We start from the raw sequence: 66,198 nt of genomic DNA, 5'->3' as shown, positions 1-66,198 counted from the left end.
TCCCTGTGTTTTATTGGTTTTTCTCCCTTTCCCCATGTCTTAGTAACCTGGCTTGCTGAGAGTTGTTTTAATAAGTGTTTTTGTACAGTACATAATGCTATAGGGAGTAGAGAGTCAGTCCCGTAAGCACAGTAAGAAAACAAACACTATTACCACACTCCCAGAAAAAAAGAATGACGTGAATATCAGTATTTTCTTCCTTAAGTTATCTGGTAATCCCACTAAGGAAAGGCTCAAAATCCTGAAGAGGGTAAATTTCACAATGAGTTGAATATATACTAATTTGGTGTTCATTTCAGTGTTGACCTCTATTTATGCAAAATGTAGATGAAAACAATTTTGCAGTTAACCCTTCCAAATCTGGTGCAGGTGCAGAGATGGGCAACACAAGTAATTTGGTGTTTAAAAAAGAAAGCTTTAGTATTTAGATAATGCAGTCTGATCCTGCGCCAGTCAACCTAAGTTTTGCCAGAGACTTCAAGAATTGGAGTCCTAGGTCCCAAATACTCAAACCTTCAGGGGTAAGAGGAATTCAGTCTGCTATCTTCATTATTTCAGAAGCTATCTTGCACTGATCTGATCAAATACATGATTATGACTCATGGAAAACATGGAGCAAATAATGAAAATTGTACCTCCTACTAAAACTGTTTCTGTAAATATTCTTGATCTTGAACTAAAAATCCACTTTTCTTCAGAATTTGAATAACCTTAGGCTTACAGGAAAAATGCCATTAATGTTCAAACTGTATTTGTTAGATAATTTTCTGATATATCAAGCCAGTTTCATAAAGGTCAAATATGTTTCTTCATTAGGGTCCCTATAATTTTATATTTTATTCCCTATGTTATCCATAATGTTTTCAAACATTACTAAACATTTTTTTCCCTCTGCTCTCACTTTTTTTTCTGTATCATTCTTCTGCACACTGAAGTGTCAATGCTTGCTTCTTTATAATTTCTGCCTCTATAATGACATCGGAGCTTGATGTCTTTTGTGTGCATTCACTGTGCTTCTTTAGCTTTCCATCTTGTCTCTTTTTTACACAGAAGACAACTATACATTCTTGTTAACCTCCCCTTATTACTCAAGTGGCGTAGCAACCATAATCTGCAGAGCCAGGAGACCGCAGCTCATGAGCGTGGAGGACTCCCTGCTCCTCAGAGGAATTGCACCGCTTCTTCCACTCCTGCCTGCCAGTTAAGGAAGGCACTGAGTTTAAATGGCTGTGGAAATAACAGCTGATAAACAAGCCTGGTGCACCAGCAGAAACCATCAACTAAAGACGCAGAATCACACCAAGACAAAATTAGATCAAGAATATAAAAGAAATATACCCTAAATTTGCAAGATGTCTTTGAGATGTTGAGATTTTATTTTGTTTTATTCCTTAGTGATAATACGGGTTTTTCGTTGATGGCTTATCCCATTTTCATCCTAGTTCTTAATAGTAACAGGCACATTATCATTTCAGTCCCAGGACTTTTAAGTGGATGAAAAGAGTCTAAGAAAAGTTCCACCTTCTTTCTAATCTGCTACAAGTGCCATGCCTGCAGAAGATTGTTCTTAGATGTCATATGCTTCCATTTCTTCTCTTGTGTAGCATTTACAATTTTGCAGCCATTGGGTAATCTGTGGCTTTCAGTTTATCCACAGGGAGACTAAACTACCAAAATAATTTTCCATCAGATCAGAAAAAGAATTTGTCATATTATGTGGACACACAGTTGTAATTACTGCAGGGGAAGGAGGAGGACATGGGGCTAGGGAAAGGAGTGGAATTGTGTGTTTCAATAATATGCAGAATCACAGGATGGGTCAGGTTGGAAGGGACAACAATGGGTCATCTGGCCCAACATCTCTGCTCAGGCAGGGTCACAAAATCACAGAATGTGCTAAGTTGGAAGGGACCCACAGATATCATCACGTCCAACTGTCAGCTCTGCACAGGACCATCCCCAAGAGTCCCATCATGTGCCTGAGATTATCATCCAAATGCTTCTTGAAGACTGTCAGACTTGGTGCTATGACCACTTCCATGGGGAGCCTGTTCCAGTACCCAACCACCCTCTGGGTGAAGAACATTTTTCTAATATCTGACCTAAACATCCCCTGACACAGGGAACTTCAGGCCACTTCCTTCGGTCCTGTCACTGGTCACCACAGAGAAGAGATCAGTGCCTGCCCCTCCTCTTCCCCTCACAAGGAAGCTGTAGACTGCAATGAGGTCCTCCCTCAGTCTCCTCCAGGCTGAAGAGACCAAGTGCCCTCAGCTGCTCCTCATACAGCTTCTCCTCGAGGCCCTTCACCATCTTCATTGCCCTCCTTTGGACACTCTCCAATAGCTTAATATCTTTCTTATACTGCAGTGCCCAAAACTGCACACAATATTCCAGGGGAGGCTGCCCCAGTGCAGAGCAGAGCGGGACAATCCCCTCCCTCGACTGGCTGGTGATGCTTTGGTGCACCCCAGAACACGGTTGGCCCTCCTGGCTGCCAGGGCACTGCTGACTCATCCCAGAGCATATTGCACATGATGGCATCCAGACAGTTCTTGAATATCTCCACTGAGGGAGACTCCACCACCTCTCTGGGCAATCTGCTCCAGTGCACAGTCACTCACACCGTAAAGAAGTTCTTTCTCATGCTCAGGTGGAACTTCCTGTGCATCACTTTCTGCCCGTTGCCTCTGGTCCTATTGCTTGGCACTGTATGCCATAATTAACAATTGTCAAGCCATGTTTTTTGGCATCAGTAGTCCTCTAACTCTTTTAAATGCTGTCAAGATAAATACATATAAAGACAAAAGCTATAAAAAATTAATGAGGATTGTGTAGGACCTATACTCAATTAAGTAGATGAATGCATTAAGAAGTGCAAGGTTATGTAATTATTAACAGTTCTTCCACATCAAAAGCATCCACAGCCCATGTGCACAGGCAGATTACGGTGTCTGTCAAATAAGTGTTAAGAAGCTGCTTGGTAATAATACCTGTGAGAATCAAATATAATAAGCATTTAGTAATTTTATTTTACCTTTAAAGACTGTGAACTGAAGGCTTCTCAGGTGACCCCAAGAGTTACACAAATACATAGTTCATGTTATTAGGAATGCAAACAAGCGACTCTGAATTCATAAGCAGTGAAGATACTGATAGAGAATTTTTGAAATTAAGTAGCTGTTTGGTCTTGCTAGTCTAGAAGCAAAACTGCAGGAGAAGAGGCATCTCTGGTAACGTGTATCAGATGTGTGATAAACTATCACAGTTCCCAAGGGCTGAATTTCTCTAGCTGTGCACATCAGGCTGCACATTGCCCTCACTGGACCCTGCACTACTTACTGAGCTTGCAGAATTTCATTTTGCAGGCCTGTACACCAGGATGACACTGGTCCAGTCTGTTGGTTTGTGTTTGTTTATTTAATGTCCCTCGGGAAAGACAAGACGTCATATGGGATATGATTATGATAAAACAGAGCTATGATATGAAAACAGAATGGATGAGCAGTTACTTGACTATTTCAACTACGCATTTTCAGATGGTTCTCTTCTTAAGTCATAGTTGTTTATTATAAGTCAAATATTTTTCATTAAGTACTCTATAACAACTATGAAAGCAGTTTAAATGTTAAATATTGATATATCACTCTCATATTTCATTTGTAGCAAACTACAAATAATTATAACTCAAATGGAGTGCCACTTCTGGAAAAGATTATATGTCAACTCAGTACGGTAATGCAGGAAGTTTTTCCATCTATAAAAAAAGGAAATAAATCCTTTGTGCCAAATGCATTTAAATTCTAGAATTTTTCAGACTTGGTGATACCAACCAAAGCTGAGAACTTTTTACGTAAGAGTGAATTAATTTGCACAGCAGGAATCTCATGCTTTTACTAGACAGAGTAACAAGAATGTACAGCAACATAAGACATGAATTATATATTACTTACAATTTTGTTTAGTGGTGATTTCAGAGATAAAGGTTTTCTACTAGTGTAAATAGGATACCAATAGTATTTTTCTAATGGGAACAAAAACCCTAGTTATTAATTCTCACCTGGAAAGTTTTAAAATTAAATTAGCATTAATGGAATTAACAGTATTTAACTTCAATGTAACTTCTGTTTGAACAAAAATTAAAAACAAATAAATAAGGAGTAGCATTAACCCATGCCTGTATTCCAAAAAAAAAACAATCTCACAAAACTATCCTGGAAACTAGTAACTTGTAGATTTTAATTTATCTAAAAGCTCTCAAGTTGTTCCTTTCACTGAACTAAAATTCAATATATATTTCAGGGGTAATTTTAACTCAGTTTTCCAATTCTCTCTTCAATAAGTGAAGCTATAAAACATTACATGATGAACATCCTGAAAACTGTCCAAGTACGTAAGTTCAATAGGATGAGATGTTGAAGTACTCCATTTATCAAAGAAAAATCATGACCTTGTATCTGTGATCTCCTCCCATGTACTGTGGGAGGAAAATCCTGTGTTCTGTAAACACAAAACAGTAACACGGTAATGACAGGAAGATATATATTTTTTCTTTTTTTTTTCTTTTTTTTTTAATCTCAATGACCTTTATCCCATAGAAGATTGCACAAGCTGCATTTTGGATGTTACATACACAAAGATTGATTTCTCGACACTTCTTAAAGTTTCAAACTGGTAAACTCACCCTTCCTTTCTCTGTGCTCCCTTAGTGATGACACTCAAGCTTTACAGGTGACTGGTAATAATCACAAAATCTACTATGTGCTCTTTTCTAGCTCTTCCAATCACTGTGCCACACATTGAGTTCACAGGATTGATATCTTTGCATAAAATTGCCATCTAACAAGATACATTCAAAAAAATAATCCAACTCCAATCCAGTTTATTATTTGTCAAAATCCTTCGAAGTTGAACTTTTCCCATGGGAAAAAACTACCTCGTGCCTTTTTTGCTAATTGCAAAGGTTTAATCTGTCTTTAAAAACCAGCATCCTAGTTTGTCTTCCAAATCCATCTGATCTTTTAATGAGTTCCTGCCGTTTTATTCTTACTCAGTTGTGGTAATTAAGTTTATACCACAGCCTCCACCCTTAGTTTTTAGCTAGGAAAACTGCTACTTCTCATTAGTTCCTACACAGTAACATTGTCTTTTTGTTGACTCTGCAGTAACTGTCACTCCCTTAAATTATACTGCAAAATTTGACTGCAAAATTTGAGACCTGCCCAAATAAAAGGAGGGACGCAAAACATGGACTGAAAAGTTAACTCTCCCGCCCCACTAATTTCCTTGTCCACTTTATCTATCACATAAACCAACAGATTTAGGGAAGTGTTGGGAACAGCCTTTCAATGGGCAGAGTAAAAACAAGAAAGGGTGAAAAAAACAAACAGCCATTGCTGCAAATTTAGGCCTGTGAAATACAATATACAGTGATAAAACGCAGACAGAAACAACCAATTTTCCAAACTTATTACTGTTAATTGAGAAATGCCTTTCAGATATCATGCTCTGCACAGCTGTTGAATATAATGGCACAGTGAATCCAGATGGTGAATCCTCCTTTTTTCAACTTCAAAACCAAAAAGGAATTTCATGTCTTGTGCAGTTCTGATCATTCCGGATGCACAGACTATGAGACCATCAGAGACTTCTTCAGCAGCTTGTAAACATTCAAATTATGACAAACCATAACCCAGCAGGACTCTTCTCATTGCTCACAGTTAGTAAAGAATGTGGAAGTTCTTATGACTCAGCGGTAAAGTTTAAATTTTGAACCATCAGATACAGGACTAGCTTACTAAGTAAAAGGAGTATTATGGGACACTTGAAGTCTTCAAAATATCCTCAGCAAGATAACCTTGAAGTATCCTTGAATGCATCTCCTTCAAGCCTGTTCAGGAATACCATGCCTTTTTAGTACTTAGTTATTTCTGAGAATTGTGGATACTTGTAATTCAGAGCAGCACAAAGATATCTAAACACTTCAAATCTATGAAACTCTTTAGAACTGTGGAAAAAAACCCATCACCTTTAATGTTATACATGCAGTTTCACAGCCTATTACCTAAATACTAATTACATTAGCAATTTGCTCACCATATATTATAGCCATGAAAATTATGATTCTGCACGTTAACACTTCCTCTGAGAAGTCATAAATCAAAAGAAACACAGGTTTAAAAATTTTCAAATTTGAAATTTATTTAGAACTCAGGGGTTAAGCGTGGTAAGTTTCCAATTGTCTGATAATAGCATACCCATGTAACTATCACGGAAATTGCACTAATTCCCTCTGCCCCCTCCCCCTTAGAAATCTGGTTAGTTTTAACAGCCGGTGGTTTTGCAAATAGTGCGCTCTGGGACACTACTGCATTTCCTGAGTGTTCAAAGCTACTGTATGATACATTAAGCTGAAAGAAAACCAACAAAATTATTATTCAGAGCTAAACCAGCTATTTTACCTTACTGCTGAAGTACAGAATCATAAAATACAATGTATTTTAACAGGCAACTGTTCTGGAATGCTTAAAAAGGGGAAGAAAGAAAAGAAAAGGAAAAAGGAAAAAACACCATTTAAAAAAAAATTACATCCTTTTTTCTTTAATGTCAAACTATATAATTTTCAGCCTCAAGTCATTAACCTCAAAAGTATTAAAAATGGCCAGTGAACTTAAGACTCGCTCAGACTGATATGTAGTTGTGACTAAAATATCCATGTCAGTATTCCTTGACCTTTTAGGGTATTCCTAGCAGCTCTAACAAACCCTGCTATGCTGCTATCTCTGGTTTATCTTCCTAGTGCTCTTGAAAATGAGTTATTAACAGCACCGACCAGTGCATTCACATAGGATTTCGGACAATTGCCCTGCAATGCACTTCAGCTTTATGGTGCAAAACCAATCTACTCACAGATGTCCCCCCATTAAACACATTAAATTGTGCCAAAGTATGTGATGTGAATAAATGTCAGCTAATCTATCAACACATAGATAAATGTCAGCTTGTCTATCAAGCATTATTTAAGCCCAGAATAAAATTTCATTTGTCAGAACTGAACTCCTCCATTGGCAGACTGCATAGTCTATGTAAATTACTAGTTTTCATCCAGAAAAATCTCTTCAAAGTTGTATTTATGTTGACAAACAGGTTTAGAGGAGATTTTCAGCCCTCTAAATTAGCCATGAGTTAATACATCAAGAAAGAGGTCCCACCATCAGTCAGTGAGATTTTTCCATGATAGACCACAATCACTTCTTGATCAAAACAAAGCTGAAGCAGAGGTGGCTGATGGAAATGCTAACTACATTGTTCTTGCATCATTTCTCATGATGCATTAGATTTAGTCTCATTTACACATGGTTTTGGCAGAAGCATTCTTCAGGCTGCAGCTGAACAAAAAGCAACTTCTTGTCTCAAGTTGTTTGGTTTTTTTCTTTATGGAAACTTGCTTTGAACAAAGAACTGATAAATAACACAGGCAACTGCCAGCAGGAACTACCAAGAGATGATGTGTTCCACTCTCATATTACATCAGTGGCTTGCCAATCCTTTTCCCCTAAAACATTTGTAAAAACATTGGAAAGACCTAAGAAATTTATAAAACAGCTCCTTAAACATCTGCTTAATGCCCTTTCCTTCAAATATAAAAGACCTCCAACATTTTAGGGTCTTTTTCTGTGGGTACAAGGGAGAGGTCAAGGAAGAGGTAAAAGGTAGGATAACTGATATCTTTTCAGTTGCTATGTTACAAAATTTAAATGACTACTACTCTAAAGATTAAATACAGGCTTTACATAAACAATCAGAACAATGGAAATAAACCATAACTGAGGTCATATAAAATCCTTATCAGGTCAAGTGACAGTATATTAAGAATAACCTTATATGTTATACAGAAGATAATATACACAGATTGTAAGTTATTTTTCCCCTTAAAAGTCACTGTCAGTAGGATCACAATCTTACTGTACAGACAAGTGACCGGAATATTTGAAATTACTAACAGAGTAAATTTAGGTTATAAAAGAAAAATGTATCAAGTACACCTTTACACATGTCTATACTATGACTTAAATTAAAAGCCTTCTTAAATATTCTCCTACGTACTCCACTTTCACTCTAACTAGAATATCACTGCCAGTATACAAACCCTAGGGAGGGCACTTCTAATCTAGTTAGTGTAACTATTCTAAAGGACAGCCATCTTAAAAAGGAGATTAAGTTCAGATGTTTAGAAACTTTAAAAATAAGAGAAAGTTAGAAACCCTAAACAGCTATTCGTGTGTAACTATCATTACCTTTTAGAGAATATGAGACTAAACTCCAGTATTCGCTATGCTCATTGTATTAACAAGAAAGTTCTACCACACCTAAAGGATAAGGCATAGCCATCTACTAATTGGCATATTTGTTTATTTGTGGAAAGGTCCTTATTTGTGTAAGCAGCAAAACAAACTCCAACTGAATGATTGCTATATGCAAAAGAACTGAAGGCAATTGCCTCTGCAATGAACTTTACAGTTCTCAACAGCACACACGCAACATGCTATCTGAAAAAAGTTACTAACTGAACTACATGTATTAAATACTGAAAAAAGTTTTACATTTTTTATTATAATTTATTTTATTTAACAATCTAAGAAGTTTGCAGCCATCAGAAGTTCCAGTGCAATTTCGGGTGCAATTGGGAATTCAGGAATCTCCGTAGAGCTGTTAGTATAGCGGACCTTGTAGGTGAAATACATGCATACTTTGGATAGGACATGGGATGGGATCTCTCTAAAATTGACCTCATTTGTTTCATTTTCTGCAAACTGTCCTGTAGAAAGAAAAAAAACAACACAAAAGAACACCAAAGCAAAAGTCAGAATCTCAATTCACTGCAAAATGAAACACACTCGTACACTAATACAACACATTCTAAATAGACCTGCATAAGTCCCATATTTCATGGTATTAGATTCTTCATTGTAAAGCACAAAGTGCTACATTCAGAGCCCTCAAGAATATTAAAATACCCAGCATTACAAAGTGTTTATTTTGGCTGCAGCCTATTAACAATATTCTAAACAACTATACCAGAAATTTAGGTTTACTTCTGATATAGCTGATAGTGCTTTAAAACTGTATTGTGCTCAGTCCCAAAGGTTCTGAAGTTCACAGTAACAACGGCAACAATAAAAAGACATCACATTTCTAAGTGTCTTACCCAAGGAAAAAAAAAGCTTTATAGATGCACTGTGTCTGCACATGCACACCTAGCAGTAGTCCATTCTTTGACTCACTAGCTTTGAATTCCTCAGTTTTGGGTAGATTTGAGAAAACGGTTGAAATCTCAAAGATGCATTAACTTGCTAAGTTGTGCAAACAGGCAGGCAGCAGGGACAAGGAAATTCTAGTTGTACTCGAGGAAAGGTTACATACAGTAAGAGTTTATCCCTATTAGATACTAAAGAATTTATCCAAAGCTCAAATCTCAAAACACAAGTACATTTGAAAATTAGCTTCCTATAGTGCCTACAACTATGAAACCTGGATGATACAAAGTCATCCTGTGGTGATGCCTTTCTACTGTTATCCTTGTATCTCTTTTCCTCACATCTCTGGACTTTCATTAAGCTGAAAGACAGTACCAGCAATACTAACATGAACTCCATATTTATGGGAGACTAGGAGTGTTTGGTTCCCATTGTTTCTGTAGGCATACCCTTCTAACTACAAAGCAGAACTATTTACTAATGTCTACACAGATTTGTGTAGAAGTATCTGCATGTACTGAAGCCAATCTGGCTTGAATTCTAGTACAGGAACAGTCGGAATCAACAGAAGAAATGTTAGCATATTGGCAATGTCACAGCACTGGAACAGAACACTTAAACATCAGTGAAATTATGACCTACTGAACTAGACAGCAACGGTACTTTCCCTTGTGAATGCAATTATCTTGCTAGTTTTTACACAAAATATCCTTGAATGCTGAGTCCTTTACAGAGTCAGTTTCTAGCCCTCTAAGCAGGTTACTTTGCCTTTTATTCCTTCACGCTGAACAAATTCTGAGCAGGTCTTGTAACTACTCTTCCTCTTGCATGTCTGGGAGGACAACATGGAGTGGATCAGACACAAAAGACATTTTACATATATTCAAATGTAACCATTAAAATAACAGCAGAACATTAAGCTGAGAATTTTAATTGCTCAGTTTGTCTAAGTATTACTAAGTAATTTAAAAACGTATTACACAAATAGATCTCTCCAATAATCCTCCTGACCAGAACCTAAAAGAGAACAGAAGAATGACCATATTCAGATCCAAGCTCCATGTAGCCCACTGCCCACCACTCCAGTGGCTAAAGGTAAACACACAGGATGAAGGTGAAGAAGAGGGGAAGCCTTTGTTAACTTCTCCCTGTTCTCTCCTCCAAACCTTTTGGTCTTCAAAAATAGTTTAGACACTTCTTGACCCAGACCTAGTCTCATATATTCAATAACACACAAGGTCCTTCCCTTCTGTAATTTTATCTACCCTTGTCTCAAACGAATGCTAACTTTCGGCATTAGGCTACAGGAACTCCTTGCCATAGGGTGCTGTGAACGTGTGGCCTAAACCCAACGAGGCAGATGAGCACCACACAGCCACTTGCTCACTTGCCCTTGCTGTGGACAAAGGAAGAGGAAAGGAAGAGTAAAAGCAAGAAAACTTGTGAGTTGAGAGAAGAGAAAGAAAACAAAACAAGTTATGCAAAGGTAATCACCACGTCCCACGGGCAGACTGATGCCCAGCCAGTTCCCAAGCAAAAGGTGGCTAACCTCCCTAACTCTCTTCTCTCTCTTTTTAATTTCGGAGCAGGATATGATATGGCATGCAATATCTCTTTCACTAATCTGTTTGGTTGTGTTCCCTCCCAACCTCCTGCACACCCTCCTGTCTGGAAAGTCACTGGGTGGGGGTAGACTGAGAAACAGAGAAGGCCTGGAGAGCATGCAAACACCTTTCAGCAACAGCTAAAACAGAGGTGTGTTATCAGCCCTATTTTGGTCACAAATTAAAGCACAGAACCATGTGACCTGTTGTGCAGAAAATTAACTCCATACAGAATACAAGTTCCATCATGGAGGCGGCAATAAAAAACTACCAGCTTGTTTGTTTTGAATTTGACAGCTACACATTTCATGTAATACCCTCAAGTTCTCATACCATGAGAAACTAGCAGCAATGACACTGTATGACCACTAACTTCCCAAAGAAAAGTCCAATTTTAAGTCTGGTAGCACAATACCCCACAGAGGTGGACTGTTCTGCTGGAAACAGGAACTAGGTAGGGCCTGGAAAAGTTCTCATTTATTCCAACTTTCACTCACTGCATGATGAAATATCAACCTGTTCAAGAGTGAAAGTAAAGAATGTGAGGTACTAAATCTTTTGCACCTACCCGGTCCACTCAACATAGCTTTTATTGTTCCTGATGTTAATGCATGCTCTCTTTTTACGATGAACTCATGGCCATCGGAGGATATTAACTTCACGTACATAGCATCTGGGCCCTCACACCCACCATATGTTTTCTCTTCTCCATCTATAACAGAAAAAAAGACAATGGTTTCAAAACACAATATACTGATTCACAACACTAATAATGCAAGTTGCACTCTTTTCTATGGCTATGTTTGCAAAACGAAGAATCCAAATGCAACCAGAAATAAGACAGAAGCATTTTCTGTATTTGGGAACTTAGTACAGAATCACAAACATTCAGAGTTGGAAGGGACCCACAGAGATCACTAAGTCCAGCTCTAAAGTGAATGAAGGGATTGAACCCACAACCTTGGCTTTATTAGCACCATGCTCTAACCAACTGAGCTAATCTCCTCTGAAACAATCACCAATCTGTTTTAAGGTAAGAATTTTTGCACAAGTTGGAATTTTAGCATCTCTTCTCTTTCATTCCTCCATCACCAAATTCTGTCATGATTTTTAAAATCTAGGCAGGGATGAAATTTTCCTTTAGACATCCTCAAGTGAATCGAACATGCTACTGATTCCCGCCATAAGGCTATTGCCATGTTTACCATACTAAAACTTGCTAAAAGTTACCTAAAGACATAGCTGATGTTTAAAAACACAGACTGCAAGGAAAAAAGTCCTTTCCAAAGTACAGGTAAGAATAAAAGCAGTCATTCCTGCACTGAAGAAATAGAAGATTCATCCTCACTGCCCAACCAGACCCAGAACCACACAGCATTAGTGCACACCCATGTCGTGGTGGAAAAGAGGGAAACTGCCAAAGCACTAAATCCAAGGAAATTTGGAAATTCTCCCCACAGCAGTTTTGACTGTGCTTTTTCTGTTCCACTAAATACCCACTCTCTACTTTTCTTCTCCAGAAGGCCTTACCCCCTTCCCTTTTTGTTCCTTCATTTATTCTATCCCAACAGCACTATCTTTAAAAGCTGAATTACTGTTGCCAGTATAGAAAGTAAAACATTCCCCCAAACAAGTTGCTTTGTGAATTTGAAATTAAAATTGAATTACCATGTAGTAATTGCAAATTTTAGTAAAGTACTGTCAGTGTCAAACATGCTAAAATATATTCAGAAGAAGTATAGATAAAACCAGAATCTGTCCAATCATGTTTCATTAGCCAGCCATTTGTAGAGGCAGATACAACAGTTTCAGCCGTAGTCATATCACACACAATGTAATTTACCAGAAATCAGTTCATATTATAATCTCTGAGTCAAAATACAACAGGCTGACCTTAGCAACAAACAAGCAAAGAATTACTTAAAACAGTCCACTATCCAAAAGTTTAGTGCTATAAAAGCCTACAGGCATTCCTATTTTAGCATGTATATTTTCAGGACTATGCATGTTAAATGGATGCACTCTGAACGAGTCTTTCCATAAATGAACAGTCACTTGAGAAAATTCTCCTACAAAACATTTGTAGGAAGTTCTACTAACTTTTGGGGCTGCAAGAAAAACAGTGACATGATCAACATTCAAAGTCTTACAATCCAACTCCTCTACCAGTGTGAGAGAGAAAATGCTTCAAATCACAGGAAAGCAGAAAACATTCTGAGACTATGAACTTACCCATTCTCTTCTTATAAAAAAAAAAATATTCCTTTTCAACTGCAGATTTTGCAATAGGAGCGTCTGAAAAAACACAAGAGACAATATTTTGAGTCAGCAGTACCATTTTTAAAGTCACCTTTACTTATTAGTTTTTATGTTATCATGAACACTCTTCAGAAAAGAATACGATAATACACAGCACGCAATGTTGATGAGCAGTGTGTTTTGAAAACGGAAACCTATGAAGTTCACCAATGGGAAATACAAACCCCTTCACCCCAGGCAGCAGGGCTGTCCAGAGGCCAACCTGCTGGAAAACAGCTATGCAGAAATAGATCTGGGGGTGCTGGTGAACAAGCTGAATATGAGCCAGCAGTGTGTCCTTGCAGCAAAGGTGGCCAACAGCAGCCTGAGCTCTGCTAAGAGCACTGCCAGAAGGTTGAGGCAGATAATCCTGCCCCTCCACCCAGCACTAGTGGGACACATCCGGAGTGCTGGGTCCAGCACGCGCCAGACTGAACTGAGTCCTGCAAAGGGCCATAAAGATGACCAAGGGATTGAAGCACCTGTCATACAAGGAGAGGCTGAGAGAACTGGGGTTGTTCAGGCTCGAGAAGACAAGGCTCAGGGATCAGTCTAATCAGGATGCAATAAATACCAGGCCTCCAACCTGTCCTTCCCAGGAGATTGACAGTTCCTGATACCACCACCAGTGTCACCTAGATAATCTACTTCAGACATTTAATGTAGGTATTCACACGGTAGATTAACCAGGAGCTTCCATAGCTTATACACTGATATCCAGCTTGCTGCATAAGTATTCCTCCATGAAAATGAATCTAAAGAGTTAGAGAAATGAAAGCTCTTATTTGCAAAACTCATCTAATATGTTCAGATACAATTTATATTTCTTTACCCTGAACTGCATCTCTGCTGTGGAAAAAAAAAAAATTGGAAAAGAAATACCACCCACCCACCTACTGTCCTAATATTTCTTTCATGTCAACAGCCACCCTCTAAACATTAACCCAGTACAAATCAATGAACTACTATTGTGTGCCCACAGATTCAGGAAAACAGCACCAGGGAATCCAGGTGGTTTCCCAGCTGATATCCAGGGTTGAGGGCAGTAAAAGAGACCAGAATAGAGACCGCTCCCCACATTCCCTCCCTCCTGTGTTTCTGGTAAAAGTTTAGCAAGACAATGTAAGCAAGCTGAGGAAGCTGCAAGCTTTGGAAGAAGCACTACAGACATCACTTTGCTACTGCTGATAGCTTCGCTTCTCCATAGCACTTTGATGCTGATTTGTTCCATCTCCCTTTTTTTATAGCTACAAATATGAAATAGTCTGAGTGTTTCCTCCATCTTTCACAACAAGGCACTTTGATATGTACATCTAACCAAACTACACGTGCATAACCAACAGATTTTAATTGTCTGTGGAGAAATGAGCAAAATTCATCCTTCACTTACATTGCTGCTGTCTTTGGAATGTTAAATGCCTTCACCATTTTCAGTAATTCCAGGAACTCATCTAAGGAAATTACATTTGGGTGCTGGAACAGTTAGGGCCCAAAACTGATGGGATCTTTCACCCTATTCCAACAGCTTTTGTAAATGGGAAATCAAGCATCTTTTGGAGAATATCTGTTGGTCAAGAACTGAAGGGATATCTTACATTATTACTTCTACTTCACAGAAGAGGATCACTTCTGCTATCACTTTTTCTAGCCACAAAACCCTTTGCTATATTCCAAAAGAGCAGTGAAACCACTTATGACTTAAAAATAATAATAATTTAAAAAAACAAACATGGATTGATACCATATTTTGGAAGTGCTGTTGAGGATAAAATGTTCCTTGGTTTACAATACAAATACTGTTACTAAATACAGAAATAAAGACAGGCTAGTTAGTGGGAATGCAGATATATTAAGACCTTGCAAGGTAAAAGCATAACTTGAGGAGGCTAATACATTTAAAGTGGAGAACTGAAAACAAATGTCTACACAACAAAACCCTTAGAGATGTCCCAAAAATATGCAATGAGCATTTTAATAAATAAAATGAAAAGTGCCATGATTATAGAGGGGAAAAAAAATACGGTAGTAAACAAAGAAGGAAAAAAACCTATCAGGCTTGGTGGTTTGAATTCAATTGTTCTAAAAAAGGAAAACAGGATAAAAATACAGTAAGCATTAATAAGATTTAGGACACACTGAACTATTCCAATACCTAAAAATTAATCAATCATTTTCCTTGAAAAAAAGATGCAATCTGGACTCCTACATCATCTGGGGTTAAATAAATATGATGAGAGGTAATCTTAAAATGAGAAAGAAATTTGCTACAAGACTACAAGGATAAAATATGGTATGGCAAACATGGAACAACTGGGCTAGAAAAGAATAACTAATTCCTCCAAAAAATATATGAACTTTTATTTTAAACAGCGCTGCCAGCAAATAATAGGTAGATTTGGATGAGACAGAAGTGAAAAGCATTGCAACAAAAGGGGAATAAAGCATAACAACACACAAGTGACCAGTCTCAAAAAATGGCATACTAGAAACCCATGAAATTAAATGTTATGAAATGCAAGATTCCTGTGTGTAGGGACCAATACAATTTGCTTTCAGGTAGTCAGGGCCTGTTATTTGGGGTTATAGACATTCTTTGGTCAACTATAGATTGATGCAGCTCTATGGGACCAAAGGGAAAAAAAAAGGGTGAGGACCAAAGAGGCAAATGCACATTGAGGATCTCTTTGCAACAGAGAGAGATATGAGCACTGTTGCACATGAGCAACAACTTGTCTGGAATACCACACGCAATTCTGAATTCCTGTTTTCAAGAAAAAGAAGTTCGAATTACAAAAACTACAGGAAGGAGCTACTGATCTGAGCAAAGAACTTGTTTTATAAAAGAAAAATTAGTCTTCGTTAGCTTAGCAAAATAAAACTGGAATGAAGATAAATATAAAAACTCATTAAAAAGATAAGCATCAAATAGGGAGAACTATGCCAACATTGTACCTCAGTTTAAGTCCAACAAATGAACATGAACAAGAAAAATAAAGCATGTAGAAATCATTGTCACTCACAGATTCTCAATTGTGCACATAGTAAAGAGTATGGAGGGACATTTTCTGCACCATCTTTTTTACTTGACAACAGCATGGCCTTAAGTTTTAAATAATAGGTTAGAAACAGGAGAGTCAAGAAACCTTGTATGTTGTCTTCCAAGAAATTATTTTCTTACAGCCTATTTTCCAATGTAATGTTTATTGCAAAACATATCACTACATTTTCCTTGCAGACCAAATGACAACAAACAACAACAAGCCAATATGAAGAAGAGACTCTGAGATTTCTGAAGATGCCTGGTAACTACCTATCTTTTAATTACTTTTCCAAATTTTATAGCTGCCCCTGTCTGACTTTACCAAGACTACACCAATGAAGCAGTTGGGAAGACAACAACCCAAGTTTTGAGAACTTGTATTCATTATATATTTCTGACTAGACTATTCCAGACTCCTGCAAAGAACCACTAATTCTGGCTGAAGTACAGTCACAATTCCATTTACCCTCCAAGAAGCTTATGCAGCAATACCAATTAGGTAGATCAGCTCCGTGACTTTAACCTCAAAAAATATTAGGTATTGCTGTTCTGCTTTGCCTCCTTAAAAAAACCAAGCAAACAAACAAAAAAAAATAGCAAAAACTGCATTTGTTAAGAGAAAGTTTATATAAAAGGAATATGTCACTTTTTTATTTACAAGGGAGACTACAATACAACTAAAATCAGCTTATTTGGCACACAAACCTTCCAGCCAGTCGAAAAAGGAAGTTCTTGCTGCAGAAAACATTCTCATCACACACTAGAGAGCTGAAAATTGTCACAAGTTGCCAGAATATTTACATGTATGAGGTAGACTATAACAAAGTATCACAAAACACAGCAACTAAGCCACACAAGGCAAGTGTTCTTGTTTGCATACTTCAATGTCTTCTTCTTACAACTCTAAGAAATACCATGGTGTAGTGAGTTTAGTTCGACCTCTTCCCTACTTCCCTTGATTATCAAATGCAAGAACAAAATTGAAGCATGTCCATGACCGTCCCACCTCACTTCCAAAGTTGCGAGCTCATCTCCCAGGCTTTCCCAGAAATTCCAGAATATCATTTCCTCATACATCCTGTATGCTGATAAGAGTGGAATAGACTGGAAGGACATATGTAGCTGAACACACGCAACCACTGCACGGCTTCCAGAACCCCACAGCTCTGTTCTGGTCAGCACAAGAAAATTAAATCTATGCAAACATTTCAAGCACTCAGATTCTTTGATCCCACAGGAAAACTCTTAAAAAAATCTTATTCTGGTTCAAGGAAACTCAAATGGCTTCCAACTCATCAGCTACGGCACACACACACGGCTCTTGTATTGCTTCAGCTGGTGACATTTCTGTACCCCACACTGTCAGTTTCTGAAAAATGTGTGACAATAACACACACAAATGCCTTCACATTCCTATGATAGTTCAGAAGCCAAATGTTGACAATTTTTTAGGTGTCATTTGTGCACCAGTAAGAGTTGATCAGTTACCAAAGGCTGCTACATGTTGCAACAGAAGCCTCCTCCTGTTCAATGCTAAATTCTATCCTATCCTGTACAATAATTTGTTTAAAAACACCACTCTTCAGTTTAGCATTCACTGCTCAGTCCACATTGAAAAATAATTAATGTAAGTAGGGATCAAAGCGTATTTTGAAAAAACATGATGGGAAACTGGTACAGCATGACTTCCAAATCAGCTGATTCACTATTTCGTACTCCCAGGCACTAAAATTCAGATGTTTGGGGTCACACTGGAATGCAACAGGAAGGTAAACTACAGGTGAATGTTAGTTGAGATTGGTGATGCGATAGATGGAGTATCAAAGATCCCATGAAAGATTTCTTTTCCTGTCTAAGGAAACTTTCCTTCTTAGTAATTCCCACGAAAGTTTCAAGAAAAAAAAAAAATGGGCAGGGGAGCATTAACTGTTTTCTTCCAAACATACAATAAAAGCCCTGAACTGTAAGCTCTTGCCAAAGGTTGCTGGCATATTGCAAAATTTCAAAGGGCATGGATTACTGCCCTCTTGTTACAGGCATTAATCAAAAACTACTGTCATGCAAACTACCCCACAGCAAAGATAATTAAATCCCAAACCTTTCTATGTGCAAAGAGAACTTGCCAAAGTACATCAAAATTCCTTTGCTGTAATCTGACAAAACCCATACTGTCGTGACAAAATTTAAGGGTTTCTTATAACATACTCCAAAAATTACAGAACACGGTAAAACACCTGAAGCTGAGTATCCTTTCCAAAGATACTCATTTACCTCACTGCACCACTGTTAAGAGTCTTCACGTTAAGACTACATGAAACTATCTACATCTGTTCATTACCGATCATGGTGTAAAAAAAATTAAATCTCAAGTGGCTTTTCTCTGATGCAACAAGAAAAAAAACTAAGTGCTGAAGTGGCAGAAGTTTCTAAAGATCATCTTAAAGCTTTCCATGGACATGGTAGCAAAAATTTTATAACTTAAGCACATTAAAAGGCTGATCCCAAGGCATAAGGTGTGTATGCTACATATGCAAAGACTGCAGCCAATATATACAGAAAAACTAATAAAACCTTATTCTCCTTCTAAGTAACTCTTCAGTTAATAAACATTTATCACCCCAATTTTTTTTTGGTCCTTAATAGAGCTAAACGAGTAACTTGGAAGCATGTAAGGAATTATTCAGCAACAAGTGCCCAAAGGGGTTCTTATCCTAAAGGTCCCTCGCCTGCCTGTTTATCTGTGTTTTTCTGGTTTGCTTCCAAATTTCATCAAAGCCAAGTAAACAAGTGGCCTATGACTATCTAGGTCTCCCCACAGCGCAAAGTTTAACTTAAATCTACAGTTCCAAACATTCTTAATATTTAATAAATGTTACCTGGTGTGAGGTTAAATTGGCTGTCAAAGCAAACTGCGAGCATCACCATCACCTTTTCACACATATATATGAAGCCAGCAATAACTTAAAACGCTCAGGTTCCCTTTTTTTAAAAGTAGAACCTCCCTTTGAGGCACACACTGCACGCAAAAGCCTATTTTTATTGCTACGTGTAGGCGTATAACCCTTTTCCTTGCTTTGCTTACCGAAGAGCCAAAGGACTTTAACCAGCACTTCTCACCTCGGCACAACAAACCCTGGGGGCGCAGCCTAAATTCTTTCGGCCTTAGCTTTTCTCCTCTCTCGGGCCTGGCGCAGGGAAAGGGCGAACGTCACTTACGGCAGGAGTTTGGGAGCGATGCTCAAACACAGCACGGGCTCCGGAGAGCCCCTCGCCCGGCGGCGCCGGGATTCCAAGGAGAACGCTTTGGGGGCGGGGAACGCGCTTTACGCCACCCCCCCGGCGGGGGAACCCCGGCCCGGCACCGCGCCCCGCGCCCCGCCACGGCTCCGGGGGCCGCTCCGCCCCCTCCGCCCGCCCCCTCCCGCCTGCAGCGGGGCGAGGCCCGCTACCCCGAGCGGCGGCTGTCCGGGGGGCAGTCCCGGCCCGCGGTGTCCCGGTATCCCGGCTGTCCCGGTGTCCCGGCCCTCACCGCTGGCGCCGCTCCCTCCGCGCTCGCAGGGCCGCGCTGTGGGCCCGGCTGCCTCCCAGCGCTTCCGCCCGGGCGCGCGCCGCTTCCGGCCCCGCCCCCGCCGCGCTCCCGGCATGCCGCGCGGGCGGAGCGGTGCATGCTGGGGCGCGTAGTTTCCCGGGGGGGCAGGGCTCGGCCTGCCGTGTCGGGGCCTGGCGGTGCTGTTGGACAGCGGCTGATCGTGAGCCGGCCTGTGCCCAGGCGGCCGGGAATGCCAGGCACATCCCGGCCTGTACCGGGAATAGCGTGTCCAGCGGGACCAGGGCAGTGATAGTCCCCCTGTACTCGGCGAGGGTGAGGCCACACTTCGAGCGCTGTGTCCTGTTCTGGACCACTCATTTCACACTGTGGTGCTGGAGCGAGTCCAGAGAAGGGCAACGAAGCTGGTGAAGGGTCTGGAGCACAAGTCTTTTGAGGAGCGGCTGAGGTAGCTTAGCCTGGAGAAAAGGAGGCTCAGGGTTGACCTCATCGCTCTCTACAACTCCCTGAAAGGATGCTGTAGCCAAGTGGGGTTTGGTTACAAGCAATAGCACAATAAGAGACAGCCTCAAATTGCACCAGGGGAGGATTAGATGGGATATTAGGAAAAATTTCTCCACAGAAAGGGCGATTAGGTGTTGGAATGGGCTGCCCAGGGAGGTCCCCGGAGGTGTTTAAGAAGAGGCTGGATGTGGCACTTAGTGCCATGGTCTAGCGGACAAGGTGGTGTTGGTCAGAGGCTGGACTCGATGTTGGGGGGTCCTTTCCAGCCTGACTGACCCTGGGATTCCGGCGATGCCGCCGCGGGGCCGGGCGGGCCCTTCGTGCGGCCGGAACCAAAGCGCGGCGGGTGGGCGGCGCGGCGGGGCTGTGGGGCTGTGGGTGCGGCGCGCTCCGCCCCGCTCCGCGCTGTGCCGGGCGGCCGCGGCCCCGCCATGTCCGCGCTGCTGCTGCTGCTCCGGGCCGGCCCCGCCGCCCCCGCCGCCGCTCGCCGGGGCTCCGCATGGCTCCGGGGCGCTGCGCACCGCGGGCTCCCGGCCGCCCGCCGCTGCCGGGCCGCCCTGCCCGCCGCCGGGCCCCAGCAGGTTGGGTGTGATGTGGGGACCAGGGGGAGGAGCGGGGCCCTGGGGCTCGCGGCTTTGTGCTTACGGAAAGTGTGGGTCTGAGAAGGGAAGCGAGGGGGCACTCGGGACGTACCCGAGATCAACCCCTCTGTTGTGCTCTGGTGAGACCCAGCTGAAGTGCTGCGTCCCCAGCACAGGAGGGACATGGACCTGATGGAGCCAGTCCACAGGAGGGCCGCCAAGATGATTAGAGGGATGGAGCACCTCTCCTACGAGGAAAGACTGGGAGAATTGGGTTTGTACAGCGTGAAAAAGAGCAGACTTAGGGGTGCCCTAATTGCAGCCTTCCAGTACTTGAAGGGAGCCTACAGGAAAGATGGAGAGGGACTTTTTACAGGTGCATGTAGTGACAGGACGAGGGACAATGAGTTCAAACTGAAAGAGGATAGATTTAGATTAGATATTAGGAAGAAATTCTTTTCTGTGAGGATGGTGAGGCACTGAAACGGGTTGCCCAGAGAAGTTGTGGATGCCCCATCCTTGAAAGTGTTCAAGGACAAGTTGAATGGAGCTCTGAGCAACCTGGCCTAGTGGAATGTGTCCCTGCCCGTGGCAGGGGGCTTGGAACTACATCATCTTTGAGGTGCCTTCCAACCCAAACCATTCCATGATTCTGTGCTCAGAGACCTGGCGAGTGTGTGTGCCATGAATATCTCCCTGCAAAGCCATGTGTCAGTTGATTGCAGGCTGAGTTTTTGGCACTGGGGTTGCATACATTTAGTGCTAACTTGGGATATTTACATGTAAGATGATTAAAATAGTTGAGAGTTGCGGGAAGCTTTGTAGAGTAACCTAACTTTAATCCCCAGTCTAAGATGCTGGGAATGGGTTCAGGGCAAGGAGAAATTTGCATGTGTATATAGAGGTATACAGACATATATATGTGTGTATATATATATATATATATATATATACAGATAAAGTGTAGTACTGATGTTGCTTGGCCATGTACTACTTTTATCTTCCAGGTTACGTCTTTTCAAGGAGTCGCTGTTCGCAGCCTCAGCACATCCTCCCCTCACGAACACCCAGAACACGGAAGATTAGTTTATAAAGGAAATTTGGCAAAGACAGTGTTAGGTATGTGACTTGAAGTGCTGTGTATTGCCTTCATTTTGTTTGTTTTAACAGGGTTTAGTAACTGCCTGTGAAGTAAGAATTTCATAGTCATGCATGACAGGTGGTAGTGACTGCATCAGAAATAGAGCCAGCGACCAGCTTTGATAAACCCATCATGAATGCTCTGTGAAACATCAACATATAAACAAATCAGAATGGTGGCAATGAGACAGGGCTGAGTTTTCAAGAGTTTCTCTGTGACCTTAAAAAAAAAAGGGAAGGGGGTTTTCAGTAACTTCATCTGTTCAAGTAATGCCATTGTTATATGGTAGCAGACCATATGTAATTGTAGAGAAAATTGTCCTCGTAAGTGTTAACCTTTGTTTTCTTTTTGTTCTGTTTTTATGTAGGTGTGAGGTTTTTCTCTTACTCCACCAGCGTATTCAACCTGCTCATGATGCCCTACATCATGCTCAAAAGCGGTATTGGAGTGGAAAGTCTGCTTATCCAGGCTGCCTTTTATGGGGTGATCGGGTTTTTTACGTTTGTAACTCCGATAACTCTGCATGTCCTTACAAAAGGTTACGTGATCCGGCTCTATTACAAAGATGAAAAGGACACCTATACAGCCATTACCTACAATGCCATCTTGGCAGAAAAAGCGACTGTTTTCCATCAGAAAGATGTAAAGATTCCAGACATCACCAAGATGTTTACAACATTTTACGCTAAAACAAAATCAATGCTTGTTAATCCGACACTTTTTCCGAATCCTCAGGACTATAACCATCTCATGGGCTATGACAAATCACCCCCTTTTAAGTTCGAGGAGTTAAAGGAAGCTGATGAAAGGAAATAATTTGAAGATAATGAACATCAGTATCATTGTTCTTAATGCAGTGCTATGTATGTAAAAGAACGTAAAATTCTATTACAGTTTCTTAAGTCAGGTAGCTGGAGTTTTCCAAATGCATTTTGGAATGTATTAAAAGGACACTTTTTTAAAATATTATAAACAATGTGACGGTTTCTTCAGAGTTAATGACATAAAATGTAGTAAAAAAAGGGTGCTTAGGTCTGTCTTGCACTTGTTTATTCTTGGCTTGATTTTTATTGTTGGCTCTCCAGAGAACTGTAAAATGCATGGGCTGTGGGGCAGTGTCAGCATCTCCGTGTCAAAGGAAACCATCCTTGAGAGAAAAATGGTCAGTAGTCATTAGCTATGAAGTATGTAGTTAATCTCTTAAGCCTTAGTCATTGTACTTAATCTAAAAGTATCAGGCTTTTTGTCAATGCTGTTGGTGGTGTAAAGGGAGTGGAGATGGCTTTTCCTTTCCTTTGCGAGACCTTTGAGGAGTCTTTGGAAAGCAGACAGGTATTCTTGCTAATTCCTGCTACAGCCTCCTCCTGGAGGAGAGAAGATAGGGAGAATGGCTGCATCACAGTAATCTCTGGCTGCTCACAGCTACTAAATGGTTTCTTAAGGTGGAGTCCCACTCCAAGCAACCCTGTCCCCAGAGGTGGAGAGCAAGAAGCCTCTCTTTGGTTGGGCTTGGGAAAACACCTTGGCATAAGGTTTGCTCTGGGAATGTGCCATTGAGAACAGCTGCTGCATTTGAACTGGCTCAAATAAAATTCTAGCAGCTAGTGGTGAAATGGTATTCTGTCAGCATTTATGTAAGGTGGGGAAGCAAAACAGAGTATCCTGTAGAATACTGTTTAGATCTTGTGCCTTTAAAAAACTTACGTCTTGATTTTCAGTACTGCAAAGAAGGCCGCCTCTAGTTCAGCTGAACAGAGGATCAGATCTTTTAGAAGTTGGATTTAAATTTTTTAGCCCAAGGCACATAAACTGACAGACACTTGTTTTCAAATAATGAAAGGCCTAAATATTTTTAGACTTAAAAATTACTGAATTAAAAAAAAATACCAAGAATTCAAATTAATCCTTTTGTGTTAGCAGTGCCTTTTGTAGTAAGAAAATCTGATGTTTGGTACTAATTAAGGTATCCTGATACTACAAACAAAGAGAAAGTTATTATAGTTACTATTCAAGATGCTCCCTAAGTTCTAGCTGAAAATATATGTTTAAAAGTCTAAATGTCTTCCAGTGCGATTTTTTCAATTTTGTGTCGTAGGATGACACTACAGATGATATTAAATCACTGTTTCTGAATGTTGTTTTTCTGACTGTTGAAATTGCCCTCAGTGTAGTTGCTGAGTGATTAAAAAGCAAATCATCCCATCACAATATTTTTGAGGCAGTTCTTTGTGTTGACACAGCCATAATTGTAAAAGCCTGATTGAGCCCCATTAAACCAGTATCATTTCGTAGGTAGCAATAATATAAAAATAAAATTTTCATAGATTATGTGGAACCTTTGAGGTCAGTAACAGGCAATTCTGATCACCTGATTGTACTACTTATGGAAATGATGCTTTGCATCTAATTAAAAATACTCTTTCCAAGTCTGATGCATTCACCCGTTTCTTTTGGTGCAGGGAGAACAGGAAATAGCATTTGCAGGAGAAGGTAAAAGAAAGGCCCCAAAATTGTATTTATGTACCCCTTAGGCAGTATCTTCTTACTGAAGAAAGTTTGAATTGTTAAATTTGAGATTTGTCCAATTCAGATTTAAGCAGCAATAGTAAGATATCTCCATTCCACTGGCTAAGTTTCTCAAAAAAAATATGGAAGATAAATATTATTTCTTCTGCTTGTGTTCTGGCAGTGAAGTGCAAGTTAAGCTAGTAGGTGGCTTTCCCACACACAGAGGATTAAAAATAATATTAAAAAGTCCAGAATTCTGCCAGAAGATAACTTATACAACCTCAGAAAAATACTTCATACTTCCAAAGTGCAACTTGAAAATAATATATTAGTATGTTTTTTCTTTTTATGTTAAGAAAAGAGAAGACCAATCTTACTGAAGATAGACAATATTCTGTTTCTGCGTTGTTTGCTGCTACACTTACGGTGTGTACTCAGAATCATAGAATCATTTATGCTGGAAAAGACCTTTAAGGTCATCAGCTCCAAATATTAACCCAGCGCAGCCCAAATCCACCACGAAGCCATGTCCCTAAGTCCCACATCTGCATGGCTTAATACCTCCAGGGATGGTGACTCAGCCTTTTCCAGTGCTTGACAACCCTTTCAGTGCAGAAAGTTTTCATATTGCCCAATCTAAACGTACCCTGGTTCACCTTCAGGTTGTTTCCCCTTGTCCTGACACTTCTGACTTGGGAGAAGAGACCGACCTTCACCTGCCTACAACCTCATCTCAGGCAGTTGCAGAGGGCTATGAGGTCCCTCCTCTGCCCCAGACTAAACAATCCCAGCTCCCTCAGTCTCCCCCCGTGCTCCGGACTGTTCACCAGCTCTTTGCCCTTTGTTGTGGAAATATTACTACCTACTAGCATTTTCTTCCCTGGAAGTCGCTGGTATTTCTTTGGTTGTAGGTAACTTGTGAACAATATGGAAGAAACAGTTTGTAAGATCTGGAGAATGTGCTCATACCTGGAGATTCTGAAGGAAATACTGATGGAAGTGCAGTTTTCTGAAATACCTGATTTACAAACTGCCTTATTTGCAAGGCAACACCTACGAGGAAGGCTGCTGGCTCCTGCAGCCTTTCCAGGGCTAACCAATCACTTGCCTATAGGAGTTGGGGTGTCGTGTCTTGCCCTGGTACCAGTTTCACTTAATCTGGCATAAAGAGCAGGAATGTATGAAATACCTCAAGCCTCTTTCCTAAACACGTTTCCTATCGCTTTCCAGCCTTAAAAGCTTCCACGAAAGTTCATAGATGACTGATTTTTTTTTCCCCTGGGAAAATAGTCACGATATATGCAAATTTTTCTTTTCAGTCTTTGACTACGTGCTATTTTCTTGCTGGTGACCCTCTCCATTTTTCTCAAGTTTTTGGCTTTGTCCACATTATTATTCATTAGTCCCTATCTGTTCTTAATTATGAAGTACAAAGCTTCTTGTCACTCTTTAAAGTTATTTTTTAAACTGAATTATCCCACAACCCTCATCCTTTTCTTGCAAATATAAAAAATTTTGATGAGAAAATTATCCCTTCTTGATCCTTCAAAGAGAAATCTTTATAGCTGAGGTATTTCACACTCTTAATCACACTCTGAAGAAATAAAAGGTAACTAATTTGACTGGAGCTTGCTTTATTACAAACCACAGTCATCACACTGGCAAAGACGAGGAAAATCTGTAGATTTTTGCGTGGCACCGTGAGGGCCTAATTTAGGTGATGGAAACTTCATGAAAATCTCTTTGTGCTGTTAAAAGAGAGCACAAAGTATTAAGAGCAGACGTGAACTATTACAATTGCTCAGTATAACTTAATAGATGGAAACTTGGTAAGCTGCTGTAATTTGGTTGCTCTGAAGTTCCGTGGTCATACCACAAATTTCTTCATGCTTCATACCATGGATTTCTTCATGCCCCCACGTACAGCACAGCCTGCTGCAGCCTGCCTGAGAACTGGGACAAGTGTGCTAGCTAGGAGCTGGATCCACTATAATAAGATTATCCCAGAGCTACACAGACCTCAGCAAGCAGCTATTTTAAGCAGGGAATAACAGAGAACAAGAGCAAACAGCCGCAAAATATGTCCAGCTGTCTCCATTTCTGGAATTCCAGGGTGGACAGTGTTGCTATGGTGTGCTTGCTGTCAGCCTCAGGTAGGACACATCCCTTTCTTCTCCCTTCACCCTCTACTTTCTCTTCTTTTTGACAACTTTAATAGTTTAATGAATACTTCAGAGTATAACTATGAGCTTTAATCCTAAACTTGGCTTGGAAAAAACAAACCAAAAGCCTAATGGCAAGAGGCAGTGAGTTATTTCCAACATAATTGTTTCCACAGGATACCACCTGGTATGTATTTGCTCCACTTTAATAGTCTCCAGTGGTTTAATGTGATATATTCAAATCAAACCACTAAGCCAAAGTGCATACAAGACTTAAAAAAAAATATATTCAGAATAATGCACAGCACTTTTTCTATCTTTCAACAACTACTTGGATTTCTTATTCAAGTGCTACCAACTCACCACTGGATACGTGCTAGTGCACTGCTCTTGGAGCGGACTCTCCTGGCTCTCTCAAGCACTTCATCAGCTGCATGTAGAGGAGATGAAACCTCTACCCATTTCTTCTATCCTTGGGCATGACTCTAAACATTGTCAAAGATAGGTTGAGAGGATTTGAGAAGAGAGTCTACAGTTTTCTATTCTTCATGTTGATAGTTGAGGGTGGTTTTGTTCTGTGAATGAGTGCCTTATGCCTTATGTATAGCCCCTTTATGTTGGAGTGCCTTCTGCATCAACCCTAAAGCCAGAATCAGAAGGTATAAACATGTCTACTTCCAGATGCAAAAAGATCTACTTCAAAAACTTTCACAAATGGTCCTGCAAGGAAAATTAAGTTATTACTGCCTCTTTCTTTATAGAATAAATGTGGTTAACATCTTAAAAGAGTTTTCCATTAAAGTGATGTTTTATTACAAGCCAAGAACTAGGACATAATCTTTAATTCTGTCTAACCAACACTTTCAGATGGAGTACTTTCCTCTGCTATACTGGTGTACTGTTATTTATTTTTCTGTGATGGGATTTTATGATCATACATATTATAAATCTTTCCCGAGGAAGATTTCAGTGACTTACAGGTGTTTATCTGGTCAAACTACTCATCAGCAGTCAACGATACAGAGTGATAATTTTGAAAAGCAATAACAAGTAAGTTAAGCACTTTTTAAATGTATCGAGAAAGAAGATAAAAATATCATTAATTATTTTAAGGATTTTAACTAAAAATCAGTGAGAAGGCCTGGAATAAACTTCTACTTTCAATATCTCAGATGTAGAGAAATTAAAAGTCATTGTTATAAAATCCTAAATTCTCTAGACTTGGATTTATTTTATGTACTGTTAATTGGATGTCAGAGTTGGCCCCTACTGAATATTCTTGCAAAGGATTTCAAAATAACTGAAGTAAGTTGTCACAAAACCTTAGGGAAGTAACATTATTGTGTAGCTCTTTCCACTTCCCTTACTCTCCTTTTCACCTTCCTTCTGGATCAGTGTATGTAAGAGAAAGATACAGTAAAGAAAGAGCTTTTAGTAAAATCAAAATATGTAGAACTTTATATCCTTCTCCTATAACCTTCATATTGACTCGAAAGGGACGGAACAGACTCTTCACATCACAGTGCACTGGTTTGGAGTTTTAGTGAGCATCACAAGAGGTCACTTCTATGAATAGCATCAATAGGGGACATCAAAAGCCACAAGAAGATAAAAATGAATTTGATGAAAAGATTTTAAAATTACGGAGGTTATTTTGATTTAATGACAATTTGACCAGACACATTGATCACGGTTGTTTGCTTTATAATCATGATCATCAGGGATACTTTAGCACTGACACCAGTAGCAATTATTGTTCCTGTCTTCCCATTTGGACAGCCAGATCCTTTTAAAACGTATCTTCCTTAGTTGATTTTTTTAAGCATTGTAATAGTCTTGACTTGTATAATAAAAGTGCAATAAGGAAGGAGCAGAAGAGGGTACAGAGGTTTCCCCATGTGTCTGTCTGTCTGAACCACCAGGGGGGACTAATTCCTCATCTATATCTTTACTGCAGCAAGTATCTGAAAAAAACAGCTTGATCCAGGTCTAGAAAGTCACTGAGTTCAGCAGAGAGGTTGTCTTCGTTTACATTAAGAGAGCTTTTATCTATAATCTTGTAAATTTGCATTGCTCTTTCTGGTCTGTGCAGCAACTCCAGCACAAGGCTGGCCACAGAGGGACACACGTTCAGCTGCATGATCGAGTCTATCGGTAGGGTACAGTCAGTGCCATCTCATGCCTTCTTCAGACTGGCCTGTGACTTGTGCTGTCTCATGGACTGACAGAAGTCTCAGCAGAGAGCCTGGCTTGGCTTCTTACTGCTTAAACTCACTCCATACCAGTGACCACGGCTTGGTGATTGAAAGGAATATTTTTTTGACTGTATGTACACAAGGCATCTCTTCTTTAGTGGCTGCCTAATCACTCCTTTGTGGCTGTCTCACTACTCCATTTCTTCTTTCCAGCTTTTACAGCCTTCCTGATTTATTTCAATTTCACTGCATATCTTACTATTTTTAAGCAAGATTTGGCCATCTTGAAACAAAATTGTGTTATTGCTATGATCATAGAGGGTTTATATGCCTTATAGTATCCTGTTAAGCAACAGCAAAAATCCACGTGTGACGTATGTACTCTGGAGATCTGTTAGGAAAGTTGTATAATTCTGAATTTCTACTTAAAAGCCAAATGCTAGAAGTTTGGAAATACTGAGGAGAATTCTCCAGCAACATTAAATTTTCAATTTTTTAGTTTGTGAATTATTACATGTATTAACTCATTAGTTGGTACTTTCAGGCACTTGTAATTGAATTCTCACCTTCTTTAACTAGTATGGGAACTCCCCCCATCTTCTGGGCACAATCAGTCGTGGTTTTGAACATGTCATTATTCCAAAATTATCTTTTGTGTTCCATGCTCAGACTTCTGAAAACCAATTTCTTAATAATTTGCTAGTTTATACTATGTAAAATATTACTCTTGTATACACAGAATTTGTAAGAATAAAAGCTTTTAATCACTGTGAAGGGAAGTGGGAAGAGTCAGAACAATTGATTAAGTTATATTTGTTGTAATTTTTATTGAGTTTCCTGCTTAACACAAACGTAAATACCTGTCTATTTTATATACTGCTTCTTTAAAAAAAAAAAAAACAAAAAACAAACCACAACCAACAATTCCTGATCTAAGAGGAGCCTGTAGATGTACATAAAAATCAAGAAGGTAACTTGTGAAAAATAATTTGATTAATTTCTGTAAGTAATTCTCCCATAAATTCAGTAGGCTTCCATATTTTATTCTAGTGAGAAATTAAATTTAATTGTGTTTCCTGTCAATTACATGGTGATTGTGCTCTCTTGATGAGTTATTAGCTAATGAGTTAATAGCTTTTATTTGATCTGTTTCTGTAGCTGGTTGTGTCAGGTTTGTGCAGTAAGTGCTGACCATTTTGGTCCATGTAATTGATATAACAGATACAGGCAAATATGTCATTCTTTGTGTAATGCACTAACAGACATAAATAAGGGAATGTATCTAAAGTGCTTTAAGAGTTTTGTTTTGGTGTCTCAAACTTGGGTATCAAAATCTGCAACCTGGAATGTTTTCAGCATCCCAGGATAAAATCGGGTGTAATCTATCTTCAGTTGTGACAGGTAGATTCTGTGTTCTTACTGTAACATCCCAATCAAAATTTGACTGCTTTTGTTAATAACTGACTAATGGTTGGGGTCCACCTCAACCCAGCCTTTGCATGGCTCTGTGTTCTTGGGCAAACCATGCAGTGCTGCTTCTCCAACAGAGACTGTGGGGAAGTGTGGGAGAAGGTCACAGAGAGTCTCTGGTAGGCAGATGTGGGAATTATTGGTTGTAATTTCATGAATTTTTAAGTTTTCCCTCCCTGAGAAGCATAACTGTGATAGATACAGCTTTGAGGGTGGTAGCTGTCATCATGCAGGACACCAGTGGCTCTACTCAGTACCATGTCAGATGGTTGCATTCAGCTCCATTAGGAAATACATCATCTAATTACACTCCTCCAGATTTCTGGTGTGGTCTTAAAGCACTGTGAGCTTTGTGAGAAATTTATTATGAAAGGTAATGAGAGTTACTGACTACGTATTGGTAAAAGAGTGGACTTGGTTTTCATCATTTGTGGATTTTTCTCTTCTTTAATAGGTACAGAAAACTCTGTGTTTGAAATTACGCCTTTAAAAATGTTACGCCTGATGAGTCAACTATACTTGCCGTTTACGTACTTCTGGTAATCACATTTTTACTTCACTTCCCCATTTCACACAGTTTTCTCTTTCACTGTTCACTCGTGGCTTGAGCTGCGTTGTACGGGGAAAATATAGCAACAAAAGCAGAAATTCTTTTTCTTCACAAAATTATTGTGATGATAACTGATGGTGCTGCAGTAGGATTAATTAAGATCGCAGAGAATCTGAAAAATAACTGAACTTTTCCTGAAGACGTGTGACTGAGGATGACTGTGCTGAATTTTGTTCCTCTTTCCTCGAAACAAAGTTTTAATCTGTCAGATACTGAACAAAAAAAAGTAATTATGTTTGGACTTATTTTTTTCACTTTATTCACCTCTGGAGTCAGTGAATTTCTTTGTGCATCGTCAGATCTTGAAATATCATATACTTTTTGTGGTAAGTAAAATATAGCTATTTCTTTGTCTAAGTTTACATGATAATTACTGTAGACTGAGGAAATGCAAATTTTCTTTCAAATTTCTTTCTTTGATGAATACAGAAAAACACAAAGAAGTTCAGCTCAAGTCTATTTCTGTTGTTAATTACCATATTACAAGAATTATATTTCATAGACGTAAATATTACCACAGTGCTGGTTCTAGCAGCTCAGACAGAGAATTTTATCCTCAAGTAAAGCAGGCGTGTTCAGGAAATACTAGAAGATAATGAATTTAAACTTATTTTTCTCTCTTGTATAAATTATGCAAATTGATTTAACAAATATAATACAATGAAAAGGTTGAAGTATATGTAAAAGAAGAGGGAATGTGATATTCTGGCTGGCTAGAGTATCAGATTTTGGGACAGCATAGTGTGTCCCTTCTTGCCATGTCTGTGTCATGGGCTGATATTTTGCATATTCTAAAAATGCTAGGTGGGTCACTCATAGAGCAAATCTACTCAAAGGTTCATCTACCTTATCTTAGAAAATATGCTGGTACATTAAAGACATTTTTAGCTGTTGTCAGCAAGTTTATATAGGTTCCATGGTTAGCATAAGTAGGGATATTTTCAACAGAGGACCATGCTGGCTTAATGCTGCTAAAATTTTTACGTATCTTCAAAAGACAAATGAAGGCACTTTTGCCTGGATTTTGTGTGCAAAATATCATCAACCAAAAAACTGAGTTTTCTTGTTACTTAAAGAAATACTATTTTGGTTTTGCCCCCTAAGCAAATAAATAATTAATAATAAAATTTAAAATGCATCTTTAGTATTTACTACAAATATTAGACAATTTTATATATTGTCTAATATTTTTAATATTGTCTAAGGCATATATATTGTACATTAAATACATTTTAAAATGTGTGTTTATTGTGAGTGTGTATATATGTATATTTTTATCATTTTCATGGAGAAACCTATTCACACTATCAATATGAAATATTGTTTTCCTATAGATTCTACAGCTCATGCTTTCATGTTTAATTTGACACCTTGCAGCATCATGAAAACAGATGTCTGGAAGGCTACTATTAACTGGATTCCAAGTGAGTCTCTCTTAACTAGACAATTATAATCTGGAAATGCAGAAAATCAAGTACAAGTGAAAAGCTGCCGCTTCATCCAAAATGCCAGATGATTTAGGAAATCAGTTTCTGTGACTGAAAATGGAATGGATAAACTTGGATAATTATGGCCAGAAATGATGATCTGTGAAAATAAGTGTGTTTGAGTTTTACTTGTTGGAGCAGTTACCAGAGCCCTGCATGGGGTCTGGCACTCTGTGTGCAAATCTGAGGTGGTTTCGGTGCATGTGCATTTGTCTGGGAGAAGCAGACAAGGTTTGCTGCACACAAGCTCTTCTGGCCTGAAGAAGTCCCAAGTCTTTCTAAGGAGAGAGAATATCATTAGGCCATCCAAATATGGCAGAACTTCTGTGAAGAAAACGTGTTTTCCAGAGGCTGGATACAGTACTATATTGTGTGTTTGAACCCAACTGTAATCTTTAAACCTAGCTTTAGGCTGGCAAGCTGAGTTAATTAAATGTTTATGAAATGGCTGTATCATAAACTTCACCTTCTGAATAAAAACTCTGGAGATGGACTAGGTTTGCTTCACTAGAAAGATACCTCTATGATGGCTACCAGCATTCAGGACATGCAACATGTACCTAAAACTAAAGCCTTCATCTGAGCATCTGTTTAAGTTAGCTGTGCTGCTCTCTTTGCTGAAGAAATTATTTGCTCAAATATTTTTAAGATTTTTTTTTGTTTTTTTTTGAAAACTAGCTGGTTTTGACTTTTTTTTTCTGGAGTGGCAGTTTTCAAGATACATATTTTTTGCCAGTTTTGGGAGGAGTCTTTAAAAAATGTTGTATTTCAGAGAAAAATATTTTTTTCTATGTAGCATGTCTGCATATATGTTTTTTGTCCCTGCCAGATACCATGTCCTTACTTGCAATGTTTTAACTAGGAAGTGACATCACCTTTTTGAAGATTGTCTTCCATGTCTGGTACGACGGTGCCAGAGTGCTTCACTGGAAACAGCTCCTGTGCAGCGGAACTGACGATGAATACTCAGTGTGTAAAATGCTGAAAGGAGGTCGGTGTGCCATCCACCCATGCAAACAGATTTTTCTCTCCACAATCTAGGCCTTGCTTGGCAGGCAGCAGACTTCAGAGCAGCCAGTTCTCCAGTGCCAAAACCCCATTAAAAGAGAGAATGTCCAAAGTCCGTGTTTTAACATCCTTGTACTGCAGTTTCCATGTTCATAAATGATAATTACTAATATCCTTCATCTCAGTATGGCACTTATGTAACATTTCTAAAATTACATGGAAAAGACTACATTTGACTGGCCTGTACAGAAAACTTGAGAGGCACAATAGGCACTACTAGTATCCAGAACACAGTTTATTTAGGGTTTTTTAAGAAATTCTCTACACCGAGATATAATGCTTAAGCCAAACCTCTAGTAGGGGCTATCCAGCATTAACATGACACAGGCTCAGATCCAGAGAATTCAGGCAGGATGTCAGACTTAAGGCCAAAAAGACCTGTGAGGAGGTCAAAATACACAGTCTGTGTTTTTCTTTCTTTAAAAATCAGTATCAGTTCTCTGTGGAGTTAACACAGTAAGATATGTTTGGAGGAGATGTTGGAGGAGCACTGTGGTTAATTTTTATTTTCTAACGTGAAATTTGACAAACAGTCAGAGCTCTGAGAGAAGAACCAGGTGAGTGCTTTATCAGTGGAAGAGTAAATAACATTGGCAACTGCTGCTGAGAGATATACCATATTGCTTTGAAGTTATTTAGGCAGTCTGATTGATGGCTTTATGGTTAAGTAACCATTTGTATTATAATTATCTCTGTTTTACAGAAACACTTGTAGAAGAATTTGACATTAAAGGTTCAAGAACATCATTTCCAAAGGTACTTTCTGACATTTTATATGAAGAAATAATAATAGTAAAATCACATATTTACAGGTGTATATTTTCTGAAAAGAGACGTTCACCCAAACTGTAGAAAACAGAAGAGGAAATGTCAGAAAACTTTCTCATGATTGAAGTGATGAGTCTAAAATGGTAGCATCCCTGAAATGCTAGATGCCCTCAGGTTATTATTTCTCTATTATCCCTCCTTTATTTAATAGAAGAAAAGACCAAAGAAATCAGTTAATGTCACCTTAATAATTCCATTTTATTTGGTAAATTGGTTTTCCTTTTACCTGTTTGAGTAAATCCATTCATATTCTTTCTGCCCATTTTGTTCTTTATTTTACATTCTCTTCACATGCCGGTCTGTTACTCCCTGAAACCGTTTTCAAAGATTTGAAGAGGAATAACAATATCCAAAAGTAAATGCAGCGCTCCACTGTTAAACCAAGAGCAGCACCAGTCATCAGGTTGACCCACTTTCTTCCAACACCTGCCCCATCAGCTGCCTGAGCCTTTCCAAACCCTTATCATCCCTATAAATCCCTACAAATGTAACTAAGGAGCTCCTACTGATAGAAAATTTCCAGCCTCCCCTTGTCCCAAAGCCCATGGGCCTCTAACTCCATCCATCCCAACATCTCTTGTAAGCCCAGAGCTGGTAGAGGCCAGGAACATCCCCTGCTGTGAGCAGTCCTCCAATTGATGAAGTGCTTATGGCACACCTGACACTTTCCCATAGGACTTCTGCTAGACCAGAGGCTGCTGTTCCTGAGTACTTTGGTCATGAGAAGAAAGCTGAGTACTTGTTTTTTTTATATATACTGATATATCTGACTATACCCATGAGAACAGTCCATGATGGGAATGTCTTTTTCAGTCCTAACTGAAAAAGAAATCACCAGAACCATTCCAAGAAGCTACTTAGACAAGAGTAGGCAGCATTATGCACTAATTTTCTTGTTTTTTCTTGCTTGCTTTAGGGCAATTATAGTATTATTATACAAGGATTCTCTGATGATTCTGAGAATAATATGGCCATATGCTTGAATTTCACCATGATAGTAAAAGAAGATGTTTTCTGATTGAGTGCAACAAACTTTTCAAATAATTCGAGAACACTGAGGTCACTTCTGCAAGCAACTGGAATCCAAGCTGCAAAGTAATAAGCAAACTAAATATCCTGAAGTGGAATACATCTTATGTTGTCTGGAAAGCTATATGATATACAATCTTACTCATTTATAGCACTGCTGTAATCAAATGCTCAGCCAATGTGCACAAATTCTCCAGGTATCAGGCATTCTGATTAATCCACAGCATAACCCTGACCAGATGTCAGGCTGAGGACTGCATTTTTCTGCTATGCTTTGAGTTATGATACAGTCAAATTCTTCAGACTGAGCTAAACTAATCAAGAAGTTTTGAAGTTTTGAAGTGCAAGAATCAGAAGTTCACCAGTACTCAATTGAAAACACAGCAATTGAATTTTGGAACCGTGCCATAAGTTGTTGCGTTTTTTTTTCTTTTAACAGTAAAACTTGTTTGTACAATCAATTTGAGAAGTGTTTTTTTTTATTCTCCTATTTTCTGATTAACTTTGGATGTTTCCTAATGTTCTGCTCTTTTTATGCCAAGCTAAAACAGAGGAGTAACAATTTGTTATGTGGTTCTAGCTGATGTGAATAACACCCAAAGTGGAACATTTCCAGTTACACCAATACAGTACAGCTGAGTTTAACCATCCAGAGCCCTATACTGCAACCTCATAGAATGTTTTAAGCTCTTGCTCAGAGTCCAAGGGCCAGAGGCTCTATGAGCTGTTTCCTTCAGAAGCAGGAGGATGGTGTCACCCAACAGGTTGATCTGTTTCTCATCTATTCCTCAAAAGCATGTCTAAAGCTTTTGCTGTGGCTTTTGCTCCCTGGGAAGCCCAACACTGAGTATCCACCTGCCCTCTCTGCTGCACCTCCACACCCAAGACCTTTGATGGAGTATGAGATTTGGTCCTGAGGAAGAGTGATGTCCTCTTCATCCTCAGCCCCCAGCCAGTGCTTGCTTAGCATGTTCAGAGACTTTTCCCCAACTAATAGGACATTGTTGAAGTTGCACTTCGTGCTGGCTACTAGTTCGTGCTGTGTGTAGCAGATTGCTTCCAAATGCCTCAAAAAAATTAAATACCAGAACAAACCAACACTCTTGCAGTCTGCTAAATATCAAGCATAAAAAATAGCAAAAGTGAAGCTTTTAATCTCACTTTACACATAAAGAGAGATGTTCTTCAAATTTGGTATCAGAAAACTCAACCAAAAAAACCCCCACCCAAGTATGCAGATACTCCATTTAAAAGTTGGTTTTAGTATAGCTAGTTTGGCTAAATAAAGCAAAATCATCAAGAGTCTATAAAAATAGAAGCAGAACTTCATCTTTACTGGAGACAAGAAGCTGTGATTATATCCAAGTGGTGATGGCAAAGCATCTGTGCTTGCCTTCAGTCCACAGACCATTGCAGGAGTAGTCCATGATGGAGTGCCTTAGCAGCTTCCACTTACATTTGAGCTAATTTACTAGAGTTGTGATAAATTTTTTCTTAATCTGAAATATCAATCAAAAAGCAACCAGCGAGCTTGATAAGCAATACCTACTTTTCTTCTTTTTGAAACAGTATTACTGGTCTAGGCAACAGTCTTACCTTATGATGTCCCTGTGTACATATCTCACATCATTCAGCAACCACCAGGTGAAGCATCAAAACCATTTTTAATGACAAAGTGTTCTGGGATTTTTGCTGGCCTGAATTATTCAGGGTATTAGAAGAAATGTTTTGTTTACTAAGCAGCAAAGTATCACAGGTTGGAGAGACTAACAGCTCCTGAAGATCAAAGACATCATAAACTCTGTTTTTCATTAGTACACATTTTAATGCCTTATGGATATTACAGAAAATTTACAGTATAACTAAAAGTATAAATAGAACTTCTGTCTCTAAATAGAGACATTCACAGATAAACATTAGGTATTCAGTATCTTTCATTGCAGAGTTTTGTAGGGTAGATCTTCAGCTGAAGGTTGCACATGCCAGCAGACAGGATTGCAAGGCAAAGCACAGGAGCCACACTTTATAAAGCAAAGACCTTTCAAAAGCCCCAAGTTTTCTGCTATGTATGATGAAAGTACTGGCTTATTGCAGTGCTGGTGGCTGCTGCACCACATTCCTCTGTGGATAAGAGGAGACAGATTTTGGAAGGTGTGAGATCACCCAAACAGCTTACCCTTAAAATCGCTGTGATATTGTAAGGGTGAAGGGCAGAGCTGAAGGTAGAACTTTGCTCTGCATGTCTGGTTCCCAGGACAGAGCTGTGAGAAGGCTTTCCTTCCTCCCTTCTGCTGTTGTCCAGAGTTGACAACAGTTATCTCCTAATTTTCCTGTCCAAACTTTCCTGAGCCTATACTCAGGGCTCTACAGCAGAAAGGAGTTAACTCAGCATGAGATGAGTTACTTAGATCCTGTAAAGACTAATCTGAATGTTTCCTCTTTTTTCACTTTATTGGCTATTAAACTTTGATTCATTTTTTTACCTCTTCATTTTCTGCCTCTGTCCAGAGTTGGAATGGTGTGAATGCTGTGAAGTAAAACATTGACTGCAAATTTCTTTCTTAAACTATTCAGTGAGACCTACCTGCCTTGAGATTTCTGTGTTTTCCCAGGAGTTCCAGGGAGCAGTGCAAAGCCCCCTCCCATGCAGACTGAAATAATTCAAAGAAGGCCTTATGTTTGGCATACTTATCTGAAACTAATATCTAAAGCCTTCACAAATATCTCTTTTTTCTCTCCTTCATTACTGTTGTTTTCAAGCAGCTGTCAGGATTTGCTGCAGATGGGAAAATAGCTTTTCTTCACCCCCTCACCCTCTGTCACCAAATATGTAATTATCAGAAGAAGCAGTTCCTGTACAATGTGGTTTCCGATAAGAATGCACACTTTTTGAGCTGTTATTACAGTCTCATTTGATAAAAGCAGTAAAGCATACATAATTTCAGATGAGAGAAGTCCTGCTGACCACAATAACGTGTGCATTTGATGGTTGAAATTGTAACATCATTTGAGATAGACAGAGAAAGAAAATTCCATGGAATTCAGGTATTACAACAGCATATCTTGTGTTCAGGGATGTAGTGGAAGGCACAAGCAATCCTTCAGTCACCAGTCAGCTTGGCTAGCAAAAAGCACACATACCCATATGAATAAACTATGTGGTGCCTGCAGCAAGAAGGAGTTGGACTTGATGATGCAGGAGGCGTGTCCTGATCTGCAATACAGGCATCAAAAGAAAAACATAGCAGCATTAATCCCTTTTGCATGATTTTGTTCTTGGGGGAAAATACTACCAATTGCTTTGGAAGGGTCTATGCAGCATATTATGCTGAATGACTTCAGCTGCTTTGTTCTGCCTGTTTGTCCTTGCCAGCACAAGTGAGTTCAGGGGCAGCAGATGGAGTAGTGACATTTCTAATGGAAGAGATGGAGAGCGAGGGAAGGAAGGGAGGGGGACTCCTGCCTGCAGAGATTAGGGGAGAGAGGAGAGGAAAAAAAAATATTATACATATTATACATATATATATATACATATACATATATACACATATATATACATGCATACATGTGTCTGACCAGGTAGTTTATACAGATTCCCAAAGCTTCTGTCTGAAAAAAATCCACCACAACAAACCCACTTTTGTTTTTTTTTTTCCTTTGGGCTTTAGCCTAAACAGCTACCTTAGCTACAATGTTGTGTTTTTGAATTTAAATTTCTTGCTAACTTAAGTTCTTATGGGCATAACTAAGCAAGCAAAACTTTTAATAGCAAGCCTGGCTCTTTGCTCACAGCAGGGAACCGTCACTCATTCTGTATAGGTCCCTGTCTGCCCATTTCCCTGTGCTGCACAAAACATTTGAGTACTACAGAGTAGATGATATTTTTTTCTTAAATTGTGACTTCTACTAACTGAGCACATCCACTGTGTGTTTTGTTCTCTGAGAGGTTTGTCATCTCTCCTGAAGAAGTACCTCCACACTGATTATGAAACTGGTTTGGTTCTTATATACATTCTGTTCAGCCACATTTCATTTAGATTTTTCACTGCATTACCCCTAGTTTTGGTATTTTTAATATAGCAATGTAGTTTAACAATTTCAGTAATGCAAGTTAAGATAAAAACCAACAACCAAACAAGCCCTACAGTAAGTAAAGATACATACAGAAAAGCAAAATTTTAGCATTAGTCCTCTGAAAACAATAGAATTGAAAAATCTGCCCTTCACTTATGAGATGCATAAAGGAAAAAATAATAAAACAAAATGTAGTGCATATGAGAGTGAACTGTTTTTCACTTTGACCCTGAATTAATTTGAGCCTATTTTAGAATGATGTGATTTTATCTCACATCTGAAAATCAGCTGAACAGACTGGTAGTTATCTGTTCTAATCATATATCACACTCAAGCAATCTGCTCTATGTCAGTGCATATTGTACGGAGTGGAATTTTCCTTATATCTTTAAAGCAATAAAGATGCTTAAGAGCACAGATATAACGAAGATAGAGAAATGAACATCATTAGTGCAAGTTTCACAGATGACTGCCAGAAAAACAGACTGTCAGGAGCAGTATTCCTTTCTCATTCCCTAACCTACCTTCCAATGACTCTGACTGCTAGTTATACAGTTTCTCTAACCTGTCAAAGTTTTGATGATTTTAATATTTTAATAAAGGTGAAAAGGGTATCCTAAAAAAAAAATCTAAATTAATATCTTATCTAGAAGAATCCAAAATATTAAAATGAAGAAACAGTATTGTCAGATGAGTAATAAGGATAAAAAAAAGTGTTTGTGGGAAATAAATAATTTTGTTAGCTTCAGAATGTTGTGTATTTATTTTGACTAAATAACTTAAAAATACTAGGCTTCAATTACTTTAAATTTGAGACACTTCAGCAAATAAGAAATATTTTTCTGCTTTTTTGTTTTTGACAAAGAGTCATTATTCAAGCAAAGACTATTGTACCACAAAATCACTATGATTTTGCAGACAAGCCAGGAGTCAAGCTGTGATAGTTATATCAGTATCTACTTGACTATCTGAGTTGTCCTTCTGCATAGAGGTGCACAGCCCAGGTCTAAATTACTTAAATGCCCTTTTCTGGAATTGATATGCAAAGGGCAACATTACAGCTTTGCAAACAATACAATAGGAATCAAGTTGTCCAGGGGAGAAGATCAAACCACATACAGTAACTTTGTAAATTATAATTTTCTTCTAGTACATCTGGTTTTATAAAAAGTAAATGCTGCAACAAATAGAAAAAATAAACAGACTGGTATGCCTCCTCCTTATGCAACTTTAGGAGTGCATGGATAGGGTAACCAAAATTTAGAGCAGAGTACAACAGAATAGAATAGTTCAGTTGGAAGGAACCTCAATGATCTCATCTGACTGCCTGACCACTTCAGGGTTGACCAGAAGTTAATAATGGCATCCTGGACCTGCTGTGCCAACTTCTGATAAACTCTACTAGGGGTGTTGAGTGTCTCTGAATCTCATTGAAGCTGAGAGCTGGACATGCTCAGCAGTATATAATTTTATATATCCCAATCTTAGCACAGTCATAAGGCACACTATTTTATGTAAGTGTAGATGAGAACAGTGTAGATGCTGAGTGATGTTAATTCATCATGTTAAGTGTAGGTGAGTCTGTAATAAAATAAAGAAAAGGTATTTCCTTCCAGGCTGGTGTAGGTTCTACAGCAAATGTTTTATACCAAAGTATCTTTGTTCAAGATGCTGAGCCTGGATGTCTGGAATGGGGAACAACACAAGAGGAAATGTCTTTTTCTGGCCTCAGTGGAGGGGAAACACCCTGCAAAGTCCACGATCACTGTCACTGCCATGATAGGAGTGGAAATACAGCTGCTCTCTGTTTTACTGTTGCTCCTTTGATGAATACCACCAATCATTGTGATAGTCCACTTCTTCACCCAAAAAATCACAGTGTTCTGGGGAGAGAATGTAGAATAAAATGATAAATATGATTTCAGTTTTGAAAATGTGGAAGTAAATACAGAAGAAAGTATAGGTGGTATAAACAGTACCAAAAATATATGATCAAATCCAAGCTATTTGAAATATTTATAGAAAAACATTGGAATATCTGTGAGTCAATCACTAATATTAGGTTTATCTGAAAGGAGACTTTCTCCAAACATTCTGTCAATACAACAAGGATGACTAAGACACCATAATTCTGTGACAAGAGCTAAAATTCACCATAAGCTCAAGTATTCAGCAATCACAATTATAACAATCTGGTCTTTTAGTACTTGGATTGCAGTGGTGCCTCTTGTAAGTATCTTGTAATTAAGTCTGTTGTTTCCCTGCTGCGTGCCATATAAATATTTATGAAATTAGTAAAATAGTATTTTAAGGCTTCTTTGAAATGTGAATCATGGCCAGATCCAAAGCACCTACGTGTCATCCAGCACCAAGAGAGTGACCCAGAATCCCTTAATTCAGCAGTGAGATTGTTTGACATCTCCAAGGAGCAACCCATAAATCCTACACAATGGGAAACCTAGTTCTGTGCCATACAAGACAACTTTCTGTAGAGGGTGGCAAACTGAAATAGTTCTTATTTTCCAATGCAATTTACACTGTAATCTGTATTTTAAAGCATTAACAGCCTGAAAAGCACAAAGATTTTACTGGACCACCAAGCTAGAAACAGAGCTGGATGCCTAACTTTTGTAGGTCTTGACCGTGTGCCTTGTTTGGATGTTTAAATTGATGTTACATGGGTTTGACATCAAGTCAGCCTTTTTTGGCAGTAGTCTAGCATGTTTCCAAGGGATATAATATTGATCACGGTTCTGGGAAATATAAGATGATAGGCAAACTAAACCACCTACATGGCTGTGTTATCAAAAAAGTCCCAACACAAAGACATTGGAGTAATCTTTAGACCAAATCACTGAGTCTTTCAATGATTTTCTCTATTTTCAAGTTCTATATGAAGCCTGGGAAACTAAAGGAAAGCGACATATTTTGAGGTGCATTGCCCTAATGTGCACTGTAGTCTGGTGGAAACCTTTCATTTTGCTGTCTTTTGTTGGGATTGGATGGTTTCCCGGTTTCCCAGAGGACATTCATAGGAACCACTGTAGACTTGTGTAGCTGAGGAACAGCAGTGCCACTCCTCAGCGGATGGGTGCACTGGATAGTACCAATCAACACCCAACATCTTCCCTGTAGGGCTGTGAGATCAGGATACGGATCTGAAGTAGTTCTGCTGTTATAAATTAATCTGATTTCCCTAAACTCACCATGGTAAGTGGCTCATTTTATGTGCAGTTACATACAGAGAATCTACTGCTGCACGGTTGCCTCATCTTCCTACACACGCTAAGCATTTCTGCCAGGAAAGAACAAGTATCAAAGGGTTAAAAATCTATGATGGCTCTCATCTTATCAGGCTACTACATTTTCCAAGCTTGCAATTTTAGTCCCCCTACATGAAGTTGTGAATATTCCCATTTCCCTCCTTTCCTTGAATCTGTGAACAGTTTGCACTCTTGAAGTGAAGGCCTCACTTCTGGGTGAGGCTTTTGCTCTGTTACTGGGGTTGAATTTTAGTTGCTGCAGAACAAGGGGGGGGTTTCACACAAGCCAGGAACCATTACATTATAAATGCATATATGCTAAATAATGAAACTTATCACATCCTACAGGGTACATTTTTTGAGTTGTCAAGAGAGCATTATTCCCTCCAGAAGATCCTGATATACATGAAAACAAACTGCACAATGTTGCCTGCATGCTTTGTATTGGTTTTAATCAACTAATTTCTGTTTCTGTTTATTCTATTAATTTCCGTTGGGGAGAAAAAAAAAGTAATATTTGACTATTTAAACAGATAAGATAAATGTTAGGGAAAGAAGTGGAATATGCTCTAGGCCTTAAATTCCTAATAACATTTCCAAAGTTTTATCAAACTCAGAATAAAAGGAGGAGGTTGGCTGCAAGTTAGTGGCTCTTTCTGTAAAATCAACAATTGCTCTCTGAATTACAGTGCTAGGAGAACTTATCCTTGCTGATGATTGACAGGCTATTTGCTTGATGAATATAAAATGGGCAATCAAACATGAAAGGAAGGTCCTGTGCATGGACTTGAATTCTACACATCCTTAAGCATGACACAAACTTGCTTAAGTCAATAAAGCCATTTTTAGGAGAATTTTTGCAGCTTGGCCCTTGATAAGTGCATATACATAATGTGCACTTGTCTCTATGCTCCTGAATGACTCAGAAGACTAGTAACGTGGCAGAAAGCTTTTCACCTGTAGACTGTCAGTTTGAATCTGTCAAGAAACCAAAAGTCCCTGCTGCAAGAAATTTTATGCAAAAATCCCAAGCAATGCTAGGAGAGTATTAAGGCTGCATGTATAGTTATATACTCATTTCAGGAAAGACTGTCACTTATTCTTCATGTGCCCTTTTCGGCTTCACCCTGATGTAGGCTTTATTAACTCAATCACATATCACTTTTCGAGCAGTGTAGTACAGGCATTTTCCCCAAATCTGCAGAAATCTTTGCTTTGATGAACAGAAATATTTATTCAGTTTCTGAGCACCCCATAAGCTTATCCCACTCTAAGTGAAGGAATACAAAAATAAGCACATATTTGAGTGGCACTGCACATCACGGTCACTGTCATGACGGAACTTTAGTTGTACTGAAAATGTCTTTCCTGAAAATTGATTCAGTTAAAACACCAAAGCTGAAAGGAGGGATACTTGTTTGAACTATGTGAAAATGGGTCCTTTATATAATCGGGAATATTAGTGATGCCTAGTTATAGATTAAATAGCTTTTGCCTTCTAAGGTATTTGTTTTGATCAAATGAAATGCAAGAGATCTAAATGCTTGTTTAGCCTTTTCATAGGAAAATCTGACTCCTCTCAGCTTTATAACTGAGCAAGAATCTCTCCTAAAGGCAAGTTCTGTTACCCGGATTTCATCAAGAAACTCCTCCTTTGAAGGTCTTATATTTGCTGCAGATCTCTGCACTTACTAGCAGATTTCCCTACTTCCTCTTTAATACAACATCTGCTGCACAAAAATCACCCACAAAACAGAGGGGTTTTGGTTAGTCAGTGACTCAGGTTCACCGTGTACAGGCTACGTTTTCACAGCATCACAGAATATGCTGAGTTGGAAGGGATCCACAAGCATCGAGTCCAACTCTCCACCCTGCGCAGGATCATCCACAAGAGGCAAGTTGAATATGAGTCAGCAGTGCCCTGGCAGCCAGGAGGGTCAATCCTGTCCTGGGGGGCATCAGGCACAGCATCGCCAGCTGGTCGAGGGAAGGGATTGTCCTGCTCTGCTCTGCACTGGGGCGGCCTCCCCTGGAATATTGTGTGCAGTTTTGGGCACTGCAATATAAGAAAGATATTAAGCCATTAGAAAGTGTCCAAAGGAGACCAACAAAGACGGTGAAGGTTCTTGAGGGGAAGCTGTGTAAAGAGTGGCTGAGGTCACTTGTTCTGTTCAGCCTGGAGGAGACTGAGGGGAGATCTCATTGCAGTTACAGCTTCCTTGTGAGGGGAAGAGGAGGGGCAGGCACTGATCTCTTCTCTGTGGTTCCAGTGACAGGACGTGATGGAATGGCCTGAAGTTGTGTCAGGGCAGATTTAGGCTGGATATTAGAAAAATGTTCTTCATCCAGAGAGTGGTTGGGCACTGGAACAGGCTCCCCAGGGAAGTGGTCACAGCACCAGGTCTGACAGAGTTCAAGAAGCATTTGGATGATACTCTCAGGCACATGGTGTGACTCTTTTGAAGATGATTTTGTTAAAAGATTGACCACTACCTGAATCAGCACCTTCCTACCCTTCTTATGGCAAAACCCCAAAAACTAAATGAAGATGGTATCTCCTGTAGGAGTCAGTTGTGTTTCTTCTGTTGCAGCTGGCAGAGTTCTTCTGATTATGGTTGTAAAGGGAGTCTGTCTACCATGCCATGGGTATTCTTTGAGGAATAAATGTGTTGAGTGCCCTGAAAAATCCTGCAAGCCTTGGAATAGCCATAGTGGAAAGTCTTTATAACATCGTAATTTGTTTGTATTACTGATTCCTGGTCAGCACTTAATCTGGTGAGGTAATTGGGAGCCCTCGGGTTGGAGGCAAACTCAGATTTAGTCATACAGTACTGAAATTAAGAGAACTATTTTCTGCTTTAAATGATGTGCTAATTATCCTACTAATTGCAACCAGCACTACTTAACTTGGAGAGTGATTGACATCACTCAAATTCAGTTGTAAGAAAAATCAGTAGCACTGATGCTGAGCCACTGAGGAAGCACATAGCAGAGAGTGGTCAAGGATCCCTTGTCCACAGGAGGGGACTTGGTTTGTATGTTAATTGTGACAAAACCTGCCCCTGATTACTCAAACACCCCCTGAGCTTGGTGTTGAGCTATCTGGGGAGAGGACTGACTTGGCTGCGGTGATGTGTTCTGTCACCATGGTCAGAGACCTCCCATGCTGCATGTCCCACTGGCACACTGGAGGTGCCCCTGGGCTGCTCCTGCAGTCACCAGCTCATGTCTGGGCTTGATAACACCTCCCTCCTTCTCCCCTAGTCCCTGTTCACACTGAAGAAGGAAGAAGAGACTATCTCTTCTGTTGGTATGGAAACAGAATCAGTCATCAGGATCTAGCAACAACTGCAAGCATCTCTGCCTGTAATTCAACATCAGCCTGAAAGTAAGGCTGGGAAACATTATTATCCAGAGGAAGCAAAGTGAACAGAATTTGTTGCCTTGGAGCTATTACTTTTCTCTCCAGCTGGGCTGCTTTGAATACAAAAGAAACTAACAGCTATCCAAATTAAAAACTGTGGTTAACAGTTATGTACCAGCCTAGTGTGCTTATGCTGCGAGAAAACAAGAGAACAGAAAATGATCCAAAGCCCGTCTTGCAAAAGTGAACAAGTTCATTAAGTTGTATGGTGGCTGCTACAATAAAGGTATTTTATAGAGCAAAGTGATTTATATATTGGTATTCAGCTGAAAGTTGTTTTTCTGGTGAAATCAGAAAATATGTCTGCTTTAATTTAATTTAATTTAATTTAATTTAACAGGAAGTGCTTTTGTGTGTGTGTGTTGTGGGGGTCTTTTTGTTATTGTTGTGGTTAATGCCCAGAATACTACTGCAAATATACCCTGCAATGACATGTCCATGAATATTATTTTTAGATGCAACTTTACCATATTTAACTTAATACATTTTTTCTTGCTTCCACTGCTATCCTCAGTTACCACGCCCATATCAGCCACATGCTCTTATGCATTATTTCAATTTTTCTTTTCAAGAAAAGTTCCAGCTATTCCATATAAATATCTTCTTTGATTTTTATTTGACTACTAGGTTAAATTTATTCTGCATACAGCTTTTGTATATGATACATATGGCCACAAAATGATAGTTCTTTTCATCATAGATGCTAAAAATGTTCATTCATAATGAAAAATAGAAATAAAAATATTAGATGATTAAAGAAATAATATATGTGAGTGTATGAGTATATACATGTGTACCTAAAAGCTTTAGCAGCAGACATAGCAAAGAGGCTGAAGCTTTGTTTTACCACTAGCTGATGCAAATCAAGCTCCTGCTCAGCCTGACGCAGTCACCTTGATGCAGGTTTTCCCTTCAATCTCCTCATCTGGGTCAGGGCTGCACCTACCTTTACAGCATGAATACATTGAGTTTATTGGTGTGGAAACCATTTTTGTACTAAGGACCCTCTTTAGGTCTTGCCATTTCCCATCTGTACAAATATGGATCTCAGCCATAAAGACAAAAGGCCACTCGATTATTTTCTGAACTTCATGAAAAGCAGAAACAAAAACCCTCCAAAAATAACAAAAAAACAGTAAACCCCAAACCAACCAATCAAAACCCCAAAAAAACTACCCAAACGCTGCTGACCTGTGAAAATTATACACAAGTTATTTCTCCTTGCAAGCTGTACCTTGTGCTAAGAGGTGTTAAGCAGCCACAGCTTAGAGTGCTGTAACATTCAGAATGCTGAAAAATCCAGTGATAATATGAGAGAGTTCATTTGAACTTGTATGCTAGAGGTCCTCAGAACTGGCTCCTGTCTCTGGTTTTATTGGTCGTGGCCTGTTCGAAACTGAAGAAAGCACATCTTTTTCTATTGTTTTACAACTATTGGACAAATTCCACATGGTGAAAGTTGATACAAACACAGTAACTTTATTGATAGCCAAGAAGCCTTTGCAACAGTTACATGTGACATGATGAAGTTCGGACAGGGTTTTTTAAGTGTTGAAAATTAATCTAAACTTATGTTTCTGCAGAAATTATTCCAATAGCTGTTCCATGGCATTAGGACTTTCCAATTCCTAGTTTTGAAATGTGACACTCCCCTGCTTGCTAATAGGCTACGTAGTTGCTAATAAGCCAGTATGGGACCACAAGGACATTCTTGTTAGAGCTGTAGAGTGTCCTTATACTCCATGCAATGAGAAGCAAACATTCTCATATTTTTCTTTGAAGTTCCAAGAATAGCTAAATGTTTATTCAAAGAATTTGAAAACAAGGAGATCCATAAAATTCAAACCAGTGATTTTCTACAGGTGACAACTTTACTCTTGGGATGATAACTTTCTGCTGCCCCTGCTGCCAGTCGTGACTGTGAGTGGTCCTTCAGATCTGCTGGTGAAGGCAACCTGCGCAACGGGGGGAACTGGGCTGCCAGGTGTGAGCCTGCTTTGGGACGCGGCAGGAGAACTGAAAGGTGATGCTCTTGCTAGAGCTGAAGCGTCCATTAAATTCTCCTACTGAATCTTGAATAATGTTTTCCTGAGAGGGGTTTCACTGGAAACCTGGATATGTTGTAGAGAGAGCTGCAGAGTCTGGAGATCCCAATTTAATTTCCTGGGAGGCTGAACTGGGGAGACAGCAATCTCAGGCACATTTGGCAGACCAGAGGAAGCTGGGAGACTATCCTGACCACGCTACACCAGGCACAGCTCTGTCCCCGACTAGTTAGATAAAAGCACGTGTGACTGAGTCTCCACGTAAAAACAGACTAACACATAACCCAGCAGGACTGGATGTTTATTTAAATGTAGAGACTTGAGTAACTCGTGGTCCTCTGCGACTTTTGTATGTGTGTCTTCTATAAACTAATCTTCGAAAAGCTTTCTTTTAACAAGTTTGACTTCTCCATGGGCCAGTGTTAAAACTGAATGCAATATTTTTTCTGACTTCTGTGCCAAGAAATGAAGAATCCTAGGCTTGTGGGTTGCATGTGGTTTTTTCAAATTTGGGGACCGTTCAGCAAATAGGAAACTTGTAGTCTGCAAAATGTAAAGCAACCTTTCACTGAAAATACTGTACAGCAGTGTCAGTGACAAGAAATTAAGTGTTTAACGATGAAGGTGTTGATGCTGACAAAATATAACAAAGAGAGGTAATGGCTTATTGGACTCACCAGGTTAGCGCTTCATTTACAGAACATTGCCCTATCTATTTAATAGCAGGAAGTGATGAGACTCCTGATTTTTATATCTTACTGAAATGTTCTGCCTTTTTCTGGCTACTGCATGAAATGTGAATTTAACCCTGCCCTGAAGAATGAGGTTCCACACAATAATATTCTGTCATCACTTATGGATGTAAAGAGTTGTTTAGGTTTATACACAGATGAGAGAAGAGTTTTCACTTGAATAGACTATTTGATGACTGATGAAAGCTTAAGGAAAAAAGGAGAATGTAGTGAAATCTACAGCCTTGGGGTGAACTCAAATCCAGATTTCCCTGCCCAGCTGTTACCCACTAGAGTAGCTTTGCAGCTCACTCAGGAGACACTAAGCTACTTCTGCAGGAAGGATCATTAGTACTCTAAGGACTTTATTTACCCTGTAGTAGTACAGAGAGTGGTCACCTGTAGATTTTGTAGTAAAATAAAGCACTATGTTGTCCATATTCAACAGCAAGCAGATCTTAGGGAAGGAAAAGTTCTTCAGCAAGTATACTATATCAAACTCATGGCAAACCCAGACCTCTGAAGGGTAGAAATTCATTGTGACTAGGGTTGAAATAGTGAGCAGTTTGGGTAATGCTTACCCAGCATCAGGGGTTGCTTTAATCCTGTGGCAGAATAAAACAAATTCCTTGCTATGCAACTGTGGTGGGTTGACCCTGGCTGGACACCAGGTGCCCCACCAAAACTGCTCTATCACTCCCCTCCTCAGCTGGACAGGAGATAAAAGATATAATGGAAGGCTCATGGGTTGTGATAAGGACAGGAAGAGACACTGTTGAGGACACTCAGCAATTACAGGCATGGGCAAAACAGATAATTTGTGGTAAATTAATTTAATTTACTGCCAATCAAATTAGACTAAGGTAGTAAGAAGTAAAAACTAAAAGCACCTCTTAAAACACCTAATGTCACTAGAGACCCATGGACAACAGCTTAACAGAGGCCATAAGGCGAAATTCATACCAGTGCTGGTGGGATACTGGCCTACAACTTGGACTGAATGGGTCCCTTAGGGCCAACATGAGACACGGTGTACTCTCAGATTGAGGAACTGGAAGCTTTAGTCACCAAATGTGAAATGGCTTTTATTTGTCAAAAACAGGTGACCACTGCTATCAAACATGATACTGGCTAGATTGTCAGAATTGCAACAGAAATAGCACAAGCTGCTGAACATCATTGGTATGGGGTTTTTATGAGATATGCGCCATCTGCAAATGCCGAATTGCGTATTATGTTACATTCTATGATCGTTGGACTATTGTGCTGTATTTTATTATTAACCTAATAATATGTTTTTATGCCTATGTTTATCACATATCTTGCTGTGTTTAAAGCATGCATCACCAGTTGTTATCTGATTTGGGCTTAAGTGAGTGCCCAAATCTTCCCGCTGCCCTCACCCCTGGTGAGGCAAGAGGAGTAACAGTACCACACCTTGCCTATGCTGTAGCTTTGCTCAGAATTTGGTCTATGGCAAGGGGCAAGAGTGACTGTCCACTCAGCTCTCATTTTGCCCAACACACAGCTGATACCACATCCTAACATGTGCTGGAGCCGCCGTGGGGGCACAGAGAGAGCAATGTGCAGGCAGGGGGCAGTGGGAGGAAGCGATAAGGGTGACTCTGCAGCCTGCTGTCCCCCTGCAGCTCCCACCTCCAGCAGAGGAACCATCTGTTGGTTTCTTCAGAATCTGCTAACCCATGAAAATGTATAGACTAACCTCCCAAGGTGGAAGGTAGAAATACTTCGGTTTACCCAAAAAGTCTCCAGGGTGGCTCTGTCAGCAGCTGGTGTGGCACCAGGGACGCCTGCAATGCAGGGGAGGCAGAAGGGCGAGCACACTCATCACTGGCCAGCAGCTACTTTGTCTGTAGGTGTGCAGGCTAGAGAGTTTGTGAGCTGGAGGATTTGTAAACTAATGAAGTGATGAATTAGAGAATTCACATGTTACACTACTCTGAACAAACAGCATTGAGTCCCATTTGATTTTTTTAAAAAAACTAATGAAGCCCCTATATAAAGTTTAATTGTTGAGTATGTCATCCTGTCAAATGAGATATCTAAACAGCCCATGACATTTTGGTGTATAGTGCAGGTAAAAAACTGGCAGAGGAAGAGAAAAATCAGCCTTTCGTTCCTGACTCTCTCTGATTACTACAGATTATTCAGTTCAGATGTGAAATCAATACACTGTGCATAGCATTAGATACCTGTAAATCAACAGGGATTTAGATATTTCTTAGTAAACAATTCTATTTATTTTTAAAGTAAAAGAGCTCAGTTCTGGCCTTTGAGGATGAGAAAAATCTTTGTCATCACCTAAGCTGGATAAGAATTAAAGTTTCTCCTTTTCCTTTGTCTGTCACTATTTCTGTAGGTGTTTGGAGATCTACCTTGAGACATGCCTTGATTGAGAAAAACAGGGGTAAAGTAAGGTTGTTTGCATTTGTGCTTGAGAGGGTTTACTTAAGACACAAATATTCAAATTCAGATGTTTAAACGTTTGCTCTTTCTCTTGTTTTAGTTTATGAAAATTATTGTCATCCATAAAAGATTCTAATTCAAAGCTTTTAGTTTTTATAAGGACTTCTGCTGCTGTGAGATTTTTCAGTCTGTTCCTCCTTCCCTTCCCTACCGTTGTCCTTATCTAGGGAATTTTCCTCTGCAAAGGAGACTACAAAGCTAACAGCATGCCACACATATCTTACATGCTGTCCCGGGAGTCAGCTGCAGAGTCACCATTTCTGTCTGTTGTCCAGTCAATGAAAATAGATTCTCAGTCCTACAATTACGAGTCACAACATGAGTCCTGGCTGCCTTGCCGGATTTTTCTTTCTTTATATGAGCAAAAGGAAAGAAAGAAGGGGCTGGGTTTTCAAAGAAAAAGGCTACATCACTGGCTAATTACTGAGTCAAATATGCTAATTTTAAAGCCATTCTGTGAGTTTCAGTGGAAAACTTCCTTTCCTTTCTTAAAAGGTAATTCTACAATAATTCGGTGTTTGGTAAGAAAGCGGAGTGTCTAAAACTGTCCTGGAAAAGCTGCTTCCCAGCAATCTTACAGCCAGTGTTTGCTCATTAGTAGGAGTCACTGGCTAGCAGTGACTCCACTGCAGTCCATCAAACACTGTCAGTCAGCGGCTTTGACTGCTGGGGATTCCTCAAAGAAGTGACAAGTGTTTCCCTTCACCTGATGCGGCTGATAAAACCGGCAATTACCGAAACATTACATCTTGCTGTGTAAGTCTCTTGTCTTCTGTGTGAGAGGCCAAGTGCCACTCTCGAAGAAAAAGAGCAGTTCACTTCGGTATGTCGGGATGAACAGGCATTTGTGTTCCACTGTTGCAACTGTGTTTCCATCAGGACTACCACAGCAACGGGTTAAAGTGCGGCGTGAAGGGGAATTCAGGGAGCCAAAATTGCACAAGGGATTAGTAGCCTTAATTAGTTAATCAAGACTGGAGGTTTAATTCAAAGGCATGTCGAGCCCACACTTCTTTAGTCTGACACCCTTATCTTGATCTTAATAGCATCACTGATGAGGGTATGTGAATATGGAATTCACCTGCATTTCCCTCTTACATTTTATTGCACGTTTCTTTATAAATTCAGTAATTATTCGGCAGAACCTGGTAGCAAAACCAGACTGTATACTGAAAGGCTGGTCACTACATTGTTTTTTTGGTTTTTTTGCATGAGTACACAGCATATAAACCAAACAGCAATACATAGTCCAGGGAGAAAATGACAATTTTAATAGCAAGCAAGTAGATAATGAAGGAAAAGCAGCAATTCTGCAGGGGCATGGCAAAGGTATAGCAACAAAGCCTGCTGTGAGATGGTCTTAAAAGTCTGTCAGATGCCTGACAGCCCTGCAGAAGCTGAAGCCCATCTCTTTTCCTGACTCTGCCATGGGATGGTTATCTCTGGCAGAGCAAGCCACTGAGGTCAGAAATCCTGGAATGGCTCAGGGAGACTTGTCAGGTTTCATTAGTCAATGTCCTTGCTTTTCTATTGAATGAATCCACCATGCAGGTCCATGGGAAGTGGCTAATGAAGGTCTTTAAGTTTCAATTAGCAGCCTGACAAGGGAAAAGTGATACATGGATACAACAGTTCTCAACTGCTTGCAGGAAAGAAACAGGGAAGTACTCCTTGTGGTCCCAGTGAGGAGTGGGGAAGATCTGTTCTGACATCTGGTTTGTGTTGCTGCAAGCCATCCCTGCACAACCTTCCCTGGGGTTGGGTGGGCTGTGTGACCTGAGGGTGTTCAGAGCTGTGGCTGTGTTTTTTCACAGCTTTAAGTGACAGTTCTTTTAGGTTTTGTGTTTTGTCCTGTTGCTAGTGTCACAAATAGTTTACATAATGGTCATCAGTGAGCAAGTGGGAAGTACAAAAGTGCAATTTATTATCCTCACGAGAGATAGGGTCATTTTGAGGTATCTTTCCAGGGCTCAGGAGGAGCAGATTCAATTCCCTTGGTCTGTCCAGAGTTCCTGTAAGAATAACTGCACCTAGGCTGTTTTACACACAGAAATCCTAGGCAAATTATTGAGTATTCCTTCATGTCTTCCATGACATTCCTTCCAAAGCACCTCAAAGAGTTTATTTGTTTGACTTGCTTGAGCTTGTTGTTGCTTTTGTTTTGTTTTGTTTTTTTTTTTTTTTTTCCCCCTAAATAGGCAAATTTGAATGGTCTTACAGGAATATGACAGTCTAGGGCTAGAAAAATACCAAAGTACTGATGCAGAACTGTGCAGATCTGTTATGTCAAAAAGGTGTCTGCTTCTGGACTTCAGCAGGGCAGAGAGTATTTGTTTTGCTTCTCTATTGCTTTTCTTTCCAGGCCTAGAGGGGCCCCAGAGAAAGTGGTAAGGGTTTGTGTGTCTCTACCCACTTAATACAGACATACCAAAGTGATTTGTCTAAAATTTCCATGGCACTGCAGTGGAGTGACCCCAAAGTACCCCACTTGCACACTCAACATTTTCTGCCTAGGCAAGAAGAAAGACATTGGTGATGACAGTGCATTCAGTTTCAAGTCCTGTGTTGGTGCCCTGGGGTCAGAAATGGGATACGTGCTCTGCTCATGATAAGAGGCCACCTCAGTAGAAAGCTGAGATAGTTTTTTTCTTCAGCCTTCCCAGGTAGGAATGTGAGCTTGGATCTTGCACTCAATCCCTTCTTCTCCATCCAGGCAGCCTCACAGTGGTATTTGTCACGCCTCAGGGTAACAGAGTGACTTGTTTATCTGCTGCAATGAGCTCTGCTGAGTCTTCAGAGGAGTGGAATTACATTCTGGATGGTGACTTGGGCTGCAGCCACGTTACCGAACATTGGCTAAAATTTCCCCTGGTTGTTGCCCTCATTTTATCCCACATCAGTGGGATCAGTGTTAGGAGCAGTAACACAGACAAATCTGCAGAATATGTTGGCATTTTATCCACTGTGTCATCTTGCTGTCTTCAGCTGGATGACATAGGGCTGCAAATACTGTATATATTATCCTGTGCTTGTGTTGCTCTTGATATTGGTTCTCCTAGCAAAGCTTGGGTTCATTTTTCTTGTAAGGGTGGGTAGGACAGCAAACCCTTCTACTCTCATCCAGCAGCAGATGGTCACCATTTAATCAAAAATTATTCTTTAAAAAAAAAAATCAAACACTGTGTCTGGATTCCTCAGGGTTTTTAGTGCTTGGTTTTGAAAGCCATTGAGGGAGATTGTCATGTTTCTGGTTTAATAGTAGCTGCAGTTTTTGCTGGCACAGCTCTGAGCAGGGTAGCTCAGCCTGGGGGCATGTGGGGTGAGGAACAGCTACAGAGACAGAGATGGGCTGCCAACCTGCAGACAAGGATGTGGTGGATTTTAAGCCTTGTTTTCATAATGCAACTTTGAAATCTTTTTTTAGCCAATTTTAGGGACAGAAAGTTGGGGGCACTGTCTGTAAATGTAAGAACAACCTTGCGTGTGTGCTCTCTGCTGTCCCCATGGTCTTTGGGAGGTTACAGTCTGATGTCCTGCCATTCATGCCATGTGTAATTTGTGTCATCGGGGGAATCATTTGGACAGAGAAAGAGATTTTAATTAGGAGAATAGAATTCCTTCAGGATATAAATGGTTATATATTGTACCTTCTCAAAACTGCAAAGAAGAGGATGTGGATTAAATATTTGATGTGAAATAAGAGATATTATTTAGATAAACAAAAATAGATGCATTTCTGTTGATACACTGAAGTCAGTTCCTGTCCTAGAATTTGCAAATCCACGCATCTCTAACTCTCATAGGCACAAAACCCACCCCCTTGCTTTCAATGAGTCCTCACAAGCCCTGGGACTTGCAAGAATGAATCCTGGATGTGGGAACACTGGGTGAGGACAGTTCCTTTCAGTCACTAGCCTACTGTAGAACAACTGCTGTGCACGCTAACTAAACTTTGTCCATTGCACTGTGGCCGTGAATTTTTAAAGGAGGTGCTAAAAAAAGACAGGAGGATGGAATATGATCCTGTATGCCATCCATTCCCTCGGAGATGGCAAGAGGGACTCAGGGAGCTAAAGCATAAATAGAGCTTCTTTGCAGTTTAACTGGTCACCGTTAATGCATCTGTACGATAAAAGGAGGGTGAAAAAGGGGAAGAAGGTATGCAGAGCTGATACGGGTGGAAACCCTATTACTTAGGCAATGTTATTCAAGAGCAATTTATCTGTGAGAAAATATGACACTTGTAATGTAGCCAAGTCCTTTGCAAGCTGTAGAGGCAGCTGCACAGGCTTACTTGAGGCACTGAGTATGCCATCTGAGCAAGTTACAAGGAAATCTCTATTTAAATGAAAAAGAAAAAAAAAGTAGTTCATAAATATTAGGCACTCTGTGTCCTGCCAGAATGTTCTCTTTTCATATCAAGAGTCTGATTCTTCAGAAGAAGTACTTTCTTGTCCTCTTTCAGACTGCTGACCAATTCAGTGGAGAGAAGCGAAAATCATACTAATAAATGAAGTATCTCTGAAACAGAGCCTTCTGGATTGTCCCGTATTTGAAAGACTCTTTCATGGGTACGTGGTGTGTGATTCAGCAACAAGCAGAATGAGATTCCTCTTGTCAAACTGCAGACATCTGCAATGTCTTCATCTGAACGATCTGTCAACCCAACCTACAATAATCAATGGAGAGAAATAAGCAGCTCTGTAAGACTGCTACTTCTGAAGTGTTTAGGATATCAATGTAATAGAAGGTAATTTGTGCCTGAAGAGTGCCTCCTTCTATCTCCTGACAGAAGAGCCATCTTTAGATGTCTACTGTAAAGTTAGGGGAAATGAATCCCAGCGTGAAAGTATGCATTTTAAAATTTTAAAAATTTTAAAATTTTAAAAAGGTTAGCTCAGGTTGTCTGGACAGCCCCAAGACATCCTGCCCCCTCAGCTTTTCTCTTTATATTATCTGTGACAGATTTTCAGTTTTCTATTCAAATTCCTCCTTTTCACCAAAGCCTCTCTTCATAGCAGAGGTGCTCCAGCCTTCTGATCGCTCCAGCAAATCCACATCCTTGTTATGTTGACAGCCCCAGAGCTGGATGCAGTACTCCAGGTGTGGTCTTATGGGGGCAGAGTAGAGGGGCAGAATCACCTCCCTCATCCTGCTGGCCATGATTTTTTTGATGCAGCCCAGGACACAGTTGACTTTCTGGGTGCCGTAAGTGCGCGTGCACATTGCCGGGTCATGTTGAGCTTCTCATCAACCAACACCCTCAAGTCCTTCTTCTCTGGGCTGCTCTCAATCCATTCTCCACGCAGGCTGTACTTGTGCTTGCACCCTGATCCAGGTGCAGGACCTTGTACTTAAGCGTTGTCTCACCCCAAGCAACCCAGGTGCTGTGAATTGCCTTTGGTGAGATAGCAGAACAATGCAAGATTTAAAGCTGTTAGGGATTTTTTTGTAAACATGCTAGTGACCTTATTCTGACTGGTAGGTAGCCAATAGCCACTTCAGTTAGCATCTGGTGCTATAATTAGCAATAAAGAGTTTTGACAGGATCAATAATTCACTCATTGATCTTTTACATTCATTATTTTGCATCCAAAGGGTGCCTAAGCATTAATCGGAACATTATTTAATGAGATGATGTTGTATGAAACCACTGTCTGCCTCCTAAAAGGTGAGGGAAGGAAATGTTGCACAGATTTTAGGTCAGTTACTGGTTACCTCTTGTTTGTGGTCATCAGGACACAGTGGCAGGGAGATGCATGTTACCCTCCCCACCACCGATTGCAGCCAGCGCCGTGCTCGCTCTAGGCACCTGCTGATCTGTATAAAACTCCAGGGCTGACCCACACGGTTCTCTGCTTAAAGACTTTTGGCAAGATCACATATGTCTTTCTGAGGGCTTTGTTTGTGGGACAGCGTGGGAGAGCAGGGGATGCAGGGAAACAGCGTCTGCCGCCTCAAGTGCATAATTGGTCTGTATGAAGGGTGAAAGGCAGGTGGCAGATTAGGACATGAACTTTCGTTGGTGGGACCAGTAGCTAGTTCCCTGGGTGTCCAAATGACACAGCTAATCACTGGGAATTTGTACCCTTCCCATCTCTCCCTGGCTAGCACCCACCTGGAGTGGGTGGAGCGATCTGCTGCAGTTTTGCAAGGCATTCACACTGTTTCTCCTGGTCTGATCTCTGGCATAGTCAGTACAATTGACTATGAAAATATCTGAATATAAGAGACCTGAGAAGAAGAGAGACAAACAGTAAAACAGCCATGGATGCAGCAGGGGCTATGGCTTCCTGCCACTGGCAGTATGCAGGCTGATCCCAGCCCAGGGATGGCAGCTGCTGCCAGGAATCCCAGAGCCAGCCTGTCAGAGGGCACCTACCCCAATCTAAATTTTATCTACTTTGCTACATGCTTAATTAAGGAAAGCAGCTTCCACACTAGTACCTCTGTGTCAGTTCACACCGTACAGTTATTTTCATCATCTAGGGAAAATGGTTGTGTTCTTCTGCACAAACCTTCAGCCACCAGGAAAATCCTTGTTTCCCCAGGCCTCTTCCTTCTCCAAGCTCAAACAAGTAGGAAGCTAGTAATTAAGAAAAAAAATGAATATGAACCTAGGAAATATGTTATGGAAAAGGACAAATAGCTGAACAGCAGCTAAACTTCAAATGTAGTATGCCTGTCATTCTTATCCCGCTTTCCTTCCAAAGACCTTTGGAAACATGCCTGCTTCATGCAAGCTGGATTTGTCTTTCAGGGAATGCATGTGTACTACTCTGCTATAAATAAATGTCTGCTGTACCAGGTCCACTGGCTAAGTACATCCAGCTTCTCCGAACCCTCCCACCTATACTTTTTGCCTTTGGATTTGCACTGCCCAACCCGAGCAGATAGTCCACCCAGAGCTAACCTTACCTGTCCTGTATCTCAGAGACAGCAGGACTGAGGTCTTGAAATATTTTTGTTGTTTAAATAATGCTGTGATCTTGTGCCAATTAAAATAGGAGGAGTTGTCTGTGGGTTTTAAGAGTGACTTACATCACTTCAGGTCGAGCCAGTAATTAATCTGGAACATGATGGCAGACATGCAAGTCATTGACTTAAGCATATCAGTTTCAGTAAAGCTGAAGTGACTTCTGCATGTAGACATGGCCTAAAGCTCTGAGGAAATGTAAGAGGGAAGGGATTGTAGAGACAAGAGCTGACAATACTGTGTCACAACTCCTCTCTCTTCCTCCTCCTCTTTCTAATTTCACACTGCAGATTAACAGAATAAACATCTGATGTGTGGCATCCTGCACCTATGACTAGCAAAGCTGCTCTGATTATGCTTCCCCAGCTTTTCATAGGAGTCAAATGTCATTCTGGAGTTGATGGTGAACATCTCTTTTTAGGGTAGATCACAGCCAACCTGGTTTTATTGCAAGGACAAATTCTGGTTTATTACTGCAAAAAATTTATTGCCAGTTTTTTAATTGAAATTGAAATGAAGATTAAAGGGAGTAGCACAAGTAATGTACATGAAGACTTTTTTGTGACTTTTTAAAAGCATTTCTCTTTTCCAGTTTGTGTTCCTCTTTGTGCTCCCTCATCTTGAATATTGTTGTAATATACTGGTACGTCTTTTGTATTTGAAAGCAGAAATATTCACTTAGGTAGGAATTCTTGAATTGTCAGAAAAAACCCCTCAAACTACAGTACAAACTGACTACCCTACAGAATGGAGACTGGATTTGATAATCACAGGAACTTGGATTAGAAACTTAATTCTTGAGCCATGCAAAGCTGCTCCAGATATCTTCTCTCCAAAGCTGCAGCTTTAGGAATACGATGTACTGAAACTTGGCTGAAGGTGAGGACAGATTCAGGGATGAATGTACTCCATTACCATTTGTACAGTCTGATTATATGGCACGGCAAAAAGAAGATTTGCATTAAATTTAAGCTACATATATTTTGATACGACACTCACACATTTTTTAACTTCCTTGGTGAATTAGTCAGCAATTATTTCTGTAGTTTAGAGAGATGGAGAAGTTCAGATTCATTAATTTAAACTTCTCCAAATGGTGAGAGACTTTAATTTTGAATCTGAATGATATGCTTTGGACCCATTTCTACTCTACATAATGAACACAATGATTAATTCCCAGGGAGCACAATGCCAGTGCAACAGGTTCTTGTATTACCATTTCCAGAATCTCAGGGCAGGGGATGGATGATGAGGTCACTGAGAGGCAACTGTTCTGAGTGCCCTTCCCTGGCAGACAGGCTTTTGGTAACATTACTTGTTGAGATATTCTGAATCAGCTCCCCTGCAGCTGTAGACTTTTCCTGAGCAAAAAGTAAAGGAGCTCTGAGTACTTCCTTGTCTTTATGCCTTCCAACTTAATTCAAGGGAAATAATGAGATATTTAGCTGAGGTAAAGCTTGCATGTAGTTCTTCTATTGCACTAGAAGAAACAGTTTGAGTGACTTCTTGTAGAAACCAGAATATTTCCCCCTTTTCCAAAACAATCTACCAGCTTTGCTCTCGCAATGGACAGAGAGCAGAGCTGTGTATCAGCCTTCTGCTTTCCTCTCTGTCCTTTCAAGAGTGGAAATTATGGATTATTACACCTAAAATTCTGAATCCTGAGCTATTTCAAGTCATTAGTTCTAGAGTCCAGATATATTTCATCTCCATGTTGTGTTTTGGATGGTGAATAAGATGATTTGCAATTTGATAAAAATGCTTGTTCTCTTCAAAGATGGTTTTGGGGGTGTTAATGCTTAATGTTAATGTTTAAATCCTTGCATACCCTGAAGTCAGAGTAGCATACTCATGGTAATCTAGGAGAGATTTAGGAAAGGAAAAGTGAGGGGTTCCTGCTGGAGGCAGAAAAATCAAATCACTGAAGTCAACTGGTAATTACACTGAACTTAGGGAAACAATGGGGCTTATTTCCTGGCTGTTGTTTTCATTGTGGAGCTGCAACACAGCAGAAAATGTGGAGGTTAACAGCTTGTGCTACTCTCTGTGCATTAAGTCTTCCAGTTTTGAGAAGAAAATCAAATTTAGCTGTTCTTCAGAAAAATAACCTTTCAAAGTTTTGTGTATGGTGGAATATTAATAAAAATTATGAGTTAACTTAATCATATGCTTGTATTTTTTGCAAAAGTAGAATAATATAGGAAGTTGCATCATGTCAGTTTTTGGGACAAAGTTTAGATATTTAGTCTGTAAAAACCTCAAGATAAGATGCTTTCAGCATTTTCCTTCAAATTTGGTTTAAGCAGTTTATTTCAAATTGTTCCTCTAAGTATTTACAACACAAGAACTGCAACATGGGTTTGCTGCCTGACAACAGAACTGATTGAAGTACAAATGAAACTGTCGCTGTTCAAGCTGAGTGAAACATAAAAAGGAAGCAAATTACATGAATGATGAAAACTAGCTTAGCTTTTAAAGAGGTTCCATTATCACTAACGTAAGAGGGCAGTTTACAGCACCTTGTATTCTCTATTTTTCAGTACATATTTGATGTTTCTTCTCTTTAAAATCCTTGAGCTTGCATTTATGTAGCACCCCAAGCACAACTGCTCTTAAACTTACTTTGAGTTACTGTTGTTGGGAGCAGTGATGGTGACAATAGCAACAACTCCAATGTTTTCCTTTATGATACACCAGAGCAGGCATTCAGCTCTTCAGGCAGTGCTTGCAGCTTGATGTACCATGGCAGTCGTCACACATACCACAACCATATGAACCACAACTTGATAAAGCTCAGCACCCTAATTTTGAGAATAACATACCAATCTAAGTGAGGGGAGATGAAGGCCTAGAGAAGGGATATGAGAAGTAGTTGTTATAGTCCTGGGAGAAGTTGAGGCACACAGAAAATCTGGGTAACCACAGAGCTGCTACTCTGACCTTAGCGTATATGAGGAGCTGTGTAATATGATAGCAGATACAGTCTTTTGGGAATCATGATTAAAGCTTTAACTTCTGACCTATGAACCAGCGCACACATTACTAGCAATGACGTGGCTTTGTTTTTATGAAATATCAGTGTTATTCACTGATATGACTTTGATCTAACAAAAGGGAATGCCATTTCTGTGTTTGTTTTCAGTGAGCAACAAGGACATGACAGAGAAACAATTTTTGCTGAACTAACAAGGCTTGATGTCAGCTGAGGAAAAGAACTCAAAGACTTGAGCATGGAGGAGACTTGGAATTCCATTACATCAGCAGCGGTCTTGAGAAAAACCTTCGAGAGGAACTGTGTCATGTTAGCTCTTCTGTAGGGCAGGCAGAAAGAAGTGATTTTTCCAGTCACAGTGTACTTGAGATGGTAGTTGCAGCCATGAGGCTGGTTTGATAAATTTGTCCAGGCAGTTTTTCTATCAAGTCACTGGAAAACAGCTAAAGCCTTTACTTTTGATAAGGGGTCTCTTTGAATAAGGACTGCAAAGGGATTGCAACCCTGCTCCAGCAGGAACTCCTCACTTTTTCTTTCCTATATCTCTTCTAGATTACCATGAGTATGCTACTCTGACTTCAGGGTATGCAAGGATTTAAAAGACATTTTGAAGGAAGTCTTTAAATAAAGGGAGGAAAGCAAATTCAAAAAGGTTGAAATTCAATGTGAGAGAGATGGATCAAATTAGCCAATTATCTGCCTTTGAAAACCTTGGCTAGATAGGGCAGTATGCAGTTCCTATTGCCTGCATTGACACCTTTGGTGCAGGACCACAGGAAAACTTGTCTGAGATGGAGGAAAGAGTTGAAGGAGCAGCTACAGGGAAATAACCGTGGGTTGTGCTGGAAGGGTCCCTGTCAGACTGGGAAGAGGTCTTGATTGTAGCTCTGGCTCCAGTCCTGTTTTGTGTGTTCGTTAATGGCCTTGTCACAGAGAGTACTTGTTTGCTAATGGAATTTGCTGACAACATGGTTTTAGGACAGAGAAGATTCCTACAAGGAAAAAAGAAGGATGACTGTGATAAATAATAGAAATAGGATTAGATTTAGCACTACAAAGTACAAGTTCACGTATTTAGAGAAGAATAACAGCAGTGTCTTGCTATGGGACAGAAGTTCATCTGTTGAAAATTACAGAGAAAAAACTGTCAGAAGAATCTATAATAATAATAGAGGAAAAAAAAACAGTTAGGACACTGAAATACATCAAATATTTAACTTCCAGCAGAGATTTACATAGGGATTAGCTCCACAGGGGTCCATTCCACTATATACACCCTTCTGCAAGGTAGTGGTGAGATGTCTCCTGCAGACTGGGTGTTGTCATGGTCATATATAATCAAGTATTAAAAACTCACAATGCAATACTTGCAGAAAACAGTATTACCATGACATCAGTGATGCTTTAGAACATACTAAGAATATGCTACTTTACCCAGCAAAGTGAAATGCTCTCTAGGAATGCCTCAAGGGTACAAAGGTTTGGGAGGGAAGGAACTATTTAAACTAAAAAGAAATAAATGTATAATGTAGAGCAGAAAGAAGTTCCTGACAGAGAAATGAGGATTTGGATCTTTCTAGTCAGAGTAGTAGGACCCCAATTCCTACTGCTTCCTCCTCAATAACAGTGTTTGACAGAGGTGGGAAAAGAGCTTCAATGTTTGAAAAGCAGTCTAAGATGCATAGAATAAAGATTTAGTGATGAAATGCCAAACATTATCTCATTATGATTCTATTGCAGTGGCTGCCCTGACAGTTCATGGATGGTTTTGCAATGAAATAGCACCCAGATGGGAAGTCTCAGAGAGGTCTAAGAAGAGTGCTCCTCTCAAAACTGTGATCTACTGGAATTTCGTGGTGAGAATGGGGACAGGAGTGACATTAATGGCCCAACAACTTGATTGCAGTGCTCAGTTACATCAGCAAGTGGTGTAAAGGGACACATCTCCAATGAGCTGATGAAGCTGCACCTCCTTAAACCAGCTGGTAACTTCTGTTAGCTGTTAGCAGCATAATGCCCAGGACATGGAGCAGACTGGGTGTGATGCTGCCCAGTGAAGGGCAGTGGTGGAGATATACAGCACACCTAGCCCCACAGGTGTTGTCAGTAGCATCTCACTGTAAACTGAGGCATTAGCTATTAATTATCTTCAAGGTTGCAACAGGACATAGTTTTTTTAATCTAGCCAACTTGTCTCCTCTTCACTAAGAAAAGAAGCAGAAGAGGTCTCTTCATGATGTCCAAGGCCTGAACCCTCTAGACATCCTGTCTTGCTTAAAATAACTCTTGTTGTATCCTGATTGAGGAAGTTTATCTTCTCCAGATCCTGTTACACATGGTGCTGAGGTAACCTGAAGCACAAACATGTATTATCCTTTATTTTTGTGTACGCACCTGAGTGTGAGTGTGTGTGTGCATACTGACCCTTTTAACAATTTTGTTTGATTTTTAAAGTATTTACTAGTAATTAATTACATGAATAATACATCAGTAGATGAATTCAGCCAAATAAGCAGGCTTAAGAAAACAATAGAAAAGTAAAAAGGCCATACACTCAGATATCTTTTGGCTCAATGGATTCACTGAATTCCCCATTTCTGGCCAACAAGCATATTAATCTACCTACTAAAGACAGAGACTTCGCTTCCAAACAGAAGCTATGAAGGAACTGTACAAATAAATACCTGTTCCAATACTGCTCAGTTTTCCTGAGGTCAGATGTACTGTTATCAATGTGGCTGAAAGAGTAAATGCACACTTTATGGTCATGTGTTGGAAGGAAAAGGGATGTTATCGTGGTGTACAAAAATTGCTCTATTTTGGATTGTTTTGAGGTTTGATTGGCATGGTTTGAGATATTTCTTACAAGTAGTCTTGTCAATATATTCTTCTTACTTTTTTATTCTGATAAAAAAAATTTAAATAACTGTACCTTCATGAAGAATGTCACCAGGGAGGAATAATGAAAATGGTTTTCATTTTGGATATTATAAGTAACTAAGAGGTACATAGATAAATTAACAGTTTAGGATAAATAGCTATTATTCAGGTTAATATAGATATTAAAAAGACCTTATACAAGATAAGGCCAGGTTTGATGAGCCTTTGAGCAACCTGGTCTAGTGGAAATTGTCCCTGCCCAGGCCAGAGGAGTTGGAACTAGATGACCTTTAAAGTACCTTCCATCTCAAACCATTCTAGGATTGTAGGACAGATGGCATTACTAATTACTAGATCAAAGACTTTGGGAAAGAATCATTTATGTAGCCCATTGGCACAGATTTACTGGATGATTCTTGAAGTCTTAAGAACGCTGTGTTAGTGTTGCAGCTTATAAAGCTTTTATATGTAGGGAGATGTCTTATGGAAATACTGCAAGACAGAGTTTACAAGGCATTGTGTACTTTTTTTTTTAACAGAGAAGTTGTTATGGAAGAGGAAAGCAAAATACAATCGTAAGATCTTTGAAATTACAGGATTTCTTTTAAGGCTTTTTCCATTGTTTTTTGTTTCTTTTCTTTTACTTGTTTCTTCTTTTATATCTTATAGCTAATAAAAAGAATAGAATGAAATAGATAGAATGGAATGAAAGAGAAGATATATAGCAATTTCATTTCAATTATTATATTTTTTTTGCAGGATCAAAGGGTAAAATTTGCACCGGAAAATGTCATATTTACTAAAATTATTCACTCTAAAGTATTTATTTTCCTCAGTTGTTAACAATGATTAGTGGTGGGGTGACTGTGTAAATACAGTTTACTCCATCTACCACTGTGTCTTAACACTCAATCTGTTTCACAGTGCCTAGCTCAGAAGCCAGTTAATAAAAACCTTCAGCTGCCTTGAATTTCAATATTTCCAAATAGAAAATTTATCCCTCAGAGTTTTTCCAGGCAAACACAAGGCACACCTATTCTAATGGAATGATCAGCTTCATATGAATGCATTTGAAAGTGTTTTACATGAGAATGGCTGTGTTTGCCATTTGCAGTGAGTCAAGGGGAATAAAACCTCTTTCACAAGAGTTGTGATGCTGCGTGCTGGTAACTCACTATCTGCTACCACTGTGCTGCCTGAGAATGGGAGCAGAATTCTCCTCGGCTTATACCCTATACATCACTTGCTTATTTAGCCTAAAGCACCCTTCCTTCCCATCTGTGAGGCTGCATATGTTTAAGGTCAGTTAAGGGAATTCTGTTCCTTATTAATGAAAGCTGTTTTAAAATAAACCCACCATGCATAAAAAAAAGAGGAGAGTTAAGCAAGGCTATAAAATCTCAAAATATCAATTTTTTTTCTACCTTAAAGTAGAAAAAAAAGTTTTGTAAAGAGGGTATTTCCTTCCTGGGACTTTGTTGCTTGCTCACATCACAAAGCCCAAATTAAGATTGCACTTTGCTGTATAGGTGAAAAGCTGTATCTTCAAATGATACAGATTAAGGAGCAACTCAGCACTGTCCACATTTAATTCTGACAGGCAGGAGCAGGTGGAGGCCATCCAGTGTAACCTTGGAAAGATGACCCACATGACTATTAATTTACATTTGATAGTTGTAAGATAAAGTAAGGGTTAATTAAGGAACTTCTAGAAAGGGCACTGGATGTTCAGGTGAAAGGTGGAGCAAGGATTATGTGCTGACCCAGGAATAGGCCAGCTGGTTTATGCTATTATTTTATGTTTTCCTAAGACCTTTAAGTGATTCTAAAGCTCTACAGTAAAATGTGCTCTGTGATAACCTGAGTATTATTTCAAATGCCTGAGTGACTGAGGCACTGGTTTCCCACAGCCTGCTGTGAGAGCATTGCAGGCCAGGATGGTGCCATGTGGACAGAGTGCAAAGCAGGCACACTTTGCACTATGTCATGTTATGAAG

General features: G+C 39.8%; 3 protein-coding genes across 8 annotated transcripts; 2 read left to right on the top strand and 1 right to left on the bottom strand.

Annotated features, from left to right (window-relative positions):
• Positions 1 to 6,175: 6,175 nt before the first annotated feature.
• Positions 6,176 to 19,815, bottom strand: ELOC (elongin C). 5 transcript variants are annotated; one of them, XM_050316138.1, is made up of 5 exons: positions 19,729 to 19,788; positions 19,282 to 19,384; positions 13,094 to 13,156; positions 11,430 to 11,573; positions 6,176 to 8,818 (listed from the first exon to the last, which is right to left on the bottom strand). In XM_050316138.1, exons 3-5 carry the CDS (start codon positions 13,095 to 13,097, stop codon positions 8,628 to 8,630), a joined length of 339 nt encoding a protein of 112 aa, XP_050172095.1. In that variant the 5' UTR covers positions 13,098 to 13,156; positions 19,282 to 19,384; positions 19,729 to 19,788; the 3' UTR covers positions 6,176 to 8,627. The 5 variants fall into 5 exon arrangements, with proteins under 5 accessions (XP_050172095.1, XP_050172120.1, XP_050172103.1 ...); XM_050316163.1 differs by having other exon boundaries at positions 19,317 to 19,384; positions 19,729 to 19,744; XM_050316146.1 differs by lacking the exon at positions 19,282 to 19,384 and having other exon boundaries at positions 19,729 to 19,815.
• TMEM70 (transmembrane protein 70) lies at positions 18,543 to 23,003 on the top strand. The gene is made up of 5 exons (XM_050330676.1): positions 18,543 to 18,547; positions 19,252 to 19,816; positions 19,897 to 20,061; positions 21,839 to 21,950; positions 22,340 to 23,003. Exons 1-5 carry the CDS (start codon positions 18,543 to 18,545, stop codon positions 22,786 to 22,788), a joined length of 1,296 nt encoding a protein of 431 aa, XP_050186633.1. The 3' UTR covers positions 22,789 to 23,003.
• Positions 23,004 to 24,184: 1,181 nt separating this feature from the next.
• On the top strand, positions 24,185 to 35,784 carry LY96 (lymphocyte antigen 96). 2 transcript variants are annotated; one of them, XM_050319552.1, is made up of 6 exons: positions 24,185 to 26,633; positions 30,762 to 30,846; positions 32,295 to 32,341; positions 33,267 to 33,395; positions 34,176 to 34,228; positions 35,217 to 35,784. In XM_050319552.1, exons 1-6 carry the CDS (start codon positions 26,561 to 26,563, stop codon positions 35,316 to 35,318), a joined length of 489 nt encoding a protein of 162 aa, XP_050175509.1. In that variant the 5' UTR covers positions 24,185 to 26,560; the 3' UTR covers positions 35,319 to 35,784. The 2 variants fall into 2 exon arrangements, with proteins under 2 accessions (XP_050175509.1, XP_050175500.1); XM_050319543.1 differs by having other exon boundaries at positions 24,185 to 31,243; positions 32,252 to 32,341.
• The last annotated feature ends 30,414 nt before the right edge of the window (positions 35,785 to 66,198 follow it).

This window comes from Myiozetetes cayanensis, unplaced genomic scaffold, assembly GCF_022539395.1.
Source record: "Myiozetetes cayanensis isolate MyiCay16 unplaced genomic scaffold, myiCay2020 scf1, whole genome shotgun sequence".
In the NCBI taxonomy this organism is placed as follows: Eukaryota; Metazoa; Chordata; class Aves; order Passeriformes; family Tyrannidae; genus Myiozetetes; species Myiozetetes cayanensis.
The sequence above is the reverse complement of the archived record's forward strand: the minus strand, read 5'-3'. Positions and strand labels throughout refer to the sequence as shown.

Excerpts from the sequence above, each read along its gene's own strand:
- ELOC (XM_050316146.1), bottom strand. Across the intron at positions 8,819-11,429 it reads AGCTATGTTGAGTGGACCGG|GACAGTTTGCAGAAAATGAA; the intron begins GTAGGTGCAAAA and ends TTCTTTCTACAG.
- TMEM70 (XM_050330676.1), top strand. Across the intron at positions 19,817-19,896 it reads CCGGGCGCGCGCCGCTTCCG|GGCTCGGCCTGCCGTGTCGG; the intron begins GCCCCGCCCCCG and ends CCGGGGGGGCAG. Across the intron at positions 21,951-22,339 it reads TTTGGCAAAGACAGTGTTAG|GTGTGAGGTTTTTCTCTTAC; the intron begins GTATGTGACTTG and ends GTTTTTATGTAG.
- LY96 (XM_050319543.1), top strand. The coding sequence starts at position 31,072 with ATGACTGTGCTGAATTTTGTTCCTCTTTCCTCGAAACAAAGTTTTAAT. Across the intron at positions 31,244-32,251 it reads AATATCATATACTTTTTGTG|ATTCTACAGCTCATGCTTTC; the intron begins GTAAGTAAAATA and ends GTTTTCCTATAG. Across the intron at positions 34,229-35,216 it reads CAAGAACATCATTTCCAAAG|GGCAATTATAGTATTATTAT; the intron begins GTACTTTCTGAC and ends TGCTTGCTTTAG.